We start from the raw sequence: 64,028 nt of genomic DNA, 5'->3' as shown, positions 1-64,028 counted from the left end.
ATCTCTACTTATAAAGCATATACTATGTCTAATAAGTGCCATGTGTGTAGTTTTAAAGTTGGCATTAGAAACAGACAGTAGTTTGTCCTATATCCTGAAAGACCTGACATGGCAGTCTGTGTCTGCCATCATAGAGTTACGTACCGCGCTCTGTTAAAGGGAATCTGTCATCAGATTTTTGCTATGCAAGCTGATGACAGGGATTAAAACGCAGATTTCAGAGATGCCTCTTTTATCAAGCTCCATAGTTTTGCTTGCTTATTATTGTTTTACAATCAGGAGCTTATCATTGCTGGGACACAGCAGTGCTTCCACGCTAGTCCGACACGCCCCTTCCTGTGATAGGCAGCTCACGGTCTATAGACATTGCATATACAGAGCCTGGTGGCTCAGCTTCTCTTTGCCTACATCAGGCTGCTTTCAGAAGTGACAAAAACCTGCTGACAGATTTCCTTTGATATGGAAACTTTACAATTTATTTATTTAACCTTCCCACATACCCGCCAAGATGCATGCATGACGCCTGCCAATCATCAACAGGTGTGTAGGTTCGTAATGTCATCGGCACCACTCTCTTTTAATTACACTTGAATAAATGTGAAAAATAAATAATTAACTTAGGCAAACTGCAATGGCAAAAAAGCCTGAAAGCCAGAACTTTTGTTATTTGGCATCATTTTTATGTCCTAACCAAATCACCATGTAATCGTTTTTTGTGGAAATAAAAGGAATTCTAGCAATGAAATGTGATGTTAGCAACTGAGGTGTGTCTTGTGAGACTCTACAGCAGCCATAATCATGATGTTCTGCAGCAGCTGATGTCTGTATTATGATGTTCTACATCAGCTACTGATGTTCTGCAGCTACAGAGGTGTATTTTATAATGTTCTGCAGCAGCTGAGAAGTCTATTTTGAGGTTCTGCAGCAGCTGTGGGGTCTATTGTGAGGTTCTGCAGCAGCTGAGGAGTGTATTATGATGTTCTGCATCAGCTACTGATGTTCTGCAGCTGCAGAGGTGTATTTTATAATGTTCTGCAGCAGCTGATGAGTCTATTATGAGGTTCTGCAGCAGCTGAGGAGTATATTATGATGTTCTGCAGCAGCTGAGGTGTATATTATAATGTTCTGCAGCTGCTGAGGAGTATAATATGAAGTTTTGCTGCAGTTTACATATGGGTGAGGTCATTTTATGGTAGGAAAAAAGGTGTGAAGGATGGCTAAATAAATTTTCCTAGAATATACAAGACTTCAGGCCCACACATGTATCCTGCGAAGAATAACTGAAAAACAATGGGGTGGAGGCAGCAACTGCCAGTTTTGCACAAAGCACCATTTAGCCTAAAGGCAGCCCTGTCCATGCTTGTAGGTACATGGTACTTCTAAATGATGATGACCTCAAAATAGAGCAGTAAGTACAATGAAAAGGATTTATGGGAAAGATTTTTTTACAGTTGTAGGGTTCAATAGGTACAAAGTTTTGTATTTGTCCACTAAAAATAAATCAGTGGTACCCAGCCAGGTCCGGTTTTAGACAAAGTGGGGCCCTGGGCAAAAGTTTAAAGAGGGGCCCCAAATGCTCACATATTGCACCATCACACAGAAACATTTTGGCTTTATTTACATGTGCTGAGTTCAGGCCGTTAAACGAGCATGATCGACAATATTGAAGTCATTTGACGCTTATTCCTGAGTTTCTTTACACCTGCTGAGGAAGAATGATGGGGACAGATAGTCCTCGATACAGTATAATGCAGGTCCAATATAGTACATATAGTATAATGCACTACCCATGGTCCTTGAGAGAGTATACTGCAGCCCCCCTCAGGGTATACTGCAGCCCCCCTTAGAGAATAATGCAGCCCCCTCATAGATTATAATGAAGCCCCCCTCATAGAGTATAATGCAGCCCCATCAGAGTATAATGAAGCCTCACACACACAGTATAATGTAGCCCCATCAGAGTATAATGAAGCCTCACACACACAGTATAATGTAGCCCCCTCATAGAGTATAATTTAGCCCTCTCATAGAATATAATGCAGCCCCTCATAGAGTATAGTGCAACACCACACACAGTATAATGTAGTCCCATCATAGAGTATAATGCAGCCACACACACACACAGTATAATGTAGTCCCCTCATAGAGTATAATGTAGCCCCTTCAGAGTATAAAGCAACCCCTCAGAGTATAATGCAGCCCTCCCCACACAGTATAATGCAGCCCCCTCAGAGTATACTGCAGCCATCCTCATAGAATATAATGTAGCCCCCCTCACAGAGTATAATATAGTCCCCTCATAGACTATAATGCAGCCCCCAGAGTATAATGCAGCCCCTCCTCAGAGTACAATGCAGCCCCTCCTCAGAGTATAACTCCTCAGAGTATAATGCAGCCCCCCTCAGAGTATAATGCAGCCCCCTCAGAGTGTAATGCAGCCCCATCATTGTATAATGCAGCCGTCTCATAGAGTATAATGAAGCCCCACACACAGTATAATGCAGCCCCCTCATAGGGTGTAATGCAGCCCCCTCATAGATTATAATGCAGCCCTACATACACAGTATAATGTAGCCCCCTCATAGAGTATAATGTAGCCCCCTCTGAGTATAATGCAGCCCCTAAGAGTATAATGCAGCCCCCTCAGAGTATAATGCAGCCCCCTCAGAGAATAATAAAGTCCTCCCACACACAGTATAATGCAGCCCCCACACACAATATAGTGCAGCCCCCACACAGTAAAATGCAGCCCCCCACACAGTATAATGCATACACCTACAGTATATACACATAAATACACACACATACAGTATAATGCATACACATATACAATACTTACCTCTCATCCTCATTACCCACGCTTCTCCAGGCTCTGCTCTTGTCTCATCAGGTCCACTGCTGGCAAAGCGTGGCGCACAATGAAATTACATCATCGCGTGCCTGCTGAGTCACAAGCAGAGAGGAAGTGATGGGAGAGAGAGCATCATCTGATGTGCTCTCCTCCATCACTGCTTTCAACTGTGGGGAGTTGAATATGCAATGTGAAGGGGGTGGCGCTGGACCCCTCTTATTCACGGGCCCCATAGCGGGGGCCTTAGTCAGCTGCCTGGTCTGCCTGCCTTGTACCCAACATAACTTATCACAATCTATACACCTTTATTTGGTATGTGGTTGGAGAAAGTGTAATGAGGAACTTAGTGGTCTGACTCTGTGCTTTTGGACATACAAGTAAATTAAAATTGTAATTTCAAATACAGTTCTTTATAGTTAAAGCGAACCTGTCAGAAGGATTTTGTTAAGTAAACTACAGGCATTGTCAGGTTAGCTCTGTTATGCTGTACACAATGATACCTGTGGTGAAGAAATCCGTTGTGTGGTTCTTGTTCTGCCCATTAATGTGCAGCAAGTTAATTCACAATGCAGTACCAGTTGTCACCATTAGAGGTCATTAGGTACACATTTATCCTGTTCTATATTCAGGAGCATATCGCTTTAAGCCTGTGTTCTGACTAGCAGCGCCCCTCTGGTTTCCCGGGCAAGAGTAGCCATTTTCCCCCAGACCTTGAGTCTAAAGGCCCCGTCTCACTAAGCGATTTACCAACGATCACGACCAGCGATACTACCTGGCCGTGATCGTTGGTAAGTCGCTGTGTGGTCGCTGGGGAGCTGTCACACAGACCGCTCTCCCCAGCGACCAACGATCAGGGGAACGACTTCGGCATCGTTGAAACTGTCTTCAACGATGCCGAAGTCCCCCTGCAGCACCCGGTAACCAGGGTAAACATCGGGTTACTAAGCGCAGGGCCGCGCTTAGTAACCCGATGTTTACCCTGGTTACCAAAAAAAACAAACACTACATACTCGCCTTTCGGTGTCCAGGTCCCTTGCCGTCTGCTTCCTGCTCTGACTGAGCCGCCGTACACTGAGAGCGCAGCGGTGACGTCACTGCTGTGCTCTCACTTCTCACTGTACGGCCGGCAGTCAGTGAGAGCAGGAAGCAGACGGCAAGGGACCTGACGGACATCAGAAGGCGAGTATGTAGTGTTTGTTTTTTTTTACATTTACGCTGGTAACCAGGGTAAACATCGGGTTACTAAGCGCGGCCCTGCGCTTAGTAACCCGATGTTTACCCTGGTTACCAGTGAAGACATCGCTGGATCGGTGTCACACACACCGATTCAGCAATGTCAGCGGGGCCTCAACGACCAAAAAAAGGTCCAGGCCATTCCGACACGACCAGCGATCTCGCAGCAGGGGCCTGATCGCTGGTACGTGTCACACATAGCGAGATCGCTATGGAGGTCGCTGTTGCGTCACAAAACTTGTGACTCAGCAGCGATCTCGCTAGCGATCTCGCTATGTGAGACGGGGCCTTAACACACATGTTCCTGGCTCTCTTCCTGCAGATCATTGCTCTTGATAAGCGGATTCCGGTGAGGCACAAATGTACTTACATGTGTGTGTTATGTTAGAACAGTTATGCAGCCACTGTGTAGCAGAGTGTGTAGTTAGGCATGTTGTGCTTTATTTCATATTGCTATTTCTCTGTATGCAGATAGATGTTTGCCTGTATAAAGTAATACAATGCTGACAGCCTGAACTTGCCCTAAGAAAGCCATGATAACTGTGTATCTGCCTTATGCTGTGTTAGCTCTGTAATCTCTGTTATTCATGTTATTGCATCCTGTAACATGCTGATGCACTGTTATTTCCTTTGTAGTTTTTACCTGATCATTCATTATATCACATATCTCACAATATCATCTACTATTGTTGTTCATCGTTCACCATCTCAATAAATATAGACTTAAGAATCTATACAGTCTGTTTACAGAGGAAATGGATGAAGGTTTAGCCGTATACTAGAATCCACACCGCATCATACGTGGAGGAAGGCAGAACAGTAAAAACGGACCGCCGGTCGCACGCAATGATTACACAGACTGTATGGGACAGCTACCACCCAAACTGTTCCACATAAGGGTATTACAGCAGCCGCCATACAGCAGTGGGGAACAAGAATCCACACCGCATCATACGTGGAGGATGGCAGGACAGTTCTTGTGTAATCAGTATTAGAAATTTTCAGTTAATGAGATGCTGTTGCTCTGGGGCAGGACTGTAGTCAGAGTCTTATCTTCCTGCTCTAAGCCAGAGAAACCAAGGAAAGACCTGCCCACAGGCCGCCCCGAAGCACAAAACAGTCTGTGTCTCTCTCTGTCTCTATGATGGGGAACATGTTTGTGCTTCGGGGCGGCCTGTGGGCAGGTCTTTCCTTGGTTTCTCTGGCTTAGAGCAGGAAGATAAGACTCTGACTACAGTCCAGCATGGGCATTTCATTAACTGAAAACGTCTAAGGCCATGTGCACACAATCAGTATTTTTCGCGTTTTTTCGCTATGAAAATGCAAAAAAACGCTTACATATGCCTCCCATTATTTTCAGTGTATTCCGCATTTCTTGTGCAAATGTTGCATTTTTTTCCGCGAAAAAATCGCATAGTGGAAAAAAAAGCAACATGTTCATTAACTTTGCGGAATTGCGGGGATTCCGCACACCTAGGAGTGCATTGATCTGCTTACTTTCCGCATGTGGCTATGCCCACCATGCGGGAAGTAAGCAGATCATGTGCGGTTGGTACCCAGGGTGGAGGAGAGGAGACTCTCCTCCACGGACTGGGCACCATATAATTGATTAAAAAAAAAAAAAATAAAAAAAAAAAATAGTCATATACTCACCTTCGATGGCCCCCGCAGTCTTCCCGCCTCTCAGCGGTGCATGCTGCCGCTTCCGTTCCTATAGATGGTGTGTGTGTGTGAAGGACCTGCGATGACGTCGCGGTCACATGACCGCGATGACGTCGCGGTCACGTGACCGCGACGTCATCGAAGGTCCTGCACACACCATCTATAGGAACGGAAGCCGCTGAGGAGATCGGCTGTCTGCAGAGGGTGAGTATAACCATTTTTTTAAATTTTTTTTATTATTTTTAAACATTCTTTTACTATTGATGCTGCATAGGCTGCATCTATAGTAAAAAGTAGGTCACACTTGTCAAACACTATGTTTGACAAGTGTGACCAACTTGTAAATCAGTTTTCCAAGCGATGCTACAGGTCGCTTGGAAAACTTTAGCATTCTGCAAGCTAATTACGCTTGCAAAATGCTAAAAAAAAACGCGAAAAAAACGGGAAAAAACGCAAAAAAAAAATGCAGATTTCTTGCAGAAAATTTCCGGTTTTCTTCAGGAAATTTCTGCAAGAAATCCTGACGTGTGCACATACCCTAACACTGATTACACAAGAACCACAAGATGGATTTCTTCACCTCAGGTATCATTTTAATCAGTTTAACACTACGGAACTGACAGTGTCTGTAGTTTACTTAGCAAAATCTTGCTGACAGGTTCGCTTTAAACATACACATTGTAGTAGTTTTCTTATATCTTCTCCTTACTTATTATATTGATCCAATATTTATAATATATACTATATTTATATTTCATATATAATTCATATTTATATAACAATTTTACATCACTACAGATATCACGGTACAGGTAGACATACACTGGTTTTAGACTCCGCTTATTTATGATATTTATATTACAGATATTACAGAACAGTTTTCTTTCGCTCAGACATAGTTATAATGTCTTCATTTCCAAACTTATCCTCCAACTCTTCTCATTAGTAGAAGGCAGATAATTCATTGATTGCTAACATGAAGCTTTATTCAGTCTCAGAATATAATTAGCCTAAATAAGAAGCAATCAGGAGACCACAAGATATCAGCAGTACTTCAAGGGTCCAAGTCTGCAAACAAAATAGAGCAAATATCACAATGAGGAATCTGGAAATAAAGAGACAGATTACCATCTCCTGGTATCAGCAGGCATTCATTTCAACATCCCAATCTAAGGCCATGTTCACACTTTGCGGTTTTTACCGCGGATCCGCGGCGATTTTGATGCTGCAGGTCCGCAGCAGTTTCCATAGCGTTTACATTAACATGTAAACCCTATGGAAACCGCAAACCGCTGTGCACATGCGGCGGGAAAAACCGCGCAGAAACGCAGCGGTTTAAAACCCGCAGCATGTCACTTCTTTGAACCGCTTACTTCCCGCATGGGGCTGTGCCCACGTTGCGGGAAGTAAGCGGATAATGCGCGGTTGCTACCCGGGGTGGAGGAGAGGAGACTCTCCTCCAGGCCCTGGGAAGCATGAATAGTGTAAAAAAAAAATTAAAATAAAAAATGATGTTATACTCACCTCTCAGCGCTGCCCGCGGCCGTCCGGTCTCACTTGCTGTGCGAGCAGGACCTGTGGTGACGTTGCGGTCACATGACCGTGATGACGCCACGGTCACATGACCGTGACGTCACGAAGGTCCTTCTCGGCACAGCACTTTGGAATCAGACCGCCGCGTGCAGCGCCGAGGAGATCCGGACATCAGAGGGGGTGAGTATAATCAATTTTTATTATTTTTATCATTACTATTGATGCTGCATATTGCTGCATATGCAGCATCAATAGTACAGGAGTAATCCCGCAGCGGAAACCGCAGAACAAACCGCGATAAATCTGCAGGGATAACCGCAGCGGTTTTGCCCTGCAGATTTATCAATTCCGCTGCGGGAGAACCCGCAGAGCACACCGCAAAGTGTGAACCCGGCCTAAAGGTGTCATAATGAATCATATAGAACAGCTATGGTGACCTATCACCCATCTGTGCTCCCAGTGATTACTCTACCAAAAGCACAGTGTGTTGCAGCACATTAGTGCATGTAGTCATTTAATATGAATTTATTTTGTAGGAAATTGAAGAATATTAAGAATCATCTGCTAAATGGTAACAGTCAGGAAATGCAGTAAGGTGGAAAATAAAGTAGACTTACATATTGGACTCCAATGTTGTGTGCAGTGGATGTGCCGACAAGTGTGGTAGGTGAGGTAGCTGTAGTAGATGAGGTAGCTGTGGTAGATGAGGTAGCTGTGGTAGAGGAGGTTGTGGATGTATTTGTAGTTGTGATTGAATCTGTTGAAATATTCACTGTTGTATTGGTACTGGATGGATTTCCCACTGTGGTACTGGGAGTGGTGGTGGTGGAAACATATGCAATTTTTGCACTCGCCACATTTGTCCAAAACACCGGCCCCGTTTGAACAACGGTTGCTCTAGAACACATATAGAATTGATTCAGCGTTTTTTGGATTAACACTTAACAGCCAACCACATGATCCCATATTAACATAGTAACATAGTATTGTACAGTTCTTATCATTTGCTAGTAGAGATGAGCAAATTAATTTGATGAAAATAAATTGGTGCAAATTTTTTGGGGAATTTGCTAAATCCGGCATGTTTGAACAGTTTGCAGTACAATTTGTGTAAAACATCAAAAATTGCCACTGCCGTTTTACACATTAGAGAAGATTCTATGAGCCAGAGAAGGCTCACATGATCTTGGATGCAATCTGGCAGGCTTCCGCAAAATTCCTTGCAGCTATCACATTACTTGGGATAGCACAGCCAATCAGGAGGGACCATGATAGCCTGTATAACGTCAGAGATAGGGAATGCAACAGCAGCCATTTTGGGATGAATCTGGATATTAAGATGAGATCAGAGCTCACAGTTAAGCAATAGAGATAGGGATGGAAATCCATAAAACACAAACAAAACATTATAGCTAGTGTGTGACACCATAGCAGTAAAAAAAAGCTACCATCTATTTATCCATAGCTATGTGCAAGTCACTTTGACAGTACTAAGCTTGAGTTAAGGAGCTTTAAGGGGGTTGGACATAGTCCTAAGAGACCTCAAGCGTCATCACTTCTTTTTAGGGAAATTTATGTGCTTATGATTCATCACAAATTGATTTGCCACAAATTACATTTTTGGAAAAAGTCTGCAAAGGTGGCAAATTCCAATTTTAAAAGATTTGCTCATCTCTAGTTTCAACATTCAGATTTTCTTCCATTGATTGGAATATCTTACTTGATTTGAATATCTGAAGTAACGGAGGCTGGAGCGACCCAGGTCACGTCTATGCTGGACTTTCCACTGCTGGATGTCTGACTTACAGCGCTCTGTAAAAACAACATGTGTGTGACATTACTGTGAGGGCAGCTCTAGACCACAGCAGTATTCTGTATATATTGCAGTGAAGCACAGTGAGACCTCTTTGAGGTTACTGCAGTTTATGGTAAATTTACCAAAATCCTGAGAAGCCTATCCATGGACTGGGTTTCATAAAAATACCCAGATGGAGGCAACTTAGGCCTTTAGTAGGCCCTCAGCTGCCATGGCAACTTATCAGCAAGAATGGGCACCCCACTGACTTTGTACCAATTAAATGCCAGAGTAAAGGTACCTTCACATTAAGCGACGCTGCAGCGATATCGACAACGATGCCGATCGCTGCAGCGTCGCTGTTTGGTCACTGGAGAGCTGTCACACAGACAGCTCTCCAGCGACCAACGATGCCGAAGTCCCCGGGTAACCAGGGTAAACATTGGGTTGCTAAGCGCAGGGCCGCGCTTAGTAACCCGATGTTTACCCTGGTTACCAGTGTAATTGCAAAAAAAACAAACAGTACATACTTACATTCCCCCGGCGTCCGCTTCCCTGCACTGTGTGAGCGCCGGCAGCAGAGCACAGCGGTGACGTCACCGCTGTGCTTTGCTTTCCGGTCGGCACTGACACACTCAGTGCAGGAAGCTCTGAGCAGCAGCGCAGACGCCGGGGGACGTGACAGACATCAGAGGGTGAGTATGTAGTGTTTTTTTTTTAACTTTTACAATGGTAACCAGGGTAAATATTGGGTTACTAAGCGCGGCCCTGCGCTTAGTAACCCGATATTTACCCTGGTTACTATTGTAAAACATCGCTGGTATCGTTGCTTTTGCTGTCAAACACGACGATACACGCCGATCTGACGACCAAATAAAGTTCTGGACTTTCAGCAACGACCAGCGATATCACAGCGGGATCCAGATCGATGCTGCGTGTCAAACACAACGATATCGCTATCCAGGATGCTGCAACGTCACGGATCGCTATTGTTATCGTTGCAAAATCGCTTAGTGTGAAGGTACCTTTAGAGCTGCTATTAGAGGCAGGCGCTCGCTGTATAATACAGCCGGCACCCACCCAGTATGGTTCAGGCTCAGCTCCTAAATCCACATCATACACCTACACCTGATATAGGGCATACCAGTACTCCTATTTCAGAAGGGGGTTAAAAGGCATACACCTCTTAAAACAGTTGGAGCATTTTACACCAACATTCTTTGATTAAGGTCTTCTTCAAAAAGACCTGTAACCAGAACAAAAATGGGCAGCACTTCACAAAGGAGGAGAACCTGTAATACTCACTAATAAGTGCAGCAAAATCATTTCTCCAATATACAGTAAGTAAACATTCTCTCTAAGTGCACTTTTACAGGGAATGGGTAGAGCGCGAAGACACCGTCGTTAAGAACACAGACATTGGCGGTCAATAATAACATCTCTCATATTAGCAGGTACGATGCACCTCTCTACGGAAATACTCTGTATTATTTTATAGGTTTTAATACGATACGCCCAAGGGTCAAGGAAAACGTATGAATAGTTCCAAAGAAAACCAGTTATCCACTTACTGCAGCAGAAGTACAAGTCAAGACTTGGGTGTCAGCATTGCTGGTCACAAAGGATCCCAAAGGGGCCGTAGAACTCCCTGAATGTGCCTGGATCATGAACCCTCTGAACTGGGAGGCACTGCCGCTGAGAGTCACTGCAAACCGTGAAAAAAGATAACGTTCACATGAGCGTTAGTGAATTCCAGAAAATTATACGAGATTCGATATGTGACAGTGCCTAAGGTATCACCACCATTAATGATTAGTCAGATATCTGTCATTAAATGTGACCCAAGCAGATCTCTTAAACTGCCGGTAAAATATAAACTTGGTAATGACCATAAAAAATAGCACTAAATACAAAGGCCCAAGGCTCAGGAACTGTTAGATGTATTTAACAAAATAAATTAATGAAAAAATCGCAAACTAAGGACAAAAACTGGACACATTTGACAGCATGACAGCTCCTCACTATATATTTGGAAGCTAAAAGGGGCTTTCTGCTTTTGGTGGAAGACTATACTATGTGGAAAAGCTTAACCACGTGTTTAACCGTGGGCCAGTGCCTAAGGTGGCAGAATTTAAAGGGGCAGGACTTTACTGACCTAATTTATTTATTCAGCTGTTTATTTATTAACTTTTAAAAGTAAAAAAAAGAAAAAATATATTTTTCTCAACCCACGGAACAGGGTAAGCAGTGTTTGTTTGAACATCAACAAGGAGCTAGTGCTTTTTATCTGCCCATTAACAGTTAACCAGACCAAATTCAAAGTGGGACACTGGGATATTAGTCATAGAATAACGGTTTATTATGGGCTCAACTCCTTTGGAGCCCCACTATACATTTGGATGTGACAATTTGGATTGTTACTGGGCCCCATCCCTTGGAGATGATGTCTGGCGTCTAAATGGAATTATGAGTCTTAAGTCTCAGAGTTAAAGTGGGTGTCTAGGATCTATCACACATTACTTCCAAAAATGGAAAGTTTACACAGTTGGTTCCCAGAAACAAAACGTAATCAGAGGCTTATAAAATAACAATGCCGCTGTGTGTATATGAGCATGTTTTTATTGTACATATAGTGAGCATAAATGAATTGTGTATGTAAGTGAGTATGTATGCATTGTGTATGTATGTGAGCTTGAATGTGAGCATGTATGCACCAGGGTATGTAAACTTTTAATCAGGGTCATTTGGATGTTTTGGGTTGTCATTATGATTTAAAAAGAGAAAACACAGTAGTTTGACAATAAAAGCCTTCACCCAACCACTAACCATAAGTGGAGAAAACGTTTTGGTGTTATCATTCATATTCTCTAAAAAAAAATGCCAAGAAAGCAAAAATTCTGCCAGGGTATGTAAACTTTTGAGCACAAATGTAGCTGTGGTATTCCCATCTATAGGTTATCTGGAGAAGACCATAAATCAGACATGAGTACCTATACGTATATTCCAATGTATTTTCATTTTTGTCTTATCCAATGTACTTACCTTTTATTTTGTCTCCAGGACTATATGTGTATTTATCCAGGGATAAAGTATATGGTGGGCTTGAGGTTTGGGATGAAGCACCATGTGACGGAGTCATTGAGTCACAGGCAGCTGTAACTTGCCCATTTGGATAGGCATATGTATAGATAGGGAAACTTGCCATAAGTAGAACTATATTTTGTAGTAAGGGATCCATCTGTTGGGAAAGAAGCACTTTAATAAAATACAGAATACAGAAAAATCCTTTATTCTGGCATCAAAAGGATCTGACAGGTGCAACAACAACAAAAACTCTGGAAGGTAATAGAAAAGAGTTTAGAAATAGAACTTGTAAAGGCTGCATTTACATGAGCTGGTGAATATCGCAGACCAGTCACATTCTTGTGTCAGATGGACCAGTGCATGATGTTGTGTACTCACTCATGTGTGCTAGCACATTCAATTACATTGGTCAGTATGCTGTTCATTGTACGCATGGACAGCGGACTGATCAAGATTATGTTTGCCTGAAACTAGTTATTTATCTGAGAGCAGCATAATGTAGGGATTGAGACCCTGATTCTAGCGATCTGTCACTGACTGGGCTGTGTGTCGATTCAATATAATCAGTGTTTTATCAGAATGAGATTGTCATTAGAGGACTAGATGTCTTGTTCCATGTAGTTCTCATGCTCTGTATAACCCTGCCCCAACAGTGATTGGTAGCTTTCTGCCTATGCACAGTGTACACAGGAAGCTTCCAATCAGTGCTGTGGGCAGGGTTATACAGAGGTCAGTATTCAGAGGACTGCTAGATCTGCAGCCAAGGAAAAGGTGATTTTATTAAAAGTGCAGCAAACAGCCTAGTAAGTGACACATCCCTGTAATCAGGTTCTCTGTCCCTTCTTTATGTTGCTCTTTTATTATATATCAAAGATCTGCTGATAGATTCCCTTTAAAACATAATCTGCTCTTGTAACTTTTTTTTAATTCATAATAATCTCCTCTTTGGTTCTAGTCTGGTATATTGCATTTAAAATGTGGCTTCAAGTCATCCTCTTGTCATGTACTGTATGGCCTCAGCATCGCCTATATAATTTCCACATCTTCACGTTTTCATTTTTTTTGTAATTGAAATACATTGTAGTAAATGGGATTACGGTATTTTATTTTTTTGAACAGACACATCACAGGAAAAATGTATGAAATGCTGACAAAATGGTGCAACCACTACAGTTAGTGACCTTCTATTAAATTAGGAGTAGTGACTCAATGGACTCAGCATTTCTGGTTTCTGGTGTTTTTTTTTTAAATACAATGGAAGATTTTTTTTTGTGTGCACCAGTCTTTTATGTGAATTAATAAAAGGAATTTTTAAATATTGTTTTTTTTCCTGTGAATTAGTTTTTTAATGTTCCCAACGAATCTAAATTTACTGTGAATTTTTTTATAAGAATGTCAGGATACAAACTGAAAGAAGGCAGTAGAATGACCAATCATAGTGTTTGTACATATCATAGTCAGGTATGTCATCTGCCTTCCAACCTTAGAGAAAGGTCCTGAAATGTGCACAAATGAAAATCTAGACACGTTACAGACCAATATGATTTGGCATATTTGTACCAGAAAAACTCTTGTCTGCCATATGTGGCACCCCAGGAGTCCGGTTGCCACAGTGGCATTGCCGCCCTCACGTGGGGTGATGTCATGCCTGGAAGCAAGGACAGATCCCTTTCCAGGTACTTCAGCATGCAACACCTTTCCAGACTCCAGACCAGAAGGGAGAGCTCTAACACCTGGTTTAGGGGAGCTTCCCTATAAATTCTGGCCTGGAGGTGAGGTTAGGCAGTCAGAGCCAGTGTTAGTCTGCAGAGCAGACAGTGAAAGAGGAAGAGGCAAGTGAGGACAACCTGGGCGATTGGAGCTGCGACTGAGCTCACCCCAGGACTGAGTGCCAAAGACTGGACCCCGGAGTCCGTGGTTGTGTGGGAACTGCTGGCCCAGCAACTAAATCTGGAGGGCAGCTGATTGCAGGTCTCCTGGCACCAGCTGACACCCTGAGGCACAGTAGCATACGAGAGCCCGGAGTCACCACGAGGGAGTGACACCTGGAACATGCTGGAGCTGCCTGCCATGCAGGGAAATGTTCCATTTCATTGACAGACTATAACAGGGAGTTGTCTGGAGTTTAAGGCACCAAGGACCTAGGGAGCAGCACAGAGGGAAGGCCACCAAATCCACCTGGCTAGGTGGACCCTGAATTGCTTCCAGGCTGCCCAGATCTCCTGTCATGGAGTGACTGACCCGGTATAAAACGACCCAACCCTAAGTCTGTCACGAACAGCACAACACACAAGGGAACACCGGGGACACAATTACAATGGTGGGCCCTGTCGATAGGGACTGAGGGAATGGGCACCTCCTGCACTGGCCTGCAGATGTGCCCTGATCTTGCTACCGTCCCTATATGGGTTCTTTCAACCCGTCGCCGACCAGGATACCTAGTCCCTCACTTGCCCTGCACCTATCCCTAAGTAGGGAACTGGCAGGTGAGAGCACTGGTCCCACTGCTGCACCAATACAACACGGGGTAAGGAAATACAGACAAGGTAAAGGAAAACAACACTTAGCTTAATGCTGCAAGGCACAGAACAGCAGGAAGAAACACCAGATTCACTGGACACAGCAGTAGAACAACAGTTCCCAGCAAGCTCCTACTCCCAGCTTGGTTGCTGAAGAATGAACTAACACCGACAGTCAGCTGATGAACCAGGTGACCTCTTAAAGGATGGAGGGAGGGGTCCCCACAAACATCAGCTGACCCAGCAGCAATGCAATAACACCAGCGGCCACCGGGGGGGAAACTGCATTAACCCCCCGATGACCAGAAAGGAAAAAAGGTCTTAAACTGAGGCAAACCAGATCTGCCACAAATCCAAAATTGGATCGTGACATCTCCATTACCACCTGTTACCTGTGCTTCGGACTGCACCTTCAACCAGGAATTAAAGGTAAAGAAAACTGCAGCCCTTGTGTCCTCTAGTCATTGCCTGTACCCTCAGTCCTGCACCCCAACGTCCACAATCCCCTTACAAAACTGTACCGGTAGCCCTGGGGCCCTGCTCCACTTGTGGGGAGCAGAACCATCCCAGCTGCATCACCATCAGCCCCAGCGGTCTCCTTAAGCAGTGTCGGTCATCTATAGCCGAATACCACGGATGGCGTCACTAACAATCCCCTTTCCTATGTAAACTTTATTCCCCAACATCAGTGCATTACTTTTATTGCGTGCCCAAGGCCACGGACAGGGTCACAATTGCCGTGACCACCCCTTTAAGAACCGTCTGACAAGGTTCCGAGTACCCCACGGCCCTAGCGGGTGTCGCACATACACACACCATGTTGATAGGGCTCCATGTATCTGGGATATACTATGAGCGTGCTATCTTAGCATCCATGGGTCTGATACCATTACCAATTTTTACCATTACCTGATACCATTACCAATACCAATTTTTTGGACAGCACGGTTGGCTACACTATTCTTTCCAGAAACATGCCACAAAAACCTGGTATCGTGTGTTGTCTTTCTAACATGGGAGTCAATGTGCAACACTGGCATATGTCAGAGGCTTCCATGATGGTATATATCAAGCATTTGTCCAGAAGTAAAATTCAATCGAGATGGGAAAAGACCTGCTTCTGCAGGATGTGTATATTGTTTTAGAAAATATCAACACTGAGAGTTCTCATTTGTCACTAACGTAGCTTTAAATGACCTAATGAAAGGATAATGGGAGATAACAAGATCAGAAAGGGAGAGAAGTAAATAGCCTTGAAAGCTTGATGTTTGTCATCGCTGCGAGCATCATAGCATTAAATTTGTCAGCATTCCTAGCTTAAAAGGGAACCTGTCAGATGATTCATTAGAGCCAAACCCAAAAATTGAGTGAATCAGAGACAGATTCCCATATTACAAATCTCTCCCTGCCCCCTCGGCATGATTGACAGGTGACTCCTGAAACACACCCAGGGATAGACCTGTCAATCAAGCCGAGCCTGGATGGAACTGAAGCAGTTACAGCGAGTGCCATATTTAGTTGATGCATTGAGACTGAATTTACCGGCCTTTTGCTACATCTTTATTGGATATACTTTCTGTACAAATAATAGTACCATACAAGGCTCACACAATAGCGCCATACAATGAATAAATAAATGCAAGCACAAATACACACAGCTTTAAGATATTTACCTGCTCCAAAATATCAATTTCCGTTCCGAACTTGTATGCATGCAAACACACTCACTACAAGTATACAAGCACACCTACACACTCAAACTTACGTCACGTCAAATTTTGAATTAGGCCTTTACCTAGCACCATACCAAAACACATCATGTTCCTCTTTACCTCCTCCTGGACTAAAATTTTCGTAAACTGTAATATCAGACCTCTACATTATTTAAGATCACAGAATTAGATCCTAGACCCCAGAGTCAGGCCCATATAATAATTAATCTCCTAAAAATTAACTCAGAATCAGGGGCGTAAATAGAATTCATGTTACCTCATAGCAGAAGGTATAATCCCACCCCCTACCACACACACCCCCCAAAAAAATAATATTCAGCCAGGTCACAGAAGAGCATATCTCACAACTTTGCAACTTTTACAAAGTAATTTTCCTCCTACTGAAACCGTAGATTCCCCTTTCATTCCCCCCCAAAAAAGTATGATGCCAACGAAAGTATCCCACAAACACTACTCCCACAGTGAATGCCTCCACCTTAGCCTCCACATGCACAGTATGATGACCCTACTGTACCCCACCTTAACTCCCCAGCAAAGCATGATGACTCTAACACAGTATGATTCCCAAACTGCAACCCCCACACAGCCCTCCATGCAGTATAATGTGCCTACACACAGTATAATGACTCCACACTCTATAATCACCCGCACTATCCCTCCAATCGCTCCCACACAGCCCTCAACACAATATGCTGGACCCCACACAAACCTCCACGCTGTATAACTACTTGCATATAGTATAGTCACTCCATATAGCCCTCCATAATGTATAAAGGCTCCCAAATAGCCCTCCAAATATTATAATAGCCCTCACATAGCCCTCCATATAGAATAATGAGTCTCACATAGCACTTAACACAGTATAATGCACTTCCCATAGTAGTCCACACAGTATAATGCATTTCCCATTGTCCTCTATACAGTATAATGCACCCCTCATAGTCGTCCGTACAGCATAATGCACTCCTTATAGTCCTCCATACAGCCAAATGTACTCTCCATAGTCCTCCATACAGTATAATGTACTCATCATATTCCTACATAATGTATACTGCACTCCTCATAGTCCTTCATACAATATACTGCACTCATCTTAGTTTTCCATACAGTATACTGTAATCCCGATAGTCCTCCATAACTTATAATGCACTCCATAGTCCTTCATACAGTATAATGCACTCCTCATAGTCCTCAATACAGTATAATGCACTCCTTATAGTCCTTCATACAGTATTCTGGACACCAAAATAAAAAAAAAATACAATACTCATCTCTCCTCTTCTATCCCCTATTGCTCCAGTCTCTGCAGCAAATGTTCTGAAGCACGGCACATCTCAGCGCAGTGACATCATCGCACGCGCTACGCTGAGACATCAGACGCCGAGGAAGAATGATGGAGGAGGAAGCGGCAGCCATTGGCGGTACGCCACTGCCCAGAATCAAAGTCGAAAGCAAAATTAATTTGAACTTAGACTAAGACCTCAAAAATAAATTCAAACTGCAGGCTCAGATCCCCAAATTAATTTAGACTCAAGGCCAAACCATGTATTAGCTTAAGCTCTAAACTCTAGACATTTTTAAAAGCCCAAGACCAAACTCCCCTCTCATTAATGAAGAACTCAGACTTGTCACCCAATAAACTCAGACTCGTGAAAATGAGCAAAAACTGTGTAATTCCTCCCCCCAAAAAAAATAAAACATCCTGCTGCCCTCACGTCAGTACAAATCTTTGGAACTGACAGAGTCCTAGATTCAGACGCTTCTGCAATGTAATTTAGCCTTACTGGATTTTTATACAAGTTTAAAAATATACAAATCTGTAGCAGATCAGAGATAAAGGTGCACTTCTCACTTTTCTAGGTTAGTTCCTCTGCAAAAATATAGGCATATATATGATCTTACCTTTGGGTGTGAAGACAGGTTTGTTGGAGAAAGAAAATGGATTAGGATTTTTTTATGCTTAGGAAAGAACTGAAAAGAAAAAAAAATGCAAGGAGGAGCTCAGTCAGTGTCTTTCATCTTCTGTCATAGAGGCAAAGGTGTGCCTGACATCAATAGCTTCATTATATATGATATTCATTACATACTATAATGTTATTACATACAATATACACTACTGCTCATTGCTTCATTATATACTGTATATCGCACACTATGCACCTTCAAATACAGGATGTATATCATCCATACGTTATTTATGTTTATTATTTCTTTTTAGAACATAATTGATTCCATGGTGCTGTATATGAAAAGGGGTTAAATACAAGATACAAATATAAATTACAATGAACAGACTAACAATGATAGACTGGTACAGAAAGGATAGGACCATGTTCAGACTTACATTCTACAGTATAATGGGGAAGGAGACAGTAGGTTTGAGGGTTGCGGCAGCTCCAGTGGTGGTGAGGCTATAAGATTTCTTGAAGAGATGGTTTTCAAGTTCCGTCTAGAAATTACAAATGTGGTGGATAATTGAACGTGTTTTGTCATGGTATTCCCGAGGATGGGGGATACTCGGGAGAAGTAATAGAAGCGATTGGGAGAGGAATGTTCGAGTGTGGAGGAGAGAAGGAGGTCTCGGGAGAACCAGAAATTGCGTGTTGTAGGATATCGGGAGAGCATTTGGCCAAATTTACTCTTGTACTGTGGATCTAACAGAGTGGCAAACTATTAGTCAGCACTATTTCTAACCCTAGGAATAAAGGCATCATGTTGAAAATAGTGCAGCAAGAAGGCGCTCATGTGTTGGGCGTTTCCATTTGGTCCAAGTTCATGCTGTGTTGGTGGCTGGGTAACACTCAAGGTTGCTTCTTCTGTCCCTTCCCGCCAACCACGGACAACAGAGCGGATGGATCATCATACTCTTCATCTCCTGACTGTTGCGCTTCCATTAACTCTTAATCCTCGACCGCCTCAATTGATTCCTAAGCTCCTGAATCATCACTGACAGTATACCTGGTACAATGAGCACCCCTCGATCTCTGTAATCCACCCTCCCATGGCACCCACCCGTGCATCGACAGTCTGGGCTTAGAGATACTGTTATCCCTTCTGCATCCTCCTATGCTTCCACCTCTTCCTTTAAAACCACCACCTCCTCCTCACGCAGAGTATTCAAAGTGTGCTGCAGCATGTAGATGACTGGAATAGTGATGCTGATGACAGCATCCTCAGCGCTAACCATCTAAGTAGCCATTTCTAAACTGTTCAGAAGTGTGCAGAGGTTCTTCATCTGTGCCCAATCCGCAAGCATGATTTGCACCATGTCCGTATTGCATTGGCCCAGGCTATGCAAAAGGTCATACTGCCCCAGGGTTCATTGCTGCTGCCACAGTTGCTGCTGCACGTACAGAGTGAATTTCCACCATGTCGGAACATTGAAAATCAAACGGCTAACCGTGAGCACACAGTGACCATGCTGTACCATCAGGTTGAGGATGTGAGCCATGCCAGGCACATGTGTGAGTTTTTCCAGGTGTAGGGCCGCCACCAGGTTTGTATGTTGTCACACACTTGTAGAGACCGCAGATAAAGAAGGATGCAGGGACAAAGAGGAGTCAGAAAGCAAATAACGTTTTTTTAACTTTCCTTTAACTTCCAACCCAACAAAGAATAACAACAGTTTTCCACACAGGGAACTTAGGTACACGATCACAATTTCACAGTAAATCCTATCTACTATATAGGCGCCCTGAACTAAACCCGCGAAACACGACAGCGCCTCACTAGTGACCCACTAACAAGAACAAGTCAACCAAGTTCACTTATCAGCGTTGTTTCAACGATGCAGTCCTGATGGTGAAGCTCCGTCAGCGGCGTAGTCCTGATGGCGGGGGAAGGAGGTGTCCTCCGTTGACGGGCCCAGGTGTAGATTCGAGTCCAGAATGTCTTTTGCGGTGCTGCGTTACCTCCCACAGGCGGACGTTGATCCGGGGTAACAGTTTCCACGTCCAGAGAGGGGTCTTTTTGAGAAGAATTAGCAGAATAATCGGTATCAGTCACAGCTAAGAAAAACCCAGGAGGGCCCGGAGTACTCTGTGGCAAGATGCTCCCGGGGAGCATGGTAATATTGTCCCTGAGCTGATCAGCGCCACCCCTCTGCCTGGGGGGTCGCTGAAGATGAGTGCGCCTCTTTTTGGGGGCTCTGGTAATTGCCCGCAGTGTCTGTTGCACGTTCTCCCCCTGCTTCCAGCAAGTCTCACTGCGGCCTGCACACACACAACAACTGCGCTGCAGTTTCCTCTCCTCAGAGATTTCCCGCGCTTCTCTGTCCCTGCTTTCGCGCGTTTTGCTTTTTATCCTCTCCTCTCCCTGCGTCACTCTGCCTCCTGTCACATGAGCCTGGCTTCCCATGCGCCCCTCAAATCCGTCCCCCGGAACCCCGACTCCCGGCAACAATGGTTCCACCCGTCTGCACAGCTCACCAGGTCCCTGTCCCCTACATTCCCCCACCCTGTATGCTCGCCAGTCCCCGGGCGAGGCCTTCGCACTGACAGGTCGCCCATCTGACGGGTTGTTCCACACTTGGGTCTGTCTAGTGTGTAAGTCAGGACTGTAGCGAGTTGGGGGTCTACCGGCAGTAGAACGTTCAGAACGTCGTGGCTCGGGTCCTTGTGTAGGGGGTGTTGGGGGAATGTCGTCAGCGGAAGGGTGACTGGTCAGGGGTAGTGTAGTAGTCGAGATAGGGGGAGTATTTTGACGCCGTTCTTCTTCTTCATCATCTTCTTCATCCCACCAATGGTTGTTGGGGGACTCAGTCGTAGGTGGCTCTTCCCTGATTGCGGATTCCGGGGTGTCCGAGTCAACAGAGCGACACAACCGGAGCATGTTGCGATGAAGAATGCGAGTACCTGTACTTCCGGGGGCCTCAGACTGCACTTCATATACAGGTCCATGCGGGTCTATATGGCGAAGCACCCGATAGGGTGTTTTTTCCCAACGATGGTCTAACTTGTTTTGCGGTCTTTGCTCTCGAACGAGTACTCGATCACCTGGCCGGAACTCTGGGGGTTTTGCTGTAGGGGTGCTCCGATGCTCCACTTCCCGAATTCGAGTGTGTACCAGTCGGTGTAAGGTCTGCAGCCGATGCCGATGATCACGCACCCACGAAGCCATCCCTGTTCGGGGGCCTTCTTCCTCCGAAGACAGTTCCAGATCTGTCATGCCTTTTCCTGGGCGCCCAAAGACCACTTCATACGGGGTGCGTCCTGTGACTTGATGAACTCTATTGTTGTAGACCCACACTAGGTCAGACACATACTCCGGCCAGCGAGCCTTCTGATCTTGTTCTAGCGCACGCAGCATTTGAAGCAAAGTCCGGTTAAACCGCTCACAAGCCCCATTTCCCTGGGGGTGATACGGTGTGGTGCGTGACTTATCAATGCCGTAGAGGCGATGCAGCTCTTCCATGACTTTGCCCAAGAAACAGGCGCCTTGATCCGAATGTATTCGCCTCGGACAGCCGTAAACTTGAATAAAGTTCTTACAGATAGCGCTCGCCGCCGACTCAGCTGTCTGATCATGGGTAGGGGTGACTACCGCGAATTTTGAAAAATGATCTACCATAACGAGGCAGTGTTCGTAGCCTTGATGCGCTGCTCCAATGGTAATGTAGTCTATCATTAATACTTCAAAAGGGGCAGACGTCGTGATGCTCTGCACAGGCGCCCTTTCCTCCGGTGACTTGGTTAGCTCACATTGTCGACATTGTCTACAGGCAGTTTGTACTTCCGCAAGCAGCCGAGGATGATAGAACCGAGTTTGCAGCCACTTAAACGTCCTCTTCACTCCGAAGTGTGCCCCGGACTCATGAGCTTCTTTAGCAACTGCGGCCACCACGGGCCCTGGTAAGACCATCTGCCAGGTCGGCTCGGAATCTGCCTGAGCCATGGTTAAGTGGCATAAGAGCCCGTCCTGAAGAGTTAGGCGCTCCCACTGCCGCAGAAGAAGGTTCAGGTCTGACGGGAGAGTTTGTCCAGGGGTTCTCACGGGCAATAGACCATTCGTTATCCACTGTCGCAATGGAGCTAGTTCCTGGTCTTCCTGTTGCAGCCGTATCCATTCGTCCCGACTCTGAACCAACAGTCCTGTAGCCGTTCCGTTCCCGGTCTGTTCCCGGCTCACAGCCGTCCGAGCAGCGCCCCCGATGGCGTAGGGGATTTCTTCTCCCTCCAGCTCCTCATCTCGGTTAGTTCTTGGGGGGTTCGTCCGCAGACGAGATAACGCGTCAGCATGAACATTCTCCGCTCCTCGCTTGTAGAGGATACGGTATCTGTACTTGGCCATCCGGGCTACCCAGCGCTGTTCCAGGGCACCCAATTTCGCATTTTCCAGATGTGCCAATGGGTTGTTATCCGTGCGTATCAGCACCTCGGAACCGGCCAGGTACTCAGCGAACCGCTCCGTCATAGCCCACACCACGGCCAGCAGCTCCACCTTGAAAGAACTATAATTGTCCGGGTTCAACTCAGAGTCATGAAGAGACCGACTCGCATAGGCGATCACTCTCTCCCGCCCATCCTGAACCTGAGACAACACAGCCCCCAATCCCTGAGAGCTGCCGTCGGTGTGTAGGATGAACAGTTGCGAAAAGTCCGCATAAGCCAACACCGGCGGCTCCATGAGAGCTGTCTTCAAGTCCCGGAACGCTGCTTCTTGTGGCTCCTGCCATTGTATCTTCTTTCCCCGTTCCTTGGGGGAGTTTCCTTTCAGCAGGACTTGTAGATTGTGAGAACGGCGAGCAAAGTTCTTCACGAAGCGCCGGTAGTACCCAGCGAGGCCCAAGAACGCCCGTACATCCTTGGCGGTCTCCGGTGTGGGCCACTCCTGGATTGCGGCAATCTTCTCCTGCGATGGCCGGACTCCTTCGGCGGACACCACATGCCCCAGGTGCTCGATCTGTTCCCGGAACAAGTGACACTTCTGGGGCTTCACCTTAAGCCCGTATTTCAGCAACCGGTCTAGTACCTGCTCCAGTCGGCACAGATGTTCCTCGAATGTTGGAGCATAGATGATGATGTCATCCAGATAAATGAGAGTGGCCTTGAAGTTCAAATCCCCCAGACACCGCTCCATTAATCGTTGGAAGGTGCCTGGAGCGTTGGCCAGCCCAAACGGCATTCGATTGAACTCGAATAGTCCCATGGGAAGGATAAACGCTGTCTTAGGACGATCTGCTTCTGTCATCGGGACCTGCCAGTATCCGCTGGCTAGGTCTAAGGTGGAAAAATATTTGGCCCGACCCAGCACGGAGAGAGACTCCTCGATACGGGGAAGTGGATAAGAGTCTCGGACGGTGCATGCATTTAGCTTACGATAGTCCACACAGAACCGGAGCGTGCCGTCCTTTTTCCGCACCAGCACGATCGGGGCAGCCCACGGGCTCTGACTCTCGCGGATCACTCCCTTTTGTAGCATCTGGCCTAACAACGTCTTTACTTCCTGGTACATCTGCGGGGGAATCTGTCTGTACCGCTCCCTGATGGGCACTGTATCTCCGGTCGGAATTCCATGTTCGATGGCCGTGGTACAGCCAAAATCATCTTCATGTTGTGCGAACACTTTAGCATAATGTCTAAGGAGTCGCTGCACTTGTGAGATCTGTGATGGATCCAGGCCCGACAATTCCGTCCGCATGTGCTCCAGAATAGTTTGACCCTTTCGAAACGCTATTGGCTCAGGATCCTGCGTAGACCGGACACTGACCATCCAGGGATCAGGGGAATCCACCGTTAACTGCAAAGTATCTGGAGGGGGCATCACTTCTAAAGGTCGTAACACTTTGGCCATCTCACTTCGGACCCGTAGCACGACATCGTGTTCGTCCACATTCACACATCGCACTGGTACGGCCCCATTTTTAACAGTAGCCAGGGATCGGGCCACCAGCAGTCCTGTGGGCAAAGGGGATGTAAAGGTGGGCTCAATCTGTACTTGTACTCCTTCTAGAGGGATGCGAGCTCGTATGGGCAGGGATATAACAGTCTATCCTGGGGGGAACGTCACCTTTGCTGTCGGGGAAGTAATTACTCTCCCTAGTATGTCTCCCTCCTGACAGGTCTCTTGTACTCGGACTTCCCTCACTAACTGTCTGAACACGGAGCCCTGAGGTGTACTGGTCCCCCACTGATTGAGTGTCTCTTGCGTAGTCTCCCCTAACAGAAAACTGCCAAAATCTTTCAATACGTTCATCCCCAAGGTCACAGTATGTTGTGGGCCGGGATCTCCCCGTGTTAATGGAGCGCCCCCACACCGCCGCAGGGCCGAGGGGTACCCGGAGCCGGGCCTCTAGGTCTCAGTCCTGGGGTTGTCACGGTGGCTAGACCCGGTCCGTGGCCCTGTCTGTCAGTGGGGGACGTCCGGTGCAATAAGCGATGTTGCAGCGGTGCAGTTGTGGGGTGCAGGTCGCGGTAAATAACGAGGACACCAGGTTGCAGTCTCTTTACCTCTTTACTGAAGCTCTCTGGGTCCTCAGTCCGGAATACGGCTCACCAGGCTGCGCAAGTCCGGCCGGTCCAATGGCACTTCCAGAGCTCTCCTTGCAGGTGGAAATCGGTGCCTTCCTTCTAGCGCTATGTGTTGCAGTCCTTCCCTGCTGTGCTTACGGAAAGTACCCCACAACTGTTGTGTCTGTTTCTCGTGTTCCCTCACAACAACTTAATTCGCAATGATCTTCCTCGTCCCTCCAGATACTATGGTAGGAACGCACCCGTATGACGGGGAGGCTCGGAGATCTTCCGGGACTCTATCTGCGCCCCTCTCCTGTTGGTACCCCCCTTTGCCTTCCTGGGTGATGCGTGAGACAGTCCGCCTAAAGCTAACTGCCCTGCCGTAGGTCTGAGGTATGGCTTGAAACTCTTTACCTCCTCGGCGTTCCGGCCACCGGTAGTGCGCCTCAGTAAGGTGCTGCCTCTTTCAGCACAACCCTCACTGGTATCTCCTTTCGCTTGATTTCGTTTCTCACTCAGCACAATCTATCTCGCTTCTAGTCCTTTCTTGAGTCCCGCCGCTTCCAGGAGCCTGCGCGGACCCGTTACGTTCTTTCAATGCCAAGCCTCTGCCAGGATCCCACCCCTGGCAGAGACCCTACAGTCTCTCCCTTCACAACACCCCCTGCCACAGGGTGTTGCTCCGTTCAATCCCGTCAGCGTTCTCTTCTAACTTCCTGCCTGACCCCCAGTTTACCCACTATGGTGGGGAGTGGCCTAATGAATAGCACCCTTAGCTCCCCCCGGAGGCCCAGCTGTGAAATGTATTGGTGACTGTGATACCTGCTCAGAGAACTCCTTCAGTGCCATCGAACGCACCATGGCCCCCCTTAGTGGCTGAGCCATGATACTGCAACGACCAGGACTCTGGGGCGCTGCACTCCCCCCTGGTTAAACACAGTACTCCGGGACTGGGAAGAAAAACAACAATACAGGTTAGCAAAAAGACATACAATTTTGTTGAGTGCAAATAACAGTAAGTATACTTAAGTAAGCTTCCCTTTATGGGAGGTGAGGACACTTTTAACGTTACAAACATAATCAACATTATAAATTACAGAGCATAAATAACTTCTGTTACCCAACCGGGTATTCTACTTAGTGCAATTTTTGGAACAATAACTTAACATTGCCTTTAAGAAACTCACACTCTTAGTCTATCAAAGGCCTTCCTATAATCACATTATAAGGCATTTCAACTTTACATTCTCCTTCTTGTGAACCTGCAGGACCGCCTGTCCCTACGGCACCAGGCCTACTGCCTCTCCTTTCTTTTACAGGACCGCCCCGTTCAGCCAGGGCCTACTGCCTTTCGCTACTATACACAGTATAGACATAACATTCCTTTCATTTAAAGAACTCTGAGCCCGCTCTACTCGGCTCCTTTAAGGACTCACTCTCTAACCCCTACGGGTTCACTCTCTGTCCTTAGTAACAAAGTAACTTTTCAATGGGGACGCGGGGTTTACCTTCTATCCTCACTTTCATTATTACTTCTTTTACTTTCAACTATGCAGGCTTCTACATCTACCCCTACGGGCTCTCTGCATCTTTCCTTTCTACAAAACATTATTCAGATTTCACATTTCAACAACTTCAACACATATAACTCGGCATGTAAAACAGTTACATTTTCTTTTTCAAGGCATCATTATCACATTACTGTTCGGTAACAGTATCTCTTTCAAATTTACTTCGTCACATCCCCTTTAAGAGGGGACCAAGCCTTTCTGAGGTAGCTCGTCTTCTCAGCCTACCAGTCTTATGCAAAGTTCCAGCCCGGGATCTTCACAAAGTGTCTTTAACTAGGACTAGTAGGAAAGGTTTCTTCGCAAAGTGTCTTTAACTAAAACCAGTAGAGAAGGAATCTTCGCAAAGTGTCTTTTGGCTCAAACCAATAGGGCAAATATCTTCGCAAAGTGTCTTTGGCTAAAACCAGTAGGGAGCACCTTTAAGAAGGTGCAAACTATTTACAAGGGAAGTTCGAATCATGCACAGTCCATGATTTCTGCAGTTCTTTTTTTTTTAAACTTGTGCAAAACTTTGAGAACAACAATAGTGGCCCCGGATCAACAAGGGGTCACCTTTAACCCTAAACGGGTTTAGCAGCAACTTGGAACAGTTAAAGGAATGAACAGTTAACTATTTACATTTTCCATGGTATCGAGGTTTATTCTTTTTCTGGTGGCTTGGGCTCCTGCCCCCCAGCCACCGTGGTGCCAGCGTCTGCGGTTCGAACGTGAAGATGAACTCGACTGGCCAACTCGGTGGCCGCAACCAGGCGCACCGTTGCGATGGTGACAAGATCGGGTGCTCCTGGGACCAGGTCCGAGGCGGTAAGGGTCGCGGCTCCAGACATACACCGCCGAACATTCCGTGCATACCACCCGAGCGGGTTCTGGTGGCGGCTGTAGGTCACCGAATCCCCCTTTTGCAATGGTTCTCCACTTCGGCCACAGCAGGGAGCCCTCACGTTACAATGCGCAACAAAAACGTCAGTATCCAATCCTGGCTCGTGTATGAGGCCCCACCCTCTTCTTGCATGGTAGGCCAACACAGTGCCCCGCCTTGTCACATCTCTGTCATCCCATGCCGGAGGGGGTTGTTGTACTTTCGATGGGCCCATCGACTCGGCCTCTTTCCGGCCTTTCCACTGTAGAATCAAGCACTGTCTATATTGTTCCCATGTAAGCACCGCAAGAGTGGACCCGTTCTCCCGGGATCCATCTGCTCTAAACCAGGGGGTGTCCCACCGAAGAACTACTCCTGTTGTGAATTTGGATTCTGGGCTCCCCCGGTGGCTACTGGTGGAATTGAACTGGTGTCTTCATCTTCTCTGTTCACCTGTTCCCATCAAGATGTGGGAGTCGCTATATAACCTTGCTGCTCTGTTAGTTGCTTGCCGGTCAACAATGTTATCAGAAGCCTCTCTGTGCTTGTTCCTGCTCCTAGACAACTACTAGATAAGTTGGACTCTTGTCCATGTTTGTTTTGGCATTTTGTTCCAGTTCACAGCTGTAGTTTCGTTACTGTGTCTGGAAAGCTCTTGTGAACGGGAATTGCCACTCTGGTGTTATGAGTTAATGCCAGAGTTTTAAAGTAATTTCTGGATGGTGTTTTTTGATAGGGTTTTCAGCTGACCATGAAAGTGTCCTTTCTGTCTTCTGCTATGTAGTAAGTGGACCTCAAATTTGCTAAACCTATTTTCATACTACGTTTGTTATTTCATCTCAACTCACCGCCAATACATGTGGGGGGCCTCTGTCTCCTTTCGGGGTATTTCTCTAGAGGTGAGCTAGGACTAATATTTTCCTCTGCTAGCTTTATTTAGTCCTCCGGCTGGGCTGGGCATCTAGAATCAACGTAGGCATGCTACCCGGCCACTGCTAGTTGTGCGTTAGGTTTAGTTCATGGTCAGCTCAGTTCCCATCTTCCAAGAGCTAGTTCCTATATATGCTTATGCTATGTTCTCTTGCCATTGAGATCATGACAGTTTGACCGGCCTGCAAAGTGTTAATTGTTTGGGCTGAAGCAGGAGAAAAAGAAGTGTTGAAGGGAAATTTTTTTTTTTTTTCCCCCTCAGAGTTTGGCTGCCTAGCCCTTAATTGCTGTCTAGCTGCTTCTTACCTCCTCTTAACCCTTGAATGGCTCTGTGTCCACCTGTTTGTAATGGATCTTCAGAGTGTAACTGCAGGTTTGAATAATCTCGCCACGAAGGTACAAAATTTGCAAGATTTTGTTTGTCATGCACCTGTATCTGAGCCGAGAATTCCTTTGCCGGAATTTTTCTCGGGGAATAGATCCGGGTTTCAGAATTTTCGAAATAATTGCAAATTATTTTTGTCTCTGAAATCTCGCTCTGCCGGAGACCCTGCACAGCAGGTCAGGATTGTGATTTCCTTGCTCCGGGGCGACCCTCAAGACTGGGCTTTTTCATTGACACCAGGGGATCCTGCGTTGCTCAATGTGGATGCGTTTTTTCTGGCCTTGGGGTTGCTTTATGACGAACCTCATTTGGAGCTTCAGGCAGAAAAAACTTTGATGTCCCTATCTCAGGGGCAAGATGAAGCGGAAATTTACTGCCAAAGATTCCGTAAATGGTCTGTGCTTACTCAGTGGAATGAGTGCGCCCTGGCGGCGACTTTCAGAGAGGGTCTCTCTGATGCCATTAAGGATGTTATGGTGGGGTTCCCTGTGCCTGCGGGTCTGAATGAGTCCATGACAATGGCTATTCAGATCGATAGGCGTTTGCGGGAGCGCAAACCAGTGCACCATCTGGCGGTGTCCACTGAGAAGTCGCCAGAGAGTATGCAGTGTGATAGAATTCTGTCCCGAAGCGAGCGGCAGAATTTTAGACGGAAAAATGGGTTGTGTTTCTATTGTGGTGATTCTACTCATGTTATATCAGCATGCTCTAAGCGCACTAAAAAGCTTGGTAAATCTGTTTCCATTTGCACCTTACCGTCTAAATTTATTCTATCTGTGACCCTGATTTGCTCTTTGTCATCTATTACCACGGACGCCTATGTCGACTCTGGCGCCACTTTGAGTCTTATGGATTGGTCCTTTGCCAAACGCTGTGGGTATGATTTAGAGCCTTTGGAGACTTCTATTCCTCTGAAGGGGATTGACTCCACCCCATTGGCTAATAATAAACCACAATACTGGACACAAGTAACTATGCGTATTAATCCGGATCACCAGGAGATTATTCGCTTTCTGGTGCTGTATAATCTACATGATGATTTGGTGCTAGGATTGCCTTGGCTGCAATCTCACAACCCAGTCCTCGACTGGAGAGCTATGTCTGTGTTGAGCTGGGGATGTAAGGGGGCTCATGGGGATGTACCTGTGGTTTCCATTTCATCATCCATTCCCTCTGAAATTCCTAAGTTCCTGTCTGACTATCGTGACGTCTTTGAAGAATCCAAGCTTGGTTCGTTACCTCCGCACCGAGAGTGCGATTGTGCCATAGATTTAATCCCGGGTAGTAAATACCCAAAGGGTCGTTTATTTAATCTGTCTGTGCCTGAACATGCTGCTATGCGAGAATATATAAAGGAGTCCTTGGAAAAGGGACATATTCGTCCATCGTCATCTCCCTTAGGAGCCGGTTTTTTCTTTGTGTCAAAAAAAGACGGCTCTTTGAGACCATGTATTGATTATCGGCTTTTGAATAAAATCACTGTTAAATATCAATACCCATTGCCGTTGCTGACTGATTTGTTTGCTCGCATAAAGGGGGCCAAGTGGTTCTCTAAGATTGACCTTCGTGGGGCGTATAATTTGGTGCGAATCAGGCAGGGGGATGAGTGGAAAACCGCATTTAATACGCCCGAGGGCCACTTTGAGTATTTAGTGATGCCTTTTGGTCTTTCTAATGCTCCGTCAGTTTTCCAGTCCTTTATGCATGATATTTTTCGCGATTATTTGGATAAATTTATGATTGTGTATCTGGATGATATTCTGATTTTTTCGGATGACTGGGACTCTCATGTCCAGCAAGTCAGGAGGGTTTTTCAGGTTTTGCGGTCTAATTCTTTGTGTGTGAAGGGTTCTAAGTGTGTTTTTGGGGTACAGAGGATTTCCTTTTTGGGATATATTTTTTCCCCCTCTTCCATTGAAATGGATCCTGTCAAGGTTCAAGCTATTTGTGATTGGACGCAGCCCTCTTCTCTTAAGAGTCTTCAGAAATTTTTGGGCTTTGCTAACTTTTATCGTCGATTTATTGCTGGTTTTTCGGATATTGCTAAGCCATTGACCGATTTGACTAAGAAGGGTGCTGATGTTGCTGATTGGTCCCCTGATGCTGTGGAGGCCTTTCGGGAGCTTAAGCGCCGTTTTTCCTCTGCCCCTGTGTTGCGTCAGCCTGATGTTGCTCTACCTTTTCAGGTTGAGGTCGACGCTTCTGAGATCGGAGCTGGGGCAGTGTTGTCGCAGAAAAGTTCTGACTGCTCCGTGATGAGGCCTTGTGCCTTCTTTTCCCGTAAATTTTCGCCCGCTGAGCGGAATTATGATGTTGGGAATCGGGAGCTTTTGGCCATGAAGTGGGCTTTTGAGGAGTGGCGCCATTGGCTCGAGGGGGCCAGACATCAGGTGGTGGTATTGACTGACCACAAAAATTTGATTTATCTTGAGACCGCCAGGCGCCTGAATCCTAGACAGGCGCGCTGGTCATTATTTTTCTCTCGGTTTAATTTTGTGGTGTCATACCTACCGGGTTCTAAGAATGTTAAGGCGGATGCCCTTTCTAGGAGTTTTGAGCCTGACTCGCCTGGTAACTCTGAGCCCACAGGTATCCTTAAGGATGGAGTGGTATTGTCAGCCGTTTCTCCAGACCTGCGGCGGGCCTTGCAGGAGTTTCAGGCGGAGAGACCTGATCGTTGCCCACCTGATAAACTGTTTGTTCCTGATGATTGGACCAGTAGAGTCATCTCTGAGGTTCATTCTTCTGCGTTGGCAGGTCATCCTGGCATTTTTGGTACCAGGGATTTGGTGGCAAGGTCCTTCTGGTGGCCTTCCCTGTCACGAGATGTGCGAGGCTTTGTGCAGTCTTGTGACGTTTGTGCTCGGGCCAAGCCTTGTTGTTCTCGGGCTAGTGGATTATTGTTGCCCTTGCCTATTCCTAAGAGGCCTTGGACGCACATCTCGATGGATTTTATTTCAGATCTGCCTGTTTCTCAGAAGATGTCTGTCATCTGGGTGGTGTGTGACCGTTTTTCTAAGATGGTCCATTTGGTTCCTCTGCCCAAGTTACCTTCTTCTTCCGAGTTGGTTCCTCTGTTTTTTCAAAATGTTGATCGTTTGCATGGTATTCCTGAGAATATCGTTTCTGACAGAGGGACCCAATTCGTGTCTAGATTTTGGCGGGCATTCTGTGCTAGGATGGGCATAGATTTATCTTTTTCGTCCGCTTTCCATCCTCAGACGAATGGCCAGACCGAGCGGATTAATCAGACCCTGGAGACATATCTGAGGTGTTTTGTGTCTGCTGACCAGGATGATTGGGTTGCTTTTTTGCCATTGGCGGAGTTCGCTCTCAATAATCGAGCCAGCTCTGCCACTTTGGTGTCCCCGTTTTTCTGTAATTCGGGGTTTCATCCTCGATTTTCCTCTGGTCAGGTGGAATCTTCGGATTGTCCTGGAGTGGATGCTCTGGTGGAGAGATTGCATCAGATCTGGGGGCAGGTGGTGGACAATTTGAGGTTGTCCCAGGAGAAGACTCAGCTTTTTGCCAACCGCCACCGTCGTGTTGGTCCTCGGCTTTCTGTTGGGGATTTGGTGTGGTTGTCTTCTCGTTTTGTCCCTATGAGGGTCTCTTCTCCTAAGTTTAAGCCTCGGTTTATCGGCCCGTATAAGATATTGGAGATTCTTAACCCTGTTTCCTTCCGTTTGGACCTCCCTGCATCCTTTTCTATTCATAACGTTTTTCATCGGTCATTATTGCGCAGGTATGAGGTACCGGTTGTGCCTTCCGTTGAGCCTCCTGCTCCGGTGTTGGTTGAGGGTGAGTTGGAGTACGTTGTGGAGAAAATCTTGGACTCTCGTGTTTCCAGACGGAGACTCCAGTATCTGGTCAAGTGGAAGGGATACGGCCAGGAGGATAATTCTTGGGTGAATGCATCTGATGTTCATGCCTCCGATCTGGTTCGTGCCTTTCATAGGGCTCATCCTGATCGCCCTGGTGGTTCTGGTGAGGGTTCGGTGCCCCCTCCTTGAGGGGGGGGTACTGTTGTGAATTTGGATTCTGGGCTCCCCCGGTGGCTACTGGTGGAATTGAACTGGTGTCTTCATCTTCTCTGTTCACCTGTTCCCATCAAGATGTGGGAGTCGCTATATAACCTTGCTGCTCTGTTAGTTGCTTGCCGGTCAACAATGTTATCAGAAGCCTCTCTGTGCTTGTTCCTGCTCCTAGACAACTACTAGATAAGTTGGACTCTTGTCCATGTTTGTTTTGGCATTTTGTTCCAGTTCACAGCTGTAGTTTCGTTACTGTGTCTGGAAAGCTCTTGTGAACGGGAATTGCCACTCTGGTGTTATGAGTTAATGCCAGAGTTTTAAAGTAATTTCTGGATGGTGTTTTTTGATAGGGTTTTCAGCTGACCATGAAAGTGTCCTTTCTGTCTTCTGCTATGTAGTAAGTGGACCTCAAATTTGCTAAACCTATTTTCATACTACGTTTGTTATTTCATCTCAACTCACCGCCAATACATGTGGGGGGCCTCTGTCTCCTTTCGGGGTATTTCTCTAGAGGTGAGCTAGGACTAATATTTTCCTCTGCTAGCTTTATTTAGTCCTCCGGCTGGGCTGGGCATCTAGAATCAACGTAGGCATGCTACCCGGCCACTGCTAGTTGTGCGTTAGGTTTAGTTCATGGTCAGCTCAGTTCCCATCTTCCAAGAGCTAGTTCCTATATATGCTTATGCTATGTTCTCTTGCCATTGAGATCATGACATACTCCATCTAAGCTCACATCCACAGGCTCCCCCACTCCAGTCGACAGCGGTGGCACCATCCTTTCTAGGTCATCGGGGGATAGCACCATTAGCCCGGCCGAGATAAGTCGCTCCCTACTGCGATGGAGGTGGGCCATGGAAGCGGGCTCGTAAAGGGGAGCAGGGGCATCGGCCATACCTGCGTCTAATGTGGTTCCATCGGTGTCGCTCCGGTCCGTTAACGAGGACGCTAGAGTCTGCTGCAGCCCGGACCGGGGCTCCTCCAATGGGATGCTCGGATTCGGCTCCGCTGGCTGTGGTTCCTCCTCCTCTAACTCCGAGGTCGGGATTGGTGGACGTAACTCCGCTGTCGGATCCGCATGCTTCCGGTCCATCTCCGGTGAAGAAAGGCAGGCCTGAACTGCTTCTTCCTCGCTCAGGCACTCGCCGTTCATCATCGCTGCCTGATAGTCGGTGGCAGTGCATGCACCTAGCTCCGCCATTTCTCTGAGGTCGGGCCTCTCCGTCACCAGCCTCTCGCCGTTGCATATCAAGGGGTGTTTCTCTTCTGCTTTGGGGCAGGTCATTCCTCTGCAGCCAGAAGTGCAGGGGGCGGTAGCCATTTCTCGCGCCACACTGAGAGTCTCCGCCCATAACACACCCTCCTTCTCCTGGGGTGTAGCAATGGCGGCGCCTTTTGGCGGGAACTTCTGGCGGCCAATGGCGCAGCACAATCTTGCAATAAAGTACAGTAAATCACAGTCTCTAGGCACACATGACCTGATTCTTCAGGCTTAAGTAGATCCTGTTCGTGACGCCAAGTTGGAGCGCCCCCACACCGCCGCAGGGCCGAGGGGTACCCAGAGCCGGGCCTCTAGGTCTCAGTCCTGGGGTTGTCACGGTGGCTAGACCCGGTCCGTGGCCCTGTCTGTCAGTGGGGGACGTCCGGTGCAATAAGCGATGTTGCAGCGGTGCAGTTGTGGGGTGCAGGTCGCGGTAAATAACGAGGACACCAGGTTGCAGTCTCTTTACCTCTTTACTGAAGCTCTCTGGGTCCTCAGTCCGGAATACGGCTCACCAGGCTGCGCAAGTCCGGCCGGTCCAATGGCACTTCCAGAGCTCTCCTTGCAGGTGGAAATCGGTGCCTTCCTTCTAGCGCTATGTGTTGCAGTCCTTCCCTGCTGTGCTTACGGAAAGTACCCCACAACTGTTGTGTCTGTTTCTCGTGTTCCCTCACAACAACTTAATTCGCAATGATCTTCCTCGTCCCTCCAGATACTATGGTAGGAACGCACCCGTATGACGGGGAGGCTCGGAGATCTTCCGGGACTCTATCTGCGCCCCTCTCCTGTTGGTACCCCCCTTTGCCTTCCTGGGTGATGCGTGAGACAGTCCGCCTAAAGCTAACTGCCCTGCCGTAGGTCTGAGGTATGGCTTGAAACTCTTTACCTCCTCGGCGTTCCGGCCACCGGTAGTGCGCCTCAGTAAGGTGCTGCCTCTTTCAGCACAACCCTCACTGGTATCTCCTTTCGCTTGATTTCGTTTCTCACTCAGCACAATCTATCTCGCTTCTAGTCCTTTCTTGAGTCCCGCCGCTTCCAGGAGCCTGCGCGGACCCGTTACGTTCTTTCAATGCCAAGCCTCTGCCAGGATCCCACCCCTGGCAGAGACCCTACAGTCTCTCCCTTCACAACACCCCCTGCCACAGGGTGTTGCTCCGTTCAATCCCGTCAGCGTTCTCTTCTAACTTCCTGCCTGACCCCCAGTTTACCCACTATGGTGGGGAGTGGCCTAATGAATAGCACCCTTAGCTCCCCCCGGAGGCCCAGCTGTGAAATGTATTGGTGACTGTGATACCTGCTCAGAGAACTCCTTCAGTGCCATCGAACGCACCATGGCCCCCCTTAGTGGCTGAGCCATGATACTGCAACGACCAGGACTCTGGGGCGCTGCACTAACACAACCCCCCGGCGGCCCAGGTCCTTCCCACATAAAGATATTTGCATCCAGGTGACCCCTTCCACTGGGATGGGCAGCTGATTGGCGGCCTGTAACCGAATTACGGGACCCCATTGGGGTCTGACTGTCAAAGGAAAGTGTTTTCTAAAATAAGCCTCGGGCATAGTCGTGACTTGGGACCCGGTGTCCACCAGACAACGGACAGCCCGCCCTTCAAACTCTGCCCAAACCAGGGGGCAGCTGGCAACCAAATTTCCGGGACTTTCACCACCCTTCCGCGGGGACTCTGGCTCCGAGCGTCGTCCCCTTAGCTCGGAGCCCTCTAGTTTAACGCCTGACGGGACGAGGCCCTCCCTCTCCGGGGGCACTCCCGTGCGAAATGTCCTGCCTCCCCGCAACCATAGCAAGCACCGGGGACCGGATAATATCCTGGACGAGCGCCACGAGCTGGACTCCCAGACCCTTGCCCCCGGGGTAGCTCCCTTGGGCTTCGCGCATTCTTTTTAACTTCAGCCAGTTCGTCCCTGATTTGTTTGAGCTCCTGCCGCATCTCCTGAACCCACGACGGCTCACCCCCTCCTGGTGCAGCGGTCTGGATAACCCGAGTCTCTCCTGTCAGGACCGTCACCCCCCTCTCTTGCTCCCGGGTGCGGGCCTCATTGCCTATGTCGGAGAAAGTCAGGCGCGGGTCGACCCGCACTCGTTCACGTAGAGCCTGTTTGGTCAACTCATCTCGCAGTCCCGTCACCAGTTGGTCGCGCAGGGTCACGTCAACATGTCCCATCCCCATACCATCTTTCCGCACGATTGCAATGTTTAGCTCTTGCAGAGCATTCATGTACTGAGTGACAGTCTCGCCTTCTTTTTGTCGCCGTCCAAACAACCGGGCCCGCAGCTCTCCCACGTCGGTGGGATCCCCGTGCGTCCCCTCTAACACATTTAACACCCCGGTAAAAGTATTCCGCTCTGTGGGGGGTCTCAACATCACTGAATCTCGGGCCTCTCCGTCTAAGGCCATAATGGCCACCTCTGCTTCCAGGGCCGGGGTCATAGGATGCATCCTCAGCAGCCCCCGCATCCTTTCAGTCCAACTCCACAACAACATGTTGCTCCCATTAAACTTGGGCAGGTTATTCAACATGGCCCCCAATGAGAGAGACGCTCTCGGGCCAGCCCCATCCTCCGTATCTTCTGGCTCCCTCTTTGGATCCTGCATCCTGCCGACTACGCCAAATGTAGAGACCGCAGATAAAGAAGGATGCAGGGACAAAGAGGAGTCAGAAAGCAAATAACGTTTTTTTAACTTTCCTTTAACTTCCAACCCAACAAAGAATAACAACAGTTTTCCACACAGGGAACTTAGGTACACGATCACAATTTCACAGTAAATCCTATCTACTATATAGGCGCCCTGAACTAAACCCGCGAAACACGACAGCGCCTCACTAGTGACCCACTAACAAGAACAAGTCAACCAAGTTCACTTATCAGCGTTGTTTCAACGATGCAGTCCTGATGGTGAAGCTCCGTCAGCGGCGTAGTCCTGATGGTGAAGCTCCGTCAGCGACGTAGTCCTGATGGCGGGGGAAGGAGGTGTCCTCCGTTGACGGGCCCAGGTGTAGATTCGAGTCCAGAATGTCTTTTGCGGTGCTGCGTTACCTCCCACAGGCGGACGTTGATCCGGGGTAACAGTTTCCACGTCCAGAGAGGGGTCTTTTTGAGAAGAATTAGCAGAATAATCGGTATCAGTCACAGCTAAGAAAAACCCAGGAGGGCCCGGAGTACTCTGTGGCAAGATGCTCCCGGGGAGCACGGTAATATTGTCCCTGAGCTGATCAGCGCTACCCCTCTGCCTGGGGGGTCGCTGACGACGAGTGCGCCTCTTTTTGGGGGCTCTGGTAATTGCCCGCAGTGTCTGTTGCACGTTCTCCCCCTGCTTCCAGCAAGTCTCACTGCGGCCTGCACACACACAACAACTGCGCTGCAGTTTCCTCTCCTCAGAGATTTCCCGCGCTTCTCTGTCCCTTCTTTCGCGCGTTTTGCTTTTTATCCTCTCCTCTCCCTGCGTCACTCTGCCTCCTGTCACATGAGCCTGGCTTCCCATGCGCCCCTCAAATCCGTCCCCCGGAACCCCGACTCCCGGCAACAATGGTTCCACCCGTCTGCACAGCTCACCAGGTCCCTGTCCCCTACACACTGCTGGCTCCAGGTTTAGTGGAGACAGCCATTGCTCTTACTCGGCCTGGATAGCTGTCCACAACTCTTGAGCTGTGTTACTATGATCTCCAAATCATATTAATTTTAACTTTGCCTGATTGCAGAGAGCCGCGACTCCGCAGTATGGAGGTGGAGAGGATTCTCACTGCACTGTTGGAACGCGTGTCTCATTAGAGGATGAGGGTGCAGGTGGAGGCCCTAGAGGAGATGAAGGAGGTAGAAGCACTGAAAGAAGTGTTAGATACAGAGGTTTGTCTCGTAAGCCATGGGGATTCCAAGACTTGTGGAGCAGCCCCTTGACTGCCTGCCCCCACAGCCACCAGAGTCACCCAGTGTTAAATATGCTTATTTTGCACATTTATTTAATCAGGGCTCTTTACCAGATGCGATACTCTTAAAGAAAAATGTCATGATATTTTCATAAAAAATGTAGTGGTTTATTGGATTGTTCACAAAAAAAACACATTGCAGCAAAACATAAAATAGGTGAAGTAGTTACAAAGAGATTGTCCATTTGTTCATATCAAAGAGTGTTCCCCATCTTTCCTGAGTTGGTAAAAGGCATCTGTCCCTGTCATGGAGTATGGTAGAAGTCTTCCTTGGTAACTCAGATACCAGCTGTTCATTCTGTCTGTGTGAAGTCTGACGTCCATCAAGAGTGAAGGAGAAGGCAGGAGGATGCCCAAAGTGACAGGCCCCAAGTCCCCTCCCCCTCCTAAGAACCATGATTATATATGTCCCATAAAACACGAGTTAACTTTTACGCTGAGCTAAGTATACAAAAATAGCACATGTAATTTCAGCCAAACCTTCCACAAGGCTTGGTACAGAATTGAATATAATAATACAAGTAACAAGTAATAATTAATATTTAACATCCAGTACCCAGTCAGCAAGATGTAATGCCCCTGCCCATGTTTGCTCATCCGAATGTCAGTGGTGAACAGGTGATGTTGTATGCAACATGTTGATGCAGCGCAGGTACAACTTTCTTAGAGAAGTAATGGCAACTGGGCAACTGGTACTGGGGGACTGCAACAGCCATCAGCTTCCGGAAACCGTCTGTATCCACCAATCAGAAAGGCAGCATTTATGTGGTCAACAGATTGAAGATGGTGGAGTTCAAGCTCTTAGCTTTGGCAGTGTAGGCGTAAACATTCTTTTACGTGACCACAACTGTGGGACCAAGGGCTGGCTGCTGTGCTGAGAGAGGGTGGAGTAGTGTGAGCAGGACAAACTGCTGGATTGTGAGTGAGGTGCAAGTGGAGAAGTTATGGTGGATTGAGAAAGATGTGTTGTGCTAGGTTATAGAAAAACAGCAGTCATGTCCACTTCCATAACAGCTGACGGGTTCTCACTTACCCCAACTATAAGGGGTAAAAAGTGGAGTTTCTGCAGCCGGAGACCTATGTGAAAAGACTTGGCACGGTGACGGAGGAGGAAGGAACAGCAGTTGTGGTTGATGGGAAGGCCAGTGATTTTCGAAACCCACTAGTGCGCATTTTAGTGCAGTGAGATTCCGACACTAAGGTATGTGTCTGTTCATGCATGTAGTTTTCAAACTATTGCAATTTTTGCCTCTAATGCTTTTTTTGTGCAAATTTTGCAGATAATGTGAGTTAGGTCATCCTTTGCGGTCTTAAGAAAAGCCCAGGCTAGGCAATCCTTGCCGCCCCTGCGAACTGCACACTCGCAACCAGTGCTGGCCACAACCAGAGTTGGGGCTGAGGATCTAGTGCTTGTCAAGGTTGCATCACTTTGTGTCTATGTGGGAAGTTGCAGTATATCCTTCTCGTCTTCCTCCACCTCCCCTTCTGAGCTACTCAGCAGTGTACCTTTGGGTTCCCACCAAGTGGGATCTACAACCTCATCGTCATTCTCTCTGTTCTCACACTCCTCACCCTGAGAGTTACCCCCTCCTCTTCCTGCCCTGACACCACAGAACAGTTTGCATGCACCTTTGGTATCTAAGTCTCATCAGGATCACCTCCATCCCGGTGGTTAACGTCTGGTGACAAGGATCTGGATTCTGCTCGGACCCTACTTTGTCCGGCCCCGGATCCAACATGAAAACATTTTGGGCATCGGTGCATATGCTGTCCTCCTCTGATGCCCATGGAATAGAATTTGTGAACAGCTCTAGCTCTGCAGAATGGCTCATCTGTGGTTCCCCACAGTCAGTTGGGCATTTGGAAATTTGTGATACAGGGAGAAGCAAGGATGATTGGGGTTCCACCTCTGTGGATTGTACTGTGTGTGATATTAAGGTGGAAGAAGAGGAGGAGAGGCCACTTGATGCAACGCTTGCCATCCACTGGAGCAAATGGTCTTTCTGGCCCTCATCTACAAGGCTTACCGCTGTGCAGCTGCGAAAGAAAGGGAGTCGAGTAGCCCTATCCAGTAACAGATTTTGTCGGTGGTCTTTGGATATGAGGAGATGGTGTTTGTTCAGTTGAGCTTTCATTTTAACATTAAAACCTAACCCACAGACACGTCGAACACCAAACCTATTCCCCCTTCCACCACAACCTCGCTTTTTCCCCACACATGTTGTATGTACCTTCCTCTCTTGTAACCTGCTGTTTCACAACCTTAGGCCCACAGTTGTCAGTCACATATCACTGAATGAACAATCACTATTTATTTTCTTAGTGTGCCTGAACAACATTGTTATACCTAACAATTTTTAAGAGGAAATGTGGTCTTCTGATTTCTCACTGCAACACAATTTTATTCCAAACGATTTGGATTAGCAAATTGGGCCTCCTGGCTGCACCCCAATATTAGGCCTAACGATATTTAAGTGGAAATCTGGCCTTCTGATTTCTCACTGAATCACAGTTTTATCACGAATGATTTGGATTAGCAAATTGGGCCTCCTGAGACTGCAAAACTTTTTTGCGCAATCTAGTTAGATGCTGGAAGATCGATTTCACACAGGAGAGGATTCTATGTAGCTAATTGACAAGTTCACTTGCAGCACTACCATAAGTGGCTTCTCTGCACTGTGACACTGATAAAATGGCGACTGCAAAACAAGATGTCCGCTTTTTATATGGCCAGGGACATGTGACTTCGGCAGCAAATCACACAAGACCTTGTGTCATCATGTTGTGGATGGTTCCTGCACCCTGATTAGCAGCCGGAATGTACACACATTAAGTTATTAAAGATAAAAAATGAAAATGAAATTTGCTGACTTTGAGTAAAAATGCTTGTGAAACCGAACACGAATCCGAATATGCTACGTTTGTGCCGAATTTGAGATTGGCGAACGTTTTCTGAACAAGTTCGCTCTCTTTTACTGACAACCCCGTTAATTATTTTGGACTTCCAACTTGAAATAACGGTCTGGTCTGTTTTTATCCGAAGCGTGCTCTATGAATAAACAATCGTTTAACACACATCCAGCCCGTGATTTCTTGGCAGCTACCGGGAATTACCGCTTCTGTTTCTCCTTCAGTCTCTTCATTGTTTACTCCTGGCAGCAATAATCGCATTGGGCAGCATGTACCAGCTATCAGGTTCCTTTTCAAGTGAACATTCCTCTGACATAATAGAAACACCTGTACTCTCTACCTACAGAGTGATTACCAATTTCTAAAAAGCCTTATTAAGTATTTGTGACACCATTTTTCTTATGTTATTGCCACTGCAGTATGTGTTATTTTCAAGAGAAGGACTAGGTTATGAATAGCCTCAGTATGAGGTTGTTGGGTTCAGGTCAGGAGGTCTGTGGTCCGTCCAAACATCGCAGTTCCTATTTCAGATTTGTGAAACCAGTCTTGTACTGATTACCGGTAAACTAATCAGCAGCACTCAATGTCAAGTAGTTGCACCAAAAGCAGTGTTCATAAAACTAAAGATAATTGGAAGTGATCATGCTAACATTCATGAATATATTTGTAGTACATGCAAAGTAGTAGCACATAATGTATCCATTCTTAGCATTCTACAAAGGACCAGTAGAAATGTATGCGAAAAATGTTGGAATAATGCTTACTTTTTGTATATATTGCATCAACTACTATTTGCTACTGTTTAATAGTGCATGAGTTTCTGTCTCCAGCAAGTGTTATATTGTCAGTAAAGCACTATTTAAAAAAAAAAGAAAGAAAGTTCCTGTTCACTCACTCATTGTGTGTGAGTAGCTGGAGCACAATTGAACTTTCACTTTGCAAGCTGACAAACAAGATGCTAAGATCCTAAGCTGTAAGAAATACCAGTTGTAAGCTATGTTTTCTTTGTTTCTGAATAAATTGAATATTCACTGTTATACGGCTGACAGTAGAGATGAGGGAATATGTTATATGTTCGAAAAAGGATCGCAAAACATAAATTCGGCACAAATATGGCACATTCGGTTTTGTGATCGGAAACACAAGCATATTTTTATAAAATCGGAAAAAACAGTAAGATTAGTTAAGAAGTGTGGGAAAATATTTGCGTTGCCACTAAAGTATTTGGACCACTTTGGCTAGGATAGTGGTGGTGTATCATGAGGGCGGGGTACGGGTTTGATGAGGGTAGGGGGTGGGGAGAGCTCAGAGAAGGAGCGTGCTTGTAAAAAAAAAATTCTAACTTTATGTGTGAACATTGCGGTTAGCCAATCAGGGTGCAGGAAACATCCACAATGTCCAGACACAATGGCTTGTGTCATTGGCAGGGCCGGCGTTAGGTACAGGCAGACCATGCAGCTGCCTGGGGCCTCCGCTCCCCCAGGGCCCCCAGCTAACGGCAAGCCTCGCAGCCGCTATGGGGCCCCTGTGAGGCAGGGGGGCCTGCCTGCCGCCAGCGCCGACTCCACCACTGCATTGAACTCTACCAGCGTCTGCCGGTACAGTTCAAAGCAGTGATGGAGGAGAGAGCGTCAACTGACGCTCCCTCTTCCATCATTCCCCACTCTGCCCCTGACACTACGGGTGCACGTCATCGCGCACTCACTGTGTGCCAGGCAGTGCGGTGGCAGTCGCCGACACAGGAGCAGGGAGCAGCACGGGCATGAGGAGAGGTGAGGAGGTTGTGTTTTTTTGGTTTTTTTTCTGGACTTTGGGGCCATTCTTGTGAGGGGAGAGGAGGGAAGGGGGGATGTGGGCTGTGCTGTATACTATTGTGTGGAGAGTCCTGTATACTACTGTGTGGGCTGTGCTGTATACTACTGTGTGGGCAGTGCTGTATACTACTGTGTGGGCTATGCTGTATACTTCTGTGTGGGCAGTGCTGTATACTACTGTACTACTGTGTGGGCAGTGCTGTATACTACTGTGTGAGCTGTGCTGTATACTATTGTGTGGGCAGTGGTGTATACTACTGTGTGGGCAGTGCTGTATACTACTGTGTGGGTAGTGCTGTATACTACTGCGTGGGAAGTGCTTTATACTACTGTGTGGGCTGTGCTGTATACTTCTGTGTGGGCAGTGCTGTATACTACTGTGTGGGCTGTGCTGTATACTACTGTGTGGGCTGTGCTGTATATTACTGTGTGGGCAGTGCTTTATACTACTGTGTGGGCTGTTCTATATACTACTGTGTGAGCTGTTCTATATACTATTGTGTGGGCTGTGCTATATACTACTGTGTGGGCTGTGCTATATACTACGTGGCTGTGCTATATACTACTATGTGGGCTGTGCTATATACTATGGGGGTATATTATATTCTATGGGGAGGCTGTGTTATATGCTATGTGGCTGTGTTGCTGTGTTATATATTTGGGGGGTACATTATACATTATATTCTATGGAGGAGGCTGTGTTATATACTATGGGAGGCTGCATTATATTCTGTGGGGGGCTTTATTAGATTTTATGAGGGATGATTGCATCATACTCTTTGACGGGGCTGCATTATATTCTGTGGGGAGGTCGGCTGTATTATATCCTGTTCGGGGCTACATTATATTCTTTGGGGGGCTGTATTATATTTATATTCTATGAGGGGTGATTGCATCATACTCTATGAGGGGGCTACATTATACTATATGGGGGGGCTGCATTTTACTCTGTGGGGTGGCTGCATTATACTCTGTGGGGTGGTGGCTGCATTATACTATATGTGGGCTGAATTATACTGTATCGAGGAATATGGGGAATACATTATACTATATGAAGAACTATGGGGTGCATTATACTATGGGAAGTAAATTGTACTACATGGATGACTATGGTGGTGCATTATACTATATGGAGCACTGTGAGGAGTGTATTATGCTATATGGAGGACTGAGGTGTATATTTTAATATATGGAGGACTTTGAGGAGCGTATTATACTAGATGCAGGACTATGGGAAGTGTATAATACTATATGGAGGACTATGGGGAGTGTATTATACTATATGGAGGACTATGAGGAGTGTATTATACTACGTGGAGGACTATGGGGCACATTATATTATATGGAGGACTATGGGATGTGCATTTTACAATATGGAGGACTGTGGTGCACATTATAATATATGGAGGAGTATGGGGTGTATTATACTAAACAAGCAAAATGCTGCATATTCATTGGGTGATTGGATTGTTTATGCCGGAATAAAAATCATTGTTCTCAGCAGCGCATTGCCGGTGTAAACTGTAGATGTGCTGCTGATAACATGATACTGTATGTTGATCTGTTAGTTATCTATTAGTGATCATTCTGTCCCCATCATTCTTTCTCAGACAGTGGAAAGAGGCCAGGAAACAAGCGTCCAACGACTTCAGTATTGTCGATCACACTCGTTTAGCGGCCTGAGATCATGTAAATACAACCGAAATGCTTCTGTGTGATGTGCAATTTGTTAGCATTTGGGGCCCCATTTAAAACTTTGCCTAGGGTCCCACTTTGCCTAAAACCGGCCCTGGTCATTGGCTGCCAAAATCACATTTCCCTCTTTATATAAAGAGTGGACATCTTGTTTTAGAACCATTTTGTCCATGTAACAGCACAGAGACGCTGCTCCTGACGCTGGTCCTGGGTGCTGATAGATTTTAGCTTTTTATCTAGGTGGTTGTTTCTAATTCAGATAGTTTATATAGCTAATCATTTAGTGGTGGTGACATTGATCTGTTATTTGAGCACTAGGGCAGTAAAAATTTTTGAGGAGCGGTTGTTAACGTGATTCAGCGTGTCATATCTCACCCTATCATTTAGTGGCAGTTAAATTCATCTTTCTGTACATCTGTTGCACAGTAAAAAAAAAATAAAAAAAAAATTCTGTAGTTAAATGTGATTCAGCCTGCCATATCCCACCTTGTAATTTAGTTGCAGTGAAATTCATCTTCCTGCATAGCTGTTTCACAGTAAAAAAAAAAAAAATTCTGTTGCTAAATGTGACACAGCCCACCATATCCCATCATCTTTTTTATGGCGGGGCAGAGCTGTGGCACAGTATAAAAAGTTTTTTTGGCAGTTGCTGGCATGGTTCAGCAAGCCATATCTCACCTTATCATTTATTAGCGGTAAAATTCATCTTTCTGTACAGCCATTGCACAGTAAAAGAAAAATATTTTTTGCAGTTACTAATGTGATTCAGCATGCCATATCTCACGTTGTCATTTAGTGGCGGTGAAATTCAGCTTTGTGCAGAGCTCATGCAGAGTGAAAAAAACATTTTTTTGCCGTTACAAACGTGATAACGCATGCCATAACCCACATTGTCATTAAGTGGCGGTGAAGTTGTTCTATGATTTGACCTGTTGCACAGTAAAAAAAATATTTTTGGCAGTTGCTAACGTGACTAAGCACGCTATATCTCACCCTGTCATTTAGTGGCGGTAAAATTCAACTTTCTGTATAGCTGTGTGAAAAAAAAATTGCAGTTGCTAATGTGATTTAGCACGCCATATCTCACCTTGTCATTTAGTGGTGGTGAAATTCAGCTTTGTACAGAGCACATGCAAAGTAAAAATAAAACTTATTTTGCGGTTTCAAACGTGATAAAGCATGCCATATCCCATGGTATCATTTCGTGGCAGTGAAATTGTTCTATGATTTGACCTGTTGCATAGTAAAACAAAAATATTTTTGGCAGCTGCTAACGTGACTAAACACACAATATCTCACCCTGTCATTTAGTGGTGGTGAAATTCCACTTTTTGCACAACTGTTGCACAGTAAAAAAAGAAAAATTTGTTGCTAAACATGATATAGCCAGCCATATCCCTCCTTGTCATTTTGTGGCGGAGAAATTGTTCTATTTGCAGAGCTGTTGCCCAGTAAAAAAAATTTTTTGACAGTTGCTAACATGATTCAGCATGCCATTTCTCACCCTGTCATTTAGTGGCGGTCAAATTCATCTTTCTGTGCAGCTGTTCCACAGTAAAAAATAAAAACAATTCTATAGCTAAACATGATTCACCCCACGATATCCCATCTTGTCATTCAGTGGCAGTGAAATTGTTCTGTATGCACAGCTGTTGCACACTAAAAAAAAAGAAAAAATTCTGTGACAAACGTGATACAGCAGGCCAGATCAGAGTTTGAAATTGTTTGAAGCATATCTTCTAGGTTATACAGGCCTCATTCACGCTAAAAACAAATTTCTTCTATTACTAATGTAATACAGTAGGAGAGATCTCAGTTAGAAATTGTTTGGAGTATATCTTTTTTGTCATATAGGCCTCATCCACACTCAAACAATTCTTTCTTCTGTTACTAATGTCATACAATAGGGGAGGTTTCAGTTTGAAATTGTTTGGAGCATATAGTCTCTGTTATACAGGCCTCATGCACACAAAAAGAACAATTCTTCTGTTACTAATGTGATATAGTAGGGGAGATCTCAGTTTGAAATTGTTTGAGGCATATCTTCTTTGCCATATAGGCCGCATCCACACTCAAACAATTCTTTCTGCTGTGACTAGCGCGATTCAGCATGCCATATTTCATCTTGTCATTTAAACTCAGCTGTGTGCAGAGCTGATGCAGAGTAAAAAATCTACATTTGTGGCTGTAGTGGAAGAGATGTCGCTCCCCATTATACTATTTCTACTGTGGTGAAATTGATGCCACTTTAGTGGAGTCACCAAATATTTTTTAGAAATGTGTACACTCCTGGATGGGTGTCCATCTGCTGGGTTGGCTATAGAGGAAGAGATGTCGCTCCCCATTATGCTATTTCTACTCTGGTGAAATTGATGCCACTTTGGTGGTGAATGCCCCTAATTATTTTACATTTGAAGACTCCTGGTTGGGTCTCCTTCATGTGTGTTGCCTGTAGCAGTAGGCCTCCGAGACCAGCAGGCCTCAACTACCTTTGAGTCAACTGCCCGTGTTACTATCCTTACATTTTTCTGTCAGTAGTAGTCTATGAAACTGATGTTTGTGCCACCTGAGTGTGGCTAAGCATAAAAACAGGTTGAGCTGTTGCATGTAGTATCAGGGTTCCTAGCACAGCAGGCCTACACTGATGCCTCACCCACCTCAACTTAATTTGAAGTTCAATTCCAAGCTGTAAATGCTGGCCCAGACCCAATACCTCATGCATGGCTGATTGCTGCAGGGCCATTTTAAAATTTGTACTGTGGGTGAATTGAGGCCACTTTCCTGGTGTCTGCCCCTAAGTTGATGTGTTTTGCCAGCTTTTGGGAACATTTGAAGGTGTTGTGTTTATGTTTGTTTTTGCCTCCCATTGACTCCAAAGGTGTTCGGTAATGTTCGGCGAATATATGACCAATAATTCGGCGAATATTCGTAATCAGAACTGAATATTGAAATATTCGCTCATTCCAACTGGACAGTGCAGCGCTTAATCCACTGCCAAAATAAAAGAATAACGATTCAGACATCAATGTGGGAAAGAGTTCTTTACAGTTACAGTAGTCAAATAACATTTTTTTTCTAACAATTATCTGACTGCTAGGTTAGAAAGAGTGATGTGCCAGACAATCCTTCCAGTTAACCTGTTGTCTGCATCATAGAAATTGTCCAAATGTTGAGACAAGAATTCAACTATGGCTCCATGGCTGGTACATGGCTCATACATGTACAATTGAATACAGCACGGGCAAAAAGCCATGGGCAGAAGGGGCTCAGTCAGAAGAGGCCAGTGTAGCAGATGAAAGAAAGAACGCACCGTAGCTACATATTCATTCAGTGGTCACAGTGCCGATGTATTCAGCAGGCACAGTAGCCAGATATTTATTCAGGGAACACGGCTGACAAATTTTTATTTGGGGGGCACAGAAGCAAAATATATGTATTCAAGGGGCACAGTGGCCAAATAAATACTCAGGGGGCAGAGTGGTTAACCCCTTTCTGACCTCGGACGGGATAGTACGTCCGAGGTCAGATCCCCTGCTTTGATGTGGGCTCCGGCGGTGAGCCCACATCAAAGTCGTGACATGTGAGCTGTTTTGAACAGCTGACATGTGCGTGCAATAGCGATCCACCTGCCGCTATTAAATAATGAAATGCCGCTGTCAAACGCTGACAGTGGCATTTAACTACCGCTTCTGGCCGATCAGGCTATGCCAGCTTCTAGCCTCCCATGAAGGCTATTAAACCATGGCAAAAGTAAAAAAAAAAATGTTTAAAAAAAATATGAAAAAAATAAAAAAAAATATAAAAGTTTAAATCACTCCCCTTTCGCCCCATTCAAAATAAAACAATAAAAATAAAATCAAATATACACATATTTGGTATCACCACATTCAGAATCGCCCGATCTATCAATAAAAAAAGGATTAACGTGATTGCTAAACGGCATAGTGAGAAGAAAATTAGAAACGCCCAAATTATGTTTTTGTGGTCGCTGCAACATTGCATTAAAATGCAATAACGGGCAATTAAAAGAACGTATCTGCACAAACGTGGTATCATTAAAAATGTCAGCTCGGCAAGCAACAAATAAGCCCTCAACCGAGCCCAGATCATGAAAAATGGAGACGCTACAGGTATCGGAATATAGCGCAATTTTATTTTTTTAGCAAAGTTTGGAATTTTTTTTCACCACTTAGATAAAAAATAACCTAGATATGTTTGGTGTCTATGAACTCATAATGACCTGGAGAATCATAAAGGCAAGTCAGTTTAAGTATTTTGTGAACCTAGAAAAAAAGCGAAACAAAAACCACGCATGGGATTGCACTTTTTTGCAATTTCACCGCACTTGGAATTTTTTTCCCATTTCCTAGTACATGACATGGTAAAACCAATGATGTCATTCAAAAGTGCAACTTATTCTGCAAAAAATAAGCCCTCACATGGCCATATTGACGGAAAAATAAAAAAGTTATGGCTCTGGGAAGGAGGGGAGTAAAAAACGAACACGGAAAAATGGAAAATCCCAAGGTTATTATTATTATTATTATTCATTTATATAGCACCATTAATTCCATGATGAGAAAGGGGTTACATACAGAGTTATAGATATCGTTTACAGTAAACAAGTTTACAGTGACAGACTGGTACAGAGGGGAGAGGACCCTGTCCTTGTGGACTTACATTCTATGGGATAGTGGGGAAGAGGCAGAAGATAGGGGGCGAGGCGGCGGCTCTGGCAATGGCGAGGCGGTGGCTCTTGTGATGGCGAGGCGGCAGCTCTAGCGATGATGAGGCGGCGGCCAGGCGGCGGCTCTTGCGATGGCAAGACGGCGGCTCTGGCGATGGTGAGGCGGCGGCTCTGGCGATGGCGAGGCGGTGGCTCTGGTGATGGCGAGGCGGCAGCTCTGGAGATGGCGAGGTGGCAGAATGGTTATTGCAGGCTGTAGGCTTTCTTGAAGGCCGAGATCACACACAGCGAGATACAGCCAAGTCTCGCAGGTTAAACCAAGCTCTGGCACTGGCACTCCAGAGCGGAGCGTGCGGCCGCATAGCAATACATGGAGCTGCACGCTCCGCTCCGGAGTGCCGGTGCCAGAGCTTGTTTTAACCTGCGAGACTCAGCCGTATCTCGCTGTAGTGTGACTCCGGCTGAAGAGATGGGATTTCAGGTTCCGTCTGAAGGATCCGAGGGTGGTGGATAATTGGACGTGTTGAGGCATGGAATTCCAGAGGATGGGGGATATTCGGGAGAAATCTTGGAGGCGGTTGTGTGAGGAACGAATAAGTGTGAGGAGAGTAGGAGGTCTTGGGAGGATCGGAGATTACGTGAGGGAAGATATTGGGAGATTAGTTCAGAGATATAGGGGACAGGTTGTGGATGGCTTTGTAGATCAGTGTTAGGCTACGTTCACATTTGCGTTGCGTCGGGCGCAGCCGCGGCGACGCATGCGTCATGTGCCCCTATATTTAACATGGGGGGCGCATGGTCATGCGTTGTGTTGCGTTTTGTGACGCATGCGTTTTTTTTTTGCGCAAGCGTCAGGGCGCAGAGGACGCAGCAAGTTGCATTTTTTGTGCATCAAAAAACATGCCAAAAAAGGACGCATGCGTCACAAAACAATGCGTTTTGCATGCGTTTTGCATGCGTTGTGCATTGCGTCGCCGATGTTTCGCCGACGCAACGCCCAACAACGCAAATGTGAACGTAGCCTTAGTAGTTTGAACTGGATTCGTTGGGGAATTGGGATTGTGGAGGGATTTGCAGAGGGGAGAAGCAGGGGAGTAGTGAGGAGAGAGGGGGATTAGCTGAGCAGCAGAGTTGAGGACAGACTGGAGTGGTGCAAGGGAGTTAGTGGGGAGGCCACAGAGGAGCGTGTTGCAGTAATCGAGGCGGGAGAAGATGAGGGCATGCACAAGAGTTTTGGTAGATTGTGGGTTGAGGAAGGAACGGATTCTGGCAATATTTTTGAGTTGGAGGTGACAGGAGGTGGCAAGAGCTTGGACGTGAGGTTTGAAGGACAGGGCAGAGTCGAGAGTTACCCCGAGGCAGCGAATTTCAGGTGCGAGAGAGAGAGTGATGCCATTTACTATAATAGATAGATCAGGTAGGGGGATATGCGAGATGGGGGAAAGATGATGAGTTTGGTTTTGTCTACATTGAGCTTTAGGAAGCGAGAGGTGAAGAAGGAGGATATGGCTGACAGACACTTCGGGATTCTGGACAGCAGAGAGGTGACATCTGGGCTAGAGAGGTACATTTGGTTGTCGTCCGCATACAGGTGGTACTGGAAGCCAAGGGACTTTATTAGTTGTCCTAGGCCAAGGGTATAGATGGAAAAAAGTAGGGGCCCTAGGACAGAGCCTTGAGGGACTCCAACAGAGAGAGAGAGGGCAGGATGAGGAGGTAGTGTGGGAGTGGGAAACGCTAAATGTGCAGTCGGAAAGGTATGAGGCAATCCAGGACAGGGCAGGGTCTTTGATGCCAAGGGAAGAAAGAATCTGTAGCTGTAGGCAGTGATCGATTGTGTCAAAAGCAGAGGACAGGTCAAGAAGGAGGAGGATGGAGAACTGTCTGTTAGCTTTGGCTGTGAGTAAGTCATTAGTAATTTTTGTCAGGGCAGTTTCGGTGGAGTGGTGGGGGCGGAAGCCAGATTGGAGGTTGTCAAGGAGAGAGTTACATGAGAGGTGGGAGGTGCTCAAGGAGTTTTGAAGCAAACGGGAGCAGTGATATGTGGCGGTAGCTGGACATAGCAGTTGGGTCAAGGTTAGTATTTTGAGGATGGGGTGATGGTGGCATGTTTGTTTGAAGGCATGATGGGGTTAAATATTTATTCAGGAAATACAATGACTGAATATGTATTTAGGGGGTACAGTGGGTAAAGATTTATTTAAGTGGGAATTAGTGGCCAAATATTTATTCAATGGGCTCAGTGTGCAAATATTGAACCACTGCAGCCACTAAATAAATATTCTGCCTATGTGACCCCCAAAAAACTAATTGTTAAAAAATAAAATACAGTGAATACATGATTATTGTTCTTATTATTATTTACATATAAATACTATACCTGAATGAAACACTCGGGTGCCTGACATTGTGCAAAGACTTTGTGAAAAATGTTCTCGACTTACAACTAAGTGTTTCGCCGTACTAATATAATAAAATGCACTGTGACTAGACTTATTCCTTTAGGGTAATAGATAAATTAGGTGGCTATTGCAAATATTACTCTTAATACCTTACACTTACTAGAGTACCAGTAAATTGTGGATCAATATTAAAGGAGTTTTCCTGATTTTTTTTTTTAAGTAGGCAGAGTAGAGAATTGTTGAGTACCATACATGCCAAAATCACAACAGACACTCACATGGGTCAACAGAGGGGTAGCAAGAATGAATGATGGATGGGACGTCCCACACTGACAGGGAGCAGCAGAAAAGTGGATGACTAAGCGCAGTTACAGATGGCTGTACTGTAGATTCTCTCAGCCGACTATGTAAATCACTCTCTCGTCAAACTCGGATCAGAGTGTGATCCAATTCTCTCGGATGAGGAGTAGATGGAGAAAAAAATTTCGCCGTCTTCTCTATTTTGCGAGGCTTTGGAAATCAAACTGCACTCATATATCATCTGAATTAGAATGTGAAAAGCTAAAAAGTCCTAAATAATAGACATAGTGGTCAAATAACTATGAGCACAAACCATATCTGCACCTTTACATGGATTCACCTTGTTATAGGTATATGGAAGAAATGCTCCTACTTATTATGAATATTAACTGATTGTTGCTAACAAAATGCTACACCAGCGTGCTACCACAATGTACGTTTCGCGCAAATGGATGTCACTTCCTCAGGGCGGTGTCTGGTGTACTAAAATGCCCCCCATGTCTTTAAATAGGCTGAAATCTGGTCACGTGAAAGGAGAACAGCTGATGGGACACGCTCTGCCGCATGCTCCAAACACTCAACCCGCGGCAGCCAAAGCAGACCACATATGTCTGGCAAACAGGGACAATGTCAAGGAAAGTATTGAATATGTGCCCAGTCTCATGGGATCACGTTGGTCTGAGTGCTATCTGATGTTTAGTCGGATCGCTTTTCTGCACCTGCCCTTATACTTATTTTATATCATTCCAATCCTTACTCTTTACTCACTTTAAAGAATCCTGAAAAAAAACTCTTTAATCAGAATAACACAATTTTATGTCTATATTCTAGATCCGTCAAGATCCCCTATATATTTTAAAGTGCATCCCCCCCCATTCAAAAACTGGGACTTTAATATAACTCACCTTGGGTGCTAGAATGCAGACGTCTCACCTGTTTTCAGAATTTGCATCCTTTATGATTCCCATCCTTTATGATTCCCATCTTGCTATCCACAGAAGTACAGTTACCCATGAATGAATTATTCACACATACATCAGGACACATAACAAGGCAAAAGTTATTATTTTGGTATAATATATTGCAAATTATTATGAAACCACAAATATAAAATCACTGTAGTGGTGCTTTTCCATGAAGTTGAGCCAATAATCTTACACGTTCAGGTTCATTATTGGAGGTCCTAGCCCATCATGGCTATTAAACTTGTATTTCTTGAAAGATTCCACTTCTATTTCATTGCTGACAAAGAATCAAATAACGTACAGTTCTCAGATGACTGTACATATCCTTGTGTGACTAAGCACTTTGTATTATTAGTGGTTTGCATTGTCAGTGTGGATGTTTACCATGTTTATACAAGCCGCCGGGACTTCTGAAGAATGCACAAGGGCTTCTTAGTGTGTCTTCCCCTGGTTCCCATAACTATGTACAGTACATGGATGAGACAATGATACTAATAATGACTAAGCATTTGTTGGAACGGTTTGTACAACAGCGCCCCCTACCAGCTATGAGCATTCATAAAAGCCGAGGCAGGAGTATACAGGTTATTATTATGGAATTTATAAGGGATTAACCTGGGTATAATGTCATTAGATTATATATACAATTTCCTTGAAGGTGCCCAAGAATTGTTTGCTAGCACCTAATTATGCTTTGACTATCTTGCTTTGATTGTTATTTTGGCTAAAACACCCATACATCTTATGCGGTAACCTTTTTTTTTTTTTTTGCTTTTTGTATGAAGCTGTCCTTTTAAAATTTATCAATAGTGGATAATTTATTGCTGCAGGAGGTACTGTAAGATTGAAGGGGCCATGGTGATCTATGTGAATGCAGTGACATGGAAACACAGATTTCATTCCAGCAGTGGATCCATGGTATATTACTAGGTGCGGTGATCCAGTCAGTGTGCTCCACATTTGGCAGAGAGCATCTAAGGCGCTGGTGACTCTGCACTGAGCCATTACATGGTAGGCCCTGAACTGTCTGGTCAGGCCACGTTGGTAGGAGTTAATTGGGTATAGGAACTCGGTTCCTCTTTGTTACGGTAGTTGTTGGGAAGTACTGAAAAGAGAAAGAACTGTTGTTAGGAGACCAGCATTGCTGAATGGTGTTGTGTGTGGAGAAGAGAGGAGTCCATATTCAGGTAACAAGTTCTAAAGTAGCCAAGTAACAAGTTGCAGAAGTTCTCCTTTATGGCAGGAAACTGGGGCGCCTACAGCAAGCATTATCTAGTATAGGGTAGCCAGACCTGGGGGTCAAAGTGAAGAGAAGCCAGACTGGGACACGTTATCTCCTAAGGAGTTGTAGCAAGTGTGAACAAGTGTGAAGATGCAGCAGCGAACTTGGATGCAGGCAGGGGCGGACTGGCCATCTGACAATTCTGGCAAATGCCAGAAGGGCCTGCCTGGTCATGGGCCACCTTGTCTGCTACGTTGTTAACAGAATCTGTGTTCTCAAGACACCCATACTGTTAAGAGTTGTGATGGAGCACAAAGTCGCTGACTCTGTCACTTACCCCAGCAGGCCACAGGTATCATTAGACATATTGATCTTTTAGAAAATCTTAATTTCCTCCATCCAGGGTAATATTAGTAATATATCCCAACTGGTGCTTGGGGACGGGGACAACATGGGCCTGTGTGATTTCAAATGCCAGGACTGAATTTCAGCCCCAGTCTACGGTATGGTATATCAGTAACATTTTAGGCTAGATCTCTTCCCAGAATAAGGGAAAGTCTATTGACATTCAGCCTCTGTCACAGTCTCTGCAGCACAAACTGGTTCTGCAATCAGGATGAGCCATCTGAAGATGTTGTAGTTTATTGGCTCAGTCATGATGAAACTATTGACAGCCACTTACCCAAGTTCATGATATAACACTGGCCTCTACTTTGAGACCTTGGTGTGCACCTCAAGACTCAATGGTACTTGGCAAAGTTACTTGCTCGTTCTCTGAGCTAACCATCCCTCAAAACACTTTACACCCCTAGTTGGTACAGTCTTAACAATTCTCAATTGAAGCATACCTCTCTTTGAAGTATACTAGCTGATCTGCATGTGTAGGTCTTCGAAGTCCAACTGCTAAATCTTGGGAGGCAGGGATCTGACTTGTCTAGAACCACTGTCCCCACAATTTGGACTGGGTTGGTTCATCAGTCTGCAGCCAGTTTCCCACACGGAGAATACAGATGTGCATCTGTGTCTGTGGTGGCAGGCTCTCTGAGGTGGCAGGCTCTCCCATAGGCGTGGAGAGCAGTGAATATTCATTGATCTTTAATAGTGGCCACAGAAGCAGCAGCCACCGGCTTCCTGCATCTGCCGGGCCTTCACGTGTGCCCGCTCTTAAAGAGAATGAATATTTACTCCTCTCCACGCCCATGGGAGTGGAAAGCAGTGTACAGGGTGGGCCATTTATATGGATACACCTAAATAAAATGGGAATGGTTGGTGATATCAACTTCCTGTTTGTGGCACATTAGTATATGTGAGGGGGAAAACTTTTCAAGATTGGTGGTGACCATGGCGGCCATTTTGAAGTTGGCCATTTTGGATCCAAATGTATTTTTTTCAATGGGAAGAGGGTCATGTGACACATCAAACTTATTGAGAATTTCACAAGAAAAACAATGGTGTGCTTGGTTTTAATGTAACTTTATTCTTTCATGAGTTATTTGCCAGTTTATGACCACTTATAAAATGTGTTCAAAGTGCTGCCCATTGTGTTGGATTGTCAATGCAACCCTCTTCTCCCACTCTTGACATACTGATAGCAACACCACAGAAGAAATGCTAGCACAGACTTCCAGTATCTGTTGTTTCAGATGCTGCACATCTCGTATCTTCACAGCATAGACAATTGCCGTCAGATGACCCCAAAGATAAAAGTCAAAGGCGGTCAGATCGGGAGAACTTGGTGGCCATTCAACTGGTCCACGATGACCAATCCACTTTCCAGGAACCTGTTCATGTAGGAATGCTCAGACCTGATGATCCACCATCAGAACAGGACGCTGCAGGGAACACAGGAAAGATAAGTAAAATGGTTTATGCTTTTTGTAATGTTTTTCTGATGGGGGTCATGCATACCAGGATGGGGATGAGGAGGGCCATGCATACCACGATGGGGATGAGGAGGCCATGCATACCAGGATAGGGATGAGGGGGCCATGCATACCATGATGGGGATGAGGAGGCCATGCATACCAGGGTGGGGATGAGGGGACAATGTATACCTGGATTTGGGAGATATATATAACAGAATAGGAGACAGTACAGAATTGACCACATTTTTTGCTTCAATTTTGTTTCTAATTTCCTCGTCTGCAACCTAGGTGCGTCTTATTTTCTGATACATCTTATAGTCCAAAAAATGCAGTAATATTTGGCACAGAAACCTTTGTTTGCAATAACAGAGGTCAGACGTTTCCTGTAGTCTTTGACTAAGTTTGCATACACTGCAGCAGGGATTTTGTCCCACTCCTCCATACAGATCTTCAGATTTTTCAGGTTTTAGGGCTGTCACTGGGCAACATTGAGTCTCAGCTCCCTCCAAAGATTTTCTATTGGGTTCAGGTCTGGAGACTGGCTAGTCCACTCCAGGATCTTTCAATGTTTCTTATGGAGCCATTCCTTAGTTGCCCTGGCTGTGTTTATTGGGTCATTGTCATGAAGGAAGACTCAGCCACAACCCATATTCAATGCACTTACTGAGGAAAGGATGTTGGCCAAAAATATGTTGCAGTTGTCCTTCCCCCTTTGCAGAAAAGCACTCCCAAAGTATGATGTTTCCCCCACCAAGCTTCATGGTTGGGACAGTGTTTTTGGGGTTGTACTCTTCCTTCTTCCTCCAAACACGGCAAGTGGAGTTGATACCAAAAAGTTAAATTTTGGTCTCATCTCACCATATTACTTTCTCCCATGCCTCCTCTGAAACATCAAGGGGGACTTTGCGTGACCTGCAGGATATTAACCCATGCTGCTGTAGTGTGTTACTAATGGCGAGACTGTGGTCCCAGCTCTCTTCAGTCCTCCCATGTAGTTCTGGGCTGATTCCTAACTTTTCTTAGAATCATTCTTACCCAATGAAATGGAGTTCCAGACCAAGGAAGATTGACAGTGATCTTGTGTTTCTTCCATTTTCCAATAATTGTGCCATCAGTTGTTGCCTTCTCACCAAGCTGCTTGCCTATTGTCCTGTAGCCCATCCAAGCCTTGTGCAGGTCTACACTTTTGTTCCTGGTGTCTTAGACAGCTCTTTGGTCTTGAAATGGTGGAAGGGTTGGAGTGTGATTGAGTGTGTGGACATGTGTCTTTTATACAGGTAACGAGTTCAAACAGGTGCATTTAATACTGGTAATGAGTGCAGAGTAGAAGGGCTTCATAAAGAAAAACTAACATGCCTGTGAGAGCCAGAATTTTTGCTGGTTGGTAGGTGATCAGATACTTATTTCATGCAATAAAATGCTATTAAATTGTTTAAAAATCATATAATGTAATTTTCTGTTTTCATTTTTAGATTATGTTTCTCACAGGTGAAGTGTACATATGATAAAAATTACAGACCTCTCCAGGTACGGACTGGGGCTGAAATTCTGCCCTGGCATTTGAAATCACACAGGCCCATGCTGTCCCCGTCCCCAAGCACCAGATGAGATATATTACTAATATTATCCTGGATTGAAGAAAACAAGATTTACTACAACACCAATATTTCCAACGATATTTTTACCCTGCTGGGGTAAGGGAACAGAGTCAGCAACTTTGTGCTTCGTCACAGCTCTTAACAGTATCAGTGTCTTGATACACCGATTCTGTTAACAACGTAGCAGACAAGGCAGCCCACGACCAGACAGGCCCTTCTGGCATTTGCCAGAATTGCCAGATGGCCAGTCCGGCCCTGGACCTTTCCATTCTTTGTAGGTGGGAAAACTTGGAAAATCGGCAGTGTATCAAATACTTATTTTCCTCACTGTATTTCTTTCGCTGTATAAAGTCTATGAGATGATCTGTTCTGAAAAACAAACACAAGCAGGGGTGAGGAATGTTTTCTGTATTGGTCATGCAGTGACTGTGATAAATGCCAAACAAGATGGAGCCAGCTAAGCCTAGCTCAAATGCCAGTGACCCTGATTTTTTGCCTATCACCAAATATATCACTCAAATTCTTGATTTTACTTCCGTGTAAAGAATTAACATTTATTTTGGGGAGTTAAGTGTTGTGAATTTTTGTATGTACTTTTTCTACATGAATTAATAAATTTAATAGCTGAATAACTCAATATATACTCCCAGCAATTTGTCTTAAGCTACCCAAATCCCTTTTATGCAGCATGTGTGTGTGCACAGCAGACTGTCAGTTGAGATTTAAAAGGGTGAATACAGCATAATCAATGTGTTCAGTGAGCGCTAACTGATCACTGTCCCTTGTGCCGGCCCAATGACCAGAAGTAGCTGCCGTGAGAATATTGGTTCAGTTTCTCCTTGTATCTTCTTTTCCATTTACACAGCTGAACATGTTTAAAATGCTATTTACCTGCAGATTACCACTAACCCAGTTAGTAAATAGCAAGGTTTTTTAGCTGACAAGTTCCCTTTAAATTCTCATTATACTCATGGATATCTTGAGGGTTTAATTTGACCTTGAAATCATTCGATTACAGCCTGAAAGTAAAGTGGTACTCCCTTTATTTTGGGCATCGCTGTGTGTCAATGCAACAGATTGGGGACACACTGGGGGCATTTCTGAAAAAAGAAGAAACAGTGTGGATCGCCCCCAGAGTAGGGCAATGGGGTACTCGGCACCGGGTCCTGCGGTTCGGGGGATGTCACGGTGACTGACCCGGTCCGTGGCCCTCAGGGGGGTATCCAATAAAAGGTGTAGTTTGTATAATGTTCGTGACAACGCCACCTGCGGTATTCGGTCAGGATGACCGACGCTGCTTAGGGGTCCGCTGGGGTGATGTTATGGCAGCAAGATGGTATACCTTCCCACAGGTGAAGTATAGCCCCAGGGCTTCCCAGAGTGTAGATGGTGACGGTGGATGATGTGAGGCGCAGTGAATAACGAGGACACAAGGTTGCAGTCTCTTTACCTTTTACTGAAGGCTTCAGTGTCCACAGTCCAGGGCACCGGATCACAGGGTTGGCAGAGTCCGGCCGGTCTGAATGCAAATCCAGAGTCTCCTTGTCCAGGTGGAATGCAATAGCCTTCCTATGCGCCCAGTAACACAGTAGGTTCCCACTTGCATAAGCTCTAATGAGGTCCTCACTGTTATTACTCTTCTCACTGTTCCCTGTGGTCGGATAGAACAAAACCCGTATGACTGATGGCCCGAAGCTTGTTTATAGGGACCCTAGAGACGCCCCGACCCCCACAAGTTGCCACCGTGTCTTCCTAGGTATTAAGGTCGGGCAGCCAACTTGAAATTGACTGTCCTGCCGGTCTCTGGAGCAAGGCGTAGAGCACTTTACTCCTTCGGTATTCTGGCTACCGGATCGCGCACCAGAAGGATGCCGCTTCTCTTGGCCACTATCCTCTCTGATATCCACTTTTTGCTATGCCTTCGTTTCTCACTCACTGCAATACACCTCCTTTTAATGTCTCTTTCTTTGGATGCTGCCGCACGTGGGGCAGGCGCAGCTCCGTGGACCCTCGTCCTCCGCAGACCGCAGTCTGGATCTGGCTGGAACCCACTCCAGCCAGCTTCTGCCCAAACTCCGTCGGCCTCTTACTGACTAACTTCCTAACCAACCCACCAGTTTTACCTATATGGGAGGAGTGGCCTAGTAGATAGAACCTTTGCTCCCCCTGGTGGCTGGAGTGTGAAGTGTGTTGTGTGTGGTTGTGATACCTGGACAGAAGATCTCCTTTGTTGCCTCCAGACGTAATATCGCTCCCCCTGGTGGAAGAACAAGATTACTGCAACAACCAGGACTCTGGGGCGCTGCAAGTGCAGTGCAACTTGGGGTGTTCTTTCCAAATTCACTTTGCATTGTATATGCACATCTGTGAAAAAAAAGTGACACATTAGTAAAATATGAAAATTGCCTCCTTATAGAGAGGGGAGACTTCAACTCTAGTGCCACCTATTTGAAATGGCAATCCTAAAACTCAATATTTACCCTTTAATTACCCTTGTCACATAATGTATTATTTATTTATTATGCTTATTTATATAGCGACATCATATTCCATAGCGCTGTACAGATATTGTCATCACTGTCCCCACTGGGGCTTACAATCTAGATTCCTTATCAGTATGCCTTTGGAGTGTGGGAGGAAACCATAGAACCCGAAGGAAACACGCAAACACGAGAAAACATACAAACTCTGCAGATGTTGCCCTTGGTGGTATTTGAAGAGAGGATGCAAGCACTGCAAAGCAAAAGCGCTAACCACTGAGTCACATTACTATAAGAAGGCAAATCAAATACTCTATTTGCAGAAAATTGTTTCAGATTGTTTGCCCTTCATCAGTGCAAAGTAATATGTTTGATTTGCATGGATGAGAGGTCTTTGGCAGAGGTCGAAAGGGGTAATGTTTCTCCTTTGAGATGACTTATAATAGGCCATGCAATGCTGCTGTCACAAGGAGTTTTTTTCAAATGTCGCCGACCTTCAGGGCAGCATCAGGGTCTGGGGAATCTATAGGTTCTAGCACTCTTCCTTGTATCTTCAGTAATGAGTGTAATCAGCGCAAGGAGACTCGGGCACCGACACAAGGACTTGTAGCTTCTAGACAGGTTACCAAGAGTTAAATCTCTGCTGTATTAGATTGTTAGTACTCCTCGGCCACATGCTGTGGGAGAACCACTCATATCTTCTCTTCCCCTATATATATATGATCTATATATTGTTCAGGTAGTGCTAGTTACAGTTTTTATTAACCTGTAATCGATAAATGGTGTTTGCTCTGTGGTTGTTGTGTGTGGTTTTTGGTGAAAACCTTTTGCTTTCCCCTTGTTGTTTCATGTAGTTTATTTGCCTCACAGCCTTCTTACTCTTGTACCTTGGTGTTTACTCCTGTGTGAGTTCTGTTAACAGAGCACCTCCACCAGGGGCCTCTCTGTTCCGGGAGCTCTCTATCTCCTCTCTTGGTTTATGTAATCCTAGTGCGTTCCATCCACCTCACACTCACAATGCTACTGAGACCCTCATACACTGTGTTCCAAATTATTATGCACATAGAGTTTAGGAGTGATAAGGTTAGAGTTTTTTTGTTTGTAATTTAAACTCATTGATGGTGATGTGTGTCAGGGCTCTTTATATCACTGAAAGCAATTGCAGATACCTGTGCAAATTAGTTTGGCAGCTGTGTCCAAATAAAGGCAAGACTACTTAAGAAGGCTGTTCCACATTATTAAGCAGCCTACATTTTTTGCCAAAATGGGAAAGAAAAAGGATGTGTCGGCTGCTGAGAAGCAACAAATTATGGAGTATTTAGGTCAAGGCATGACTACAATCAACATTGCCAAGACACTTCATCGTGATCATCGCACAATCAAGAAGTATGTAGCTGATTCCCAGCACACACGTGTGCGTGCTGATAAGGAAAAATTGAGGACTCTTTCCAACAGGCAATTGCGTAAGGTTAAAAGAGCAGCTGCAAAAATGCCTTGTCATAGCAGCAGACAAGTTTTTGAAGCTGCTGGTGCCTCAAACGTCCCCAGAACAACAAGATGCAGGGTCCTTCAGAGGTTTGCATCTGTGTGTAAGCCATCCTGTCGACCACCTCTATCTACTGCAACAAGCAGAAACGGCTCCAGTGGGCCAAACGATACATGAAGACTGACTTCCAAACTGTTTTGTTCACCGATGAGTGCCGTGCAACGCTCGATGGTCCAGATGGATGGAGTGGAGGATGGCTGGTTGATGGACACCCCATGAAAACACGGCTAAGGCACCAACAAGGAGGAGGTGGAGTAATGTTTTGGGCTGGAATCATGGGGAGAGAGATTGTCGGCCCCTTTATGATCCCTGAAGGGGTAAAGATGAACTCCATAATCTATGTGGAGTTTCTAAAACAACACTTCCTGCCATGGTTCAAGAGGAAGAACCGTGCTTTCCGCAGCAAGATCATTTTCATGCATGATAATGCACCGTCTCATGCTGCAAAAAACACATCTGCATCTCTGGCTGCTATGGGCATGAAAGAGGACAAACTTATGGTGTGGCCACCATCTTCCCCTGACCTCAACCCCATTGAGAACCTCTGGAGCATCATCAAAAGGAGTGTCTATGATGGCGGGAGGCAGTTCACATCTAAGCAACAGCTCTGGGAGGGTATTTTGTCCACATGCAAAACAATTGAAGCAGAAACCATCCAAAAACTGACAAATTCAATGGACGAGAGAGTTCAGAAGCTTCTTTCGAACAAGGGGTCCTATACGCAAATGTAACATCACCTAGAATAAAGTTTTCACTTGAAAACTGTTTGATTTCATTTTGTAATAAGCTGATAATGCTTATAACTTCACAATTGACCATTTTTTTGTTCAAAATGAAAAAAAAAGGTTGAAAACTCTGCTGTGCATAATAATTTGGAACATGCATTTTGAGTGTTTATTTTTTTTAAAAAGATACTGTTTTCATAGGCAGTTTGTTCCAAAACATTGCAATTATACTAGAACAGTAGATGACTGGAAAATAACAATGGCTGCAATTCAGATAGGTAATTTAGAGAAAATATGAGGAAATATTATTTGCATAATAATTTGGAACACAGCGTAGACTTGAGAGATATGGACATTAAACAACTTCTACACAAGCAAACTCTCGGTCTCTACCCAACCCATCAAAATATCTCTTCAATTGAGAAACAGGCCATACAATCTCTTAAAAATAACCACAATATTATCCTCAAACCAGCTCATAAATGGGGCACTATACAAGTCATGGACCGCTTATAATACCTGAAGGAAATACAATGCCAACTCTCTGAGTCCACATTCAATCAGAGACAAAATTCAACAAACCATAACATCTTATCTTTGTAATAATACCATAGACCGAAAGACATCTTCATTTCTCACCAATCAGCATCCCATAACACCGGTCTTTTACATTCTACCAAATATACACAAATCACTGACAAATCCCCCCCCAGTTGCCCCATAGTAATCGCCAGTGACTATATTCTGTCCCGTTTATCTGTTTATTTGAAGAAAGTACTTACACCTCTCACCGAAAAAAAACAACTCTTACTTGCTCAACACAGGTCACTTTCTGCAAATTATCAATCTCATCAAGTCAGTTCCTCCAGACACCTTAATGGTCACATTAGGCTAGTTCCACATTTGCGTTAGAATCCGCAGCGTTTAATCCGCAACCTCAAACGCACGGAAAACCACATGAAAACGCATACAAACAAAAGGTAACGCATGCGGTTAAAAAAATGCAGCATTTTCACGCTTTTTCATGCGTCTTGCATGCGTTTGCGGTTCTGTGCGCATGGTGGAAAATTTAACAGGAGAAAAATCTAGATAAACAGACACCGCCAATTGGCCTACAGTGGGCATGTATTATGGGATATCTATATATACACCCTTGGACTGCTGAAATCTTAACAGTTTGCTACTGTATCCTGCGTCATGATGGATTTTCGCATGGAGAGCTTTTATTTCAACTTGGATTTAAGTATCAAGCTGTTTCTTGCCTATGCGTTTGCTTGGGACAACAAAAAAATATAGAGAAAGACAGAGAAGGACATGGCGTAGGCGTTTTTGGAGACACCCCATTATTGAACTCCGGGAGAGCCGTGGAGCCTACCACACGCTATATGGCAAGTTTAATGCCAACCCGGACAAATTCCCGGAATATACCAGGATGTCTCAAGACTCTTTGCAGGATTTGCTTGGTCGTGTCCAAGGAGCCATCCGGAGAGAGGACACCCAGCTCCGTAGAGCGATTCCTGCAGAGGAAATGCCAGTCATATTGATTGTTGGTCTGCCATGTATTATTTGTATTTTCCTTTATGTCTTTAGCTAAACACCACCATAAATCAAATTGATTGTAATTTTTTTTTTCTTTTATTTCAGATTTCTGGCAACCGGAGAGAGCTTATCATCCCTCCACTTTCAGTACCGGCTTGGAATTTCCACCCTGTCTGGAATAGTTGTGGACACCTGCCGGGCTTTGTGGAACGTTCTCCGGGATGAATTTATACCCCTACCCACCACGGACATGTGGATGGAAATTGCAGAAAATTTCTGGAGTGTGTGTGATTTCACCAACTATTTGGGAGCGGTGGATGGAAAGCACATACATATTATCAAACCTGCCAGAACTGGATCGGAGTACTTCAACTACAAGAAATATTTTTCTGTAGTGCTGATGGCAATAGCAGATGCGGACTGTCGCTTTATCGCTGTGGA

General features: G+C 45.7%; 1 protein-coding gene across 2 annotated transcripts; it reads right to left on the bottom strand.

The window, feature by feature from the left end:
- Positions 1–6,382: 6,382 nt before the first annotated feature.
- LOC143788770 (putative ferric-chelate reductase 1) lies at positions 6,383–18,435 on the bottom strand. 2 transcript variants are annotated; one of them, XM_077278643.1, is made up of 6 exons: positions 18,313–18,435; positions 12,117–12,312; positions 10,646–10,779; positions 9,000–9,091; positions 7,897–8,176; positions 6,383–6,814 (listed from the first exon to the last, which is right to left on the bottom strand). In XM_077278643.1, exons 2-6 carry the CDS (start codon positions 12,310–12,312, stop codon positions 6,752–6,754), a joined length of 765 nt encoding a protein of 254 aa, XP_077134758.1. In that variant the 5' UTR covers positions 18,313–18,435; the 3' UTR covers positions 6,383–6,751. The 2 variants fall into 2 exon arrangements, with proteins under 2 accessions (XP_077134758.1, XP_077134759.1); XM_077278644.1 differs by lacking the exon at positions 7,897–8,176.
- Positions 18,436–64,028: the final 45,593 nt, after the last annotated feature.

The sequence above is a fragment of the Ranitomeya variabilis genome, chromosome 8, assembly GCF_051348905.1.
Source record: "Ranitomeya variabilis isolate aRanVar5 chromosome 8, aRanVar5.hap1, whole genome shotgun sequence".
NCBI lineage: Eukaryota > Metazoa > Chordata > Amphibia > Anura > Dendrobatidae > Ranitomeya > Ranitomeya variabilis.
Note: the sequence above shows the minus strand (reverse complement) of the source record. Positions and strands in the feature narration are given on the sequence as shown.

Bases quoted from the DNA above. Each gene is read 5' to 3' on its own strand.
- LOC143788770 (XM_077278643.1), bottom strand. From the start codon at position 12,312: ATGGATCCCTTACTACAAAATATAGTTCTACTTATGGCAAGTTTCCCT. The intron at 8,177-8,999 runs GTAAGATATTCC...TATGTGTTCTAG, and splicing joins ACTTCAGATATTCAAATCAA to AGCAACCGTTGTTCAAACGG. The intron at 6,815-7,896 runs GTAAGTCTACTT...TTTTGTTTGCAG, and splicing joins ACAACATTGGAGTCCAATAT to ACTTGGACCCTTGAAGTACT.